A 72,089-nucleotide genomic window follows, 5' to 3' on the forward strand; every position below is an offset into this window, starting at 1 on the left:
AACTACATTTAACCAATCGTATCGCTTCATTCTTACAGTAGCTGTTAGGCTTAGTGGCGGCCTAGTCCAGAGCTATGGTACAGTTATATAAAAAGAGAGAGAGAGAGATCTAAAAGCTTTAGGATGACCAACTCGATAAAAAAAAGTAACATTTTCATCTAAGCCCCTCCCTGTCCTAAAAAGTAAATAGATCGTGTGTCTGACTGATTCTAACAAAGCGGTCAGTGTAAGGGTAGTCTAGACTACGTGTAGTTGGTCATGACAAGACAACCAAGCGATAGTGTTTGTGTGTGTTGAGTGGTCAGGCGAGAAAATACACACTGCCGTGGTTAGTCAAGCATGTAAATCTACTTTCAACCTGCATTTTTTTCTTTGCTTGCAAGATCTAGAATCTAGATCAAACTGCACAGACAAAGATATATTGTTTTACAAGAATGTAAACTTTACTGCATGGTCTTCCGTTATACAAAAAGTCAATAGATTAAATTAATAGGTTAGTGTGACGTCACATAGAAACCCGATAGAAATCTGATAGTAATGGATGCGCGGAAAAAATATGTCAGAAAAACATCAATCACAAAGTTATTATTGCAAATTTTTTTTTAAAAAATAATATATTCCTTATCTGTAAATCAAAACATACATTATATCAAAAATTGTCAAAACCATCGGAGTTTCCCTTTAAGCATGAAAGTAGCGCTATATAAAAGCTATAATTTTTTTCTTATGTTTTGCAAATGATATAAAAAAAAATGTACGGTCTAAAAATGTAATACGTAATTGGAATTTCATGTATGAGCGTGTCTAAGATAATCTAGCTGCAGTCGTTTTAAAACGAACATTCGGCAGGCAGTGGTTAGTATTGGGTTAGCTCGTCGCAAGATTCCAGGATTTCTTTACTTCACAAATCACAATGTTACGCGGTTACGGAAAGAGAAAAGTGTGGAGAAGAATAATTTAGTTGGAATCCTCTGCTAAGAGATGTAACTAAATTACTGATTTCCTCTCCAGTTTGGTACAACCGATTCTCTAATGCGAAGGATAATTCTTACCGCCATTTACTCTTGGAGTCGAGCGAGTCACGTTTAACGGTTAAATATATATATATATATATATATCTTTTACAAAATCTAATCGACTAATCCAGCGGTTCTCAACCTTTTTATGCTTGACGACCCCTTTTTACAATCCCCCACTCTGCCGCGACACCCCCCCCCCCCGCAAATACACACAGCAATAGAAGAATAGACAAAAACAATCCATTTTTTTCGATGGTCTTTGGCGACCCCTGGCAAACCGTCAATCGACCCCCAAGGGGGTCGCGACCCACAGGTTGAGAGCCCCTAGAAATTTCTTTTAATAAATCCTAATGCTTTGTTTGATTTTTTTGTAGTTTCATCAATATGTAATATAATAATATATAATAATAATATATAATAAATGAAAAACTGTCATGGAATCCACATATTGATGAAACTATACAAAAATCAAACAAAGCATTAGGATTTATTTAAATAAATTTCTATAAATCAAATAAGAACATAAAACTAAAATGTTATTTAACCTTGGTTAGGCCAATAATAGAATATGCATCCTCCGTTTGGGACCCCTCAACTCAAGATAACATTAAGAAACTGGAACAGACACAAAATAGAGCAGTGAGATTCATAACAAACAAATATTGACACTTAACTAGAGTAACACCTTTTGTAAATTCACTAAATTTAGAAAGCCTTCAGGAAAGAATTTAAGGTCAAAAGTAAAGTAGCAATTATACATAAAACACTGAACCATAATCTTCAAATACAAAAACAAAATTTAATAAAATACTCTGAAAGACACAAAGATACAGGTACATTCCTCGTCTGCTAGGACAAATCTGTACAAATGCTCCTTCTTCCCTAGTGCTATATATAGAGCATGGAATGGGTTGCCTGAGACAGCCAGGAAAACCAGTGACTTGGCAGAATTTAAGTCATTGGTTAATATGCATGACTAAATGCATGACGCGTAGGACGTAATCATCTTCTTTTTTGAAGTAACGTCTGTATTATATAAGACTATAAGTAGATCTATATAAATCTTGATTTCATTTTGATTAGATCAAGTCTATACGATTCCTGGCACAAATAATTGCCTTGTCACGGTGATAAGTAAAAATGCATAAATGTGGGAAAACAGAAGCGAATAAAAATAAGTACTAGGCCGACTGACATGCGCATTGAATGTCAACAAAAGCCTTGGCACGCAATTTATTGTTGGGAAAGGTAGATCAAAGATGATTTGGTAGATTTACTCTCACTGTTAAGGATTTAAAGACATCTATGAGGTACTCATGCTTTTACAATCGAATGAATCATGTAAAATTATTTTGTAGAATCGTTCGTGTTTAGATCTATAATGTTAACGCAAGACTAAACCTGCAAATTTATACGATAACCGGCGATCACTTGTTATCCAAGAAATGTTAAGTAACAAGACTCGAGAGACAAGAGTTACGTTTCTTAGTTTTTAGTCTTAGACATTAAAAGATACAGGGAGAGGTATCTATAAAAATCTAGAACTAGTCTTATCTAATACTAATATTATATATAGATATCTGTTAAGGATCTAGAATACAATATAGATCTAGTCTTCTAGATCTTATCTTATATATTACAGAATCTAAATCTATTTATAGACTAGACTAGAGTAGACTCTTGTGACTACTATAGAATAGACTATCACTAGTAAAAAAAATACTAGTATCACTACTCACTACTAGTAAAGTACTATGTCTATACTACTACTTTACTATAGATTTAGTATAGATCTAGCAGAGATTCTAGAGTCCAGTTGAAGTCAACTAGTCTAGACACTATAGACTAGAGATAATCTTTAATCTAAACTATCTAATTACTATAGAATCTATAGTATAGATCAATTACTATTATATATATAATATATATATATATCTTTATAGATCTAGTCTTTACTCTTGTACAGATTATACTTATAAGACTTATAAAAATACTAGAAGTCAGGATTTTTTTGTGCTAGTGGTATTCAGGCATAGATTTCTTTTTCCCTTTGATGTGTGGATCTTAGTTAGCAGCAGTCTTGTCCAGCAGGACACTAAAGTATGATCAGTATCAAATCTGCACTTTGGTAGCTATGTGTCAGCAGTATATTTCCAATGTCCCTTTTTCGTGTCAGTATCATGTCCAGGTGGTGCCTGTGCCCAGACCTAGGGTGCCTCCATGAGACACAGTGCTGTAGTTTTGTTCTGAAGTATGTGTTGGTAATGCAGAGCTTATATGGTATGTGCAGAATTCAAGCAGTCTTTGTCCGTTCTCATTCATCCTTCCGATTCCAAAGAGCCCAATGGAAGGCAGTCTGGCCTGGTAGTGTGATCTGATCCTACTCTGGCGTTGAAGTCACCTAGAAGGATCATGTGATCTTTTTGAGGAATGTTCGCAATGGCTTCTTCGAGGTCTTCATAGAACTTGTCTTTGTCCTCTTGAAGGGAACATAATGTGGGGGCATAGGCACTAATTAGAGTGACTTTTCCAGATGCTGTCATCATATTTAAGCATAGTAGCCGTTCCGAGCCATCAACTGGAGGGACTATCATGTGAAGAAGACTATTCTTGACAGCGAAGCCCCCACCATGCATTCGAGTCTCATCCTGTGCTTTCCCTTTCTAAAAGAAAGTGTAGTCAGCCTCGCTGAGCATGCCGTTTTTGTCCAGTTAGGTTTCTTGCAGGGCTGTGATGTCAATGTGTAGCCTTTTCAGCTCGTTGTTTATGACTGCAGTCTTCCTTGCGTCGTCAACCTGCCTAAGATCATCAGTGAGACCAGGACAGATTGTCCTGACATTCCATGTGGCCAGTAGCATGACAGGGATATTCTTTTTCAGTTTAATTTGTCTTCTTTTGTTGCTTGGTGCAAGTTTCCAGCCTACTTGTTGGTTTAAACTAAGCTCTAAGCACCCAGAAGAGCAGGCAGGCTGTTGCGGATCAGCACGTAACTGTTTGGGAGCTGCCCAGGTTGAGGCGGGCGGTAGCTGATCAATGAGGCGCGAACCTCTCCCACCACAGAGACAACCCGTGGCCTCCATACATTATGCCAATCAGGTTGGACTTATAACCCGTAACTGTTGTCTCCCGTGTTGTTTTATCCGCTTTGCAGCAGCACCAGAGTTTTTTCTCTGGGGCGCATTCCTGGACCTTAGATAAAGGGGTCATGGGTAGCCCATGCGTCATGGTCCCTCTCTCGACCTTGCTGATGAGATCTTTGCACTGAATTTGTGAACAAATTAGAGGAAGCTTTTAAAAACTTCTCTGAGACTGAGGTAGAAATAAGCTGGATGTTTATGTGTGATACAATCTACCAAACATCATCACTGATCTTTGGAAACAAAACCAAGAAAAGCGAAGACTGGTTTGAAGCTTAGTCTACCAGAAATGGAAACTGCCACTACGAACAAGAGAGCAGCCATGCTAATCTATAAGAAGGATCCCACCCTAAGCAACTTAAAAAGGCTCAGAGCTGCATGGAACAATGCCTAATGAATAACAAGACAGTGTGCTAACAAATACTGGCAGGAGCTATGTGAAGATATTCAATTTTGTGCCGACTGTGGTAACATAAGAGGACTATACGAGGGCATGAGAACTGCCTTTGGACCTCACATAAGCAAGTGTTGATGGTCTATTTTGTTGATGATTCTATATGTTAATGGTGCATGCGAGTTCATAGAAGACACAACAACAGAATGAATAAAGAATATATTTGATAACGCAGGCTGATAACTTCAACAATTTAATGAACAATAAAAAGGGCACAGTCCTCTGTCGCCGCTAGCCTAGCGTCGTCCTCTAAGGCGTATTGTCCGTTACTCTTCTTGTTCATCATCCTCCGTTTTAATTACTTGTCACACCACTTAGGATTAACCTCAACTTCTACGCATCTTGTGTCATTACACAAGTGTGCTCTGCTCAAGTCAAAAGATGGCTCAATCATCAGTGATCAGGCGCTGCAAATGGAGCTATGTGTATAACACTATGCAGAACTCTACCAGATTGAAAACTCCATCTCACCAGATGCTGTTTCCAACTTTCCATCACTTTCAGTTTTGAGGGAATTTGATGAAACGCCCTCGGTAAAGGAGCTGAGCGTAGGGCATTTCTGCTGGAAAACATGCCCTGATCAAGATCCAGTGTCCAATTTATGACCAAAGCAAGAAACAATCACCCTCACATCGGAAAAAAAATTTACAAAAAGATTAAGATCTATTGAAACAAATGTGTGTGTATAACCACATATTAATTTACTTTTGTCCTAGTCAGTGCTAGTGAAATAACTCATATGAGTTATGCTGTATTAGTCAGTGCTAGTGAAGTTACTTCTTGATGTAACACCACATTGAAAATTATAAATATAAAAATATGAAATTATGCTAAATCCTATCCAACTACAAAATTAAAATTTAAAAAAAATTGAGACCTGTATGGCAATTAATGAATATCAAGCAGAATATCAAGAGAGCTCCTGGTCGAATCTTTCACATTGTTCAGCCAGATCTCTATTGACTTATGTTCCCCAATTTTATGTTAATGAATGTAACTAAATGTGTCTTCTTAGAAGTGTTAAATCCATTTCTACTAATAGTGCCGTAAGTTGAATTTTAATAATAACTGTTAAATTCAGTTGTCAGGATATATTTTGGTTTTGGTTTAGTCCCTCTGACCCTTATTTCTGTTTATTTCTTACAATTAGTTGTATTGCACCAATCATTCCTTTGCAAGACACAGAAAATTCTCTCTCTCTCTCTCCCCCCCCCCCCCCCCCCCCCCCCAAATATTTAAAGGGCCCTCATCATCAAGAAGTACATAGAAGTCTAATTCATAAAGCGCTGATCGTGAGTGTGTATGTTTTTCGTGTGTGAATGTTGTTTATATTTGCATCTATATTGTTATTGTTACAGTAGTTACGCTGAGGTGGTCAATTGTAGTCAAACTGAATTTCCATTTGATTGGACCAATAAAAATTATCTTATCATGTCTGTAGTGATAATGAAAAGATGCACAAGTAGAATTAAGAACCTGCATACAAATATGTCTCTCCATTGTGCTAGCCACTGTGTTAAATGACATGATGATTGCTTCCCGGGGTCATTAGTAGGGAAATTAAATTGACTAATGAGACTGGCCATGTCATAACATGACTCCTGTATGCAGTGTGAGTCTTGTATTATTATTACACACAACCCTTGTGTATATATATATTGTGAAATTCAAATATCTGCAGGATGCTTTGATATCTACCATATTTTATATTTTTGAGTTTCAAGGCTTAGCGTTTGACTTAAATTTTTTTTTTTTTTAATCAATTTTTATAATTCAAAATTGTTAAAAAGACAAACACTGTATATCTGTATGACTGCCTCACTTGGTTAAGTGTTTTGATAGGGATCACTTGGTTAAGTGTTTTGGTAGGGATCACTTGGTTAAGTGTTTTGGTAGGGATCTCTTGGTTAAGTTTTTTGATAGGGATCACTTGGTTAAGTGTTTTGATAGGGATCACTTGGTTAAGTGTTTTGATAGGGATCACTTGTTATGGAGAATGAAAATGACTATCAGGCTATAAGATATGCTGTTATAATCCAAAGTTGTTGTTTTTTCATGCAAATGTACTTATTTTCTTAATCTAGAAAAATTAATAAATTCCATTAAGAATGGTTTGGGCATTATATGTATAAGGCTTGTCTTCGAGTCTAAGGATTAATGATGAATGTAGTATTTCCCATGGTTAAGCAGCCCCAGCTGTGACATACAAATTTTGCCACATCCAGCACAGGCATAACCATTGTCCGCGGATGGTTGATTTTATTTTATTTTCGCCATCCTATGCCTGTCCTCGGAAGCAGATTTTCTTTTGGTCTCAAATGTGTATCCCGTTGTCTTTGTAAGTGACCTCCAGCTGTCAAGTTCTGAAGCCGCATGCAACCAGGAGTTTACGCGTCAACTTGCTTTAACTAACATAGAAGAGGGCATTATATATAATATGGCAAGTTAATAATAAACACCTTGAGTCTAAATTCTGCAAATTACAACTTACTATGTCTCCAAGTGATGTTGACTACAGTTAATTAGACAAAAACATGAGATTTTCAAAATAGTAGTAGTATTCTAGTGTTTTAGTGAAATGTTATTAACTGACTTTAAACAAAAATGATTTTGTTTCTTAGAGTTATTTCAAGACAAAAGAAGTCGTTTTATTAGTACAACAAATATTCAGAAATCAAGAAAGATTAAGGAAACAACTTATTGTTGAGAAGAAACTAGTCTGAATTCATCTAAATGGGACTGTTGACAGAAGGTACCGCTCTGTCCTGGGAGGAGACCAAGAAGCTTGCTGACCACATTCGGAGTCATGGCATCAAACAGTTCCTGGCTCAGTATAGAAAGCTCATCTCTCGAAAGAAAGATGTCTTGTACTGGGGTGATGAGGTACTTTGATTACTTCCCTATTTTTTCTTTCTGTCAATATTGGTTTCATTCATTAATAGATTTCATATTTTTATGCTTATCAAATTTGTTTATCTTAGTTGATTTAGTTTTTACCAGTTGATTTACACAGCATATTGCTTTGTCTAGGTAGAGTATCAACTGGTGAAATTTGACCATGCCAACAAAAAGGTTTATGTCTCACTACGGGCTCAAGATGTACTCAGGGGGTTGACTAAGAAAGTGCAACAAAAATCAGAGTAGGTCTTTGATTTGAATCTTTTTTGTCTTCAGTTTGGATTCTACTTTTCTTTTTAGTATTATTTTTGGATTTGTTTGTAAAATATTAGCGACTATAATAGTTAAAAAAAATTATTGATGAATTTCACAAAATTAATTTCTTTCAAAAGCTCCATGATTCTTGTTTCTAAACAAGTTTTTTTTTTTATTAATGTTGTGTTTTCTATTTTTGTATTAGTTCTAAAATACTTCAACTGTTCATCCCCTATCAAGGGTTCACAAAGTAATTAGCCATAAAATTTGAGATACAAGTTCCTTTCTTGATATGATCCAGTTAAAAGAGTCACGGTGGCTGAGTGTTAAAGCACTTGGCTCCTGAACCTGGGGCTCCTGGGTTTGAATATCGATGAAGGCTGGGATTTTGATTTTAGGAATTTTAGGCAGCCACAGACCTTTACATCATCTTGAGGTCTGAAAGGTGGTACTTTACTACTTTAACTTGATACGATCTTACAAGTATTAAGTTTTGTTGTCACCAGCCTGGGTGTTAACATCAGCCCAGGTATGACCATACAATTTGAACCACATGTAGGCCTTAAGTTGTTTGTTGATTGCATTCTATGTATAAGGGAATGTAGCTCAGTATTCGAGTGTAGGCTATTCTATTATTATGGCTACTTTTATCTGAAGATCTTTCAGAATATTTAAGGCATGAGTCCATCACAACACCTTTTTTATTTTATAAAATCTTTCATTCAAAGCGGTCCATTCAGTGGCAGCCCCATGAGCTCTTTGGGTCCTGGCCCGCCGGGAAGACGCCAATATATGTTGTCTGTTGTATGTGTATTTTTCTGTTGTGTTGTCTTTATATGAGAAACGAGTCCTTGTAATCACAACAAATTTCCGTAAGGATCAATAAAGCCGTCTTAGTCTTAGCTAGTCCATCCCTGGTTGTCACCTGTTGATTTTAGATTAGTTACATTTCCTGTAGACCAAGCCATCATAAGGTTTGCGCTGTACTTGTGTGACTTGTGCCTGAAAGTCTCTTGTTTCTTCAATGTAGCTCATCTGCCGCCACATCATGGCACCCAGAATATGCCGAGTACATGGTGGAAGGGACACCAGGCAAGCCTTATGGAGGTCTGATTGCTCATTTCAACATAGTGGAGGCCAACATGTCTCTAAGGTGAGTCCGTGTCTTCTTTCATCAGTGATCTGTTTGACCAAGTCTGTTTTCATCAGTGATGTGTTTGGCCTTGTCTTCTTTCATCAGTGATGTGTTTGACCTTGTCTTCTTTCATCAGTGATGTGTTTGGGCCTTGTCTTCTGGCTTCTTTAGTGATGTGTTTGACCTTGTCTTCTTTCATCGGTGATGTGTTTGACCTTGTCTTCTTTCATCAGTGATGTGTTTGACCTTGTCTTCTTTCATCTGTGATGTGTTTGGCATTGTCTTCTTTCATCAGTGATGTGTTTGACCTTGTCTTCTTTCATCGGTGATGTGTTTGACCTTGTCTTCTTTCATCAGTGATGTGTTTGACCTTGTCTTCTTTCATCAGTGATGTGTTTGACCTTGTCTTCTTTCATCAGTGATGTGTTTGACCTTGTCTTCTTTCATCAGTGATGTGTTTGACCTTGTCTTCTGGCTTCTTTAGTGATGTGTTTGACCAAGTCTTCTGGTTTCGTCAGTGATGTGTGTTGTCCAAAGTTTGTGAAATAATGTGTGACATATTTGTCTATAATTTTAATTACATTGTTCCATTTCCCCTGGTGGTCCTAAATGTATAGAACTGGCCATAAGTATTGTTCTTGGGAAAGCTAGCATACATTTTCAACACTATCTCTTAAGTAGATACTTGAGAGCTTCTTTATCATGTCAACCATTGAGCCTCTCGTTTGAAAGGATTTTCAGATTGATTCCCATTTGAGAAAGTAATCTTAAGAGGATATAATATAGAAATTCTGTATTACAATGTACTGCCAAAAATGACAATAGTATTTTTGTAAAAGTAAAGTATAACCATTTGAGCTTGACTTGAGTTGTTTTTTTTTTTTTCATAAATCCAGTTTATTGTCAATGCAAAGTCATGTACATTGCGTTACAGCTTAGATCTTTCATTATGTGGTCAGTTAATGAATCTTTTCCTTTTAGCTGTATTAATGCCAGATAACACAGTTTTAGAGTAATAATATTTCAATTGTATCCAGTTTTGTTTTTAAATGGATTTTTTTTTTCCATTTTGTTAAGAATAGAAATGTTGTTTGTAAAATGTTTTACATGTTTCGGATGTTCCTTCAGAGTTGAAGACAATTTACTTCCTGGTCCAAACCTCCCACAGGACGACGAGGGATGGGAGCGGGCAGGGTTTGAACCTGGGACCACCGATAAGTCCAAACAACAGTCCGGCGCGTAAACCACACGCACAAGCAGCCATCCGTGATTAACTTTCCTCTAAACTTTCATCCATGTTTGTTAGTAATAAAAAGCTTTATGGTTGTCTTGTTAATAAAAGAAAAAGATCATTCCCCCCCCCTCTCCCCCCCCCCCCTCTCTCTCTCTCCCCCCCCCCCCCCCCCCCCAATCAGTTCCTTTCTCTCTTGTTTTTTTTACCATTTTTCTTTAATGTATAATGTATGTTGTGTATTTGTGTTCTTGTTGTGTGCTGTGAACTGATCTGTTCTTATGTGTCAGAATGTCTTGGTGTCCAGGTCAGCTTGTGTGTACTGTGTTATCGTGAACTGTTTTGTCATTCCTGCTCAGTAAAGCCTAGGGTCGAGACATGTCTTCTTGTAGCGTTTCATTAGGTTACTACAATGTATTTTTAATGTATAATGTAGATGTCGAAATCTCCTGAAATAAAAACAAAGATTTTTGGTGTGTTGAGGGGAAAAGACAAAAATAGATATTTTAGCTGTTTATTTATTATACAAAAAAAAAACACATAATTTTTTGTTCTCATATTTAGGAGACAAGAAATTCAAGAGGAACTAAATGAAGATGAGGCCCCATTGTCACTGACAGCATTCCCGAGGTGAATATCTTTTGGTTGTTTCCACAGCTTTCACATGCATGTGGAGTTGTCTTTCTTATCTTTTCTTTTTAATCTTATAAATTAGAAATGCTTCTTTAGATAGTGAAGTTAATTACATCCTTCCTGTTGTCGTGTGCTGTTGTTTGTTGCATTTCTATTGTGTATTAAAAAATATTTTTAGTAAGGAATCAATTAAGTATTATCAAGTAATATTCTCTTTTTTTTTTTTTTTTTTTTTGTCTATTTAAAAAGATCCTCTGTAAACTTGATTACTTTTCTTATCGCTGAGAGTATTGGTTGATAAGATAAAATTGTTATAGTAGGCATTATTAATATACATATGTTAAATATTGTTAAAATAATAATATTTATTTTACAGCCAGACCTAAGTATATAAAATTGCATATTGATTACTCATTTTTTAATTATTTCTAGAAAAAACAACTGTGTCTTTATAAATAAATAGAATCATATGATTTATAATTTTTTAGAATACACTTATATAGTTAGACACATTTCCATTGGAGAAAAAAGTATCATGTGAATCTCATTTTTCGTATGTACCCCAGTCTATATAGCTTGATGAGTATTAAAAAAGTAAAACTAATACCCCTTTCAGACCTTGGGATTAATTAGGGCAGATGATATACATGTCATTTCTGTTTCTATGACTGATGGTTAATGAGGGTGTCTTGTGACCAGCACTAATGACCAACTAGCATAACTTTCCCCAACTATTGCCAGGTGCTCTTCAGTGTTGGGTGGACTCAGAGGCATTCTAAAAATTCAAAATCCCAGTCGTCACTGAGATTGGAATGCAATACCCCTGATTTAGAAGCCAAGCACTTTACCCTGCCACCATGCCCCAATGGCAGTATTACCAATACTAAAATAAAAGCTTCTAATTACTTTCACATTAATGACTTTGTACCATCAAGTTAAGATAGCAGTTAAAATGCACCTGGGATTGCTTTACTTAAAATAATTTGTTAGCTCATTCTCTTTGTCTAGTGATGACATTTTTTTTTAGATAAGAACTGTTCTAATTTAATCCTTGATAGATATCTAGGTCAGTAATATGTAGGGAAAAAAAATGCCCATGAGTGCTATAAGATAAGTGTTTCAGTTTGTCCTTGAAGACTGTCTTTATTTTTCTTCTTTTAAAAGATTTTATATACTTATTTTTGACATTTGACCAATACTTTTTTTTTTTAGCTGTCTAGATAAATGAATCAGTTTTTAAACCACATGAAAAAAAAAAGAGAAAGCACTAATTTTAGATTTTTTTTTTTTTTTTTTCCATATGGGGGAAAAATAGCAAAACTTTAATTTCTTTGGAATGTCTTATGTTAATTTGTTTGGCACAAGTGTGCTTCTCAGCATGTCATTGCACATAAAGTGTGACACTTAGAGTATTCTTACTGACAGTGAATAGGAAGTGTTATTACACTTAGTTTAGTGAATTGTTTATGCCAGCAAAGTATAACAAAAAAACGCTGTTAAAGTCCATGAATAAAATGTATTTCAAAATCCATTAGAAAAGATGTAATCAAAGAATGTTTCAGTTGTTTTAATCTTGCTGAGCAGCTCTTCATCAAGTCTCTCAATAAGAGTAATTAAACTAATTAAGTAAAGGTTTGGGAGTAAGATTGGAAATGACAAAGAAAAAATGTCTTTACTATTTACGTTGTTTTTTTTGGTAAGGAAACAGTATATATAGAAAAGAAAATTGTTTTACATCAAAATAGATACAACCTACTTTCTCATGATAAAATAATAATAAGGCTTGTTTTGGAATCCGAAAACAAATGAGGAATGCAGTATTTCCCATGGCTATGCAGCCCCATCTGCGACCTATATATTCAGCACAGGCATAACCATTTTCAGCTGGTGTTCGATTAGATTTTCTTTTTGCTGTTTATGTCTGTCCTCAGCAGCGGATTTTCTTTTGGCCTTAAATGTGTATCCCCGTGGCCTTTGTAAGTGACTTCCAGCTGTCTTGTTCTGAAGCTGCCTGCAACCAGGTGCTCTCTTCTATGTCAGCTAGTTGGTGCCTCTTCATCGTCAAACTTTTTACATTTGTGTTGTCAATAAATAAAATAAGTTTATTTACAATACTGGCTGCTTTTTCTTTGCTAAATTCTTATCACTATTTTTAGCTTCTTTGTTTTACTTGGTTTTTCTTTTTCGTTCTCATTTTTATGTTGGAGCGTTCAGATGACTAGACCAATACATAAGATGAACTGCACAATGGTTTCCAACTCAGAGAGCTCTCCATATAGTTTTCTTTCTATTGGGGTGTTTTGGGGCCAGTGTCTTGTACGGGCCTCTTGGTAGGAGAGCATTTTTGGAGGACGTGGTCGGCATTCTCTGGTGACACTCCCCATGGGCAGATTTCACTAGTTCCTACTTTGAGCTTCCGGTACATATGTTGTCTCATTCTGTTGTGTATGGTCCTGAGTCGAAAGATTAGTCATTGATCTTGTCAGGATAGCTTATAATAGGTGTCATCTTTCTTGTGATTTGGATGAGTGTTAGTCTTGGTTGACTTTTCATGTTATATGTTCATCTCAGGTTAAGAGGGTGAAAAGAATGTGAAATTCCTGATATAGAAACAGGAAGTAATAATGACTAAATTGACTTTTAGTTCAGTCAGTAGTGTCTTTGGGTCTGGTGCAGACAGTATTGACTTAGAGAGTCAAGTAGTAACTTTGAGTTAAATAGTATCTTTTGGGCAGTCGAAGCCGGTAGTCTTTTGAGGCATTAGATGTATTTTGATAGTTTTTCTCTGGACTTAGAGAGTCAAGTAGTTACTCTGAAGTTTATTGTTAACCGCTGTGATGCGGATGTGATTTAATAAGATTTAGTATATTGGATATATGAGAGCTTTGTCCATTTCGCATTTATTTTATTTACTATTAGTTTCTTCATTTCTTCTGGATAGAGTGCAATGTTTAATTGTGAGTTTGTTCTCCTACTCTTGGCGAGTGTGTCAGACTTCTCATTTCCTTCTAGTTCTACATGTGCTGGTTTTAAATTCTTGAATTTCAGTCTATTGCTACTACCTTTTAATATTGCACTCTACTTTAGCTACTCTGTCTATTGAATCGTTCAAGCTTTGACCGCCATATTTTTATATTTTCTTATCACTGTGAAAAGGAATTATTGTTTATTTATATTTATTGTTATAACATCTTACCTCTCAAAGATGCCTTGTTTATAACAAGAGATAAACGTGTTTACACCTCAATAATGTTATTTACATTTTATTGTTAACCAGTGTCCCAACCTTCATGAATCTATGTATGCATTTCAGGCTCGGGTGTGGACAGTTTACATGGCCAGTCGCAAAACCAGATCCAGTGGATGGAGTCTCCAAGTCTTTATTTTTTCCAGATGAGGCCATAAATCAAGGTCATCCTAGATTTAAGTAAGAGTTGTCATTCTTTCTAGCCAGACACACTGTGACCTAATATCAAACCACACACACTCTGACCTAATATCAAACTAGACACACTCTGACCTAATTTCAAACCAGACACAAACTGATTTTAAACAAACCAGACGTACACATACCTTACACTGAAACAGACATACTTTACTTGTAACTTACACTGAAACAGACATACACGTACCTTACACTGAAACATATTATAAGATGCATATTTCACTCTCCTATTCAAACATGAACTCAAAATGAAGCCAATCACTTGTGTGAGTGTATGAATTTAAAATATAAATTAATGAATTCATTAGCAGACCCTTATTTTTGGACATTAATTTCCAAGGAAAAAAATCTTGTCCTATCTTTGATATTATTCAGTGGTATTCAGTCTAGTGGTGTGACGATATAACGGCTTAGCCCTCGGCACCAAAATCAGACTGATGTGCTCCCTGGTCATGGCCACATTTTTATATGCTTGTGAGTCTTGGATGCTGACTGCAGAGCTAGAGAGGAGGATCCTAGCAATGGAATTTAGATGCTACAGAAGGATCCTAGGTATCACATTCAAAGACCCCAGTGCATGCCAATAGAGACAGGGTTACTGCAGCGATAGGACCCTATGATGACCTGCTAACTATCGTTAAAATAAACGAAAGCTAAAAATCTATGTTCATATTATAAGATTTTTGGGACTTGCAAAGACCTTCCTTCTGGGAACAGTACCAGGAAAAAGAAGAAGAGGCAGACAGAGAAAGCGATGGGAGGACAACATAAAAGAATGGACGGGCCTGCCATTGAATGAGGTTCTAACTAAGGCAAAAGACAGGGAGGAACGGAGGAAGACAAATCGACAAATCTTGCATGGTGTCCCAACGATTCAACAGACTAAGGGATAGGTAAAGATATGATAATGAAGCACAAAAGACAGCATCTGAATATGTTGTCTACTGCAGCTAGTGTTCTGTCTAGCAGGGATTCATCCAGTTTTTGTGTCATTCAAAACAAGCCAGTACAGCCTGCTCCTTCCTAAGTTTAAGTGGGTCTACAGATGTTATTTATCCATCTCTTCTATTTCATTATCTTCTTTTTTTCCAAATCTTGTGTCTTGTAGGGTAGTTAAAGTTTTGACTGTCGAATCTTATTGTAATGCCCATACCATCTTAATTTGTTTGTGAAATAGTCCATCAGAAAACATAGACCCATTTGATAATGCTTTGGAGTTTGCAATCATACACTGTCATAATATAACATTTTAAAAACTGTATTATTTTAAAGCATTCTGTGGGAGATTGCTTCAAGTTTTCTAATAGAATGTATGTGCCTCATAGTAGTGCATAATGCAAAAAAAAGATGGGATTAGTTGGTAGGTGGCTTTAATCCAATAATTCACTACAATTGTATGGTTTTTGTTTGTTTGTTTATTTTTCAGAACACTGACAAGAAATATTCGATGCAGGAGGAAAGAAAAGGTGGCTATAAATGTTCCTAGTACGTCATTTTTCTATTTTCATCTCTTGACAAAATATTTTTTACTTCTCCATTCTCTTGATTGATGCTCTTGCATGAAGTCTAGAAATGAGTTTGATCTGTCACAAGCTGTGAGTCCTGTGTAGTACCTAGAAGAATGGAACTTGTGGTCTTAAATCAATCTTGCTCTCTCTCCATCTGGTCTACAGATTTCTGTTCTCAGCCTGCCTACTTTGCCTTTTAAGCAACCTGTCTCAATCTGGTTGTGACCAGTCCTGTTTTTTATTTTTCTTTCTATACCAGGTGGATGAGCAGAAAATGATACACATTAAGATCTAAATCGATTTACCAATTATTAAGCAACTATTATAGAAAAGAAAGCTTAATTGTAAAACCATCTTAGGTTTTATTTTTAAAAAGCTTTCTTGGTATTCCAAGTTTTAATTTTTATGTTCCAGTTTTCAAAGACGTCAACACAAAGTCGCCCTTCGTGGAAGATTTTTCCTCCCTCGGAGATGATGGCTCCAGCGCTGCTGCTGCAAAACCTGATCACATTTACATGGACTGTATGGGGTTTGGGATGGGCAACTGCTGCCTCCAGGTTACCTTCCAGGCATGTAATATAGATGAGGCCAAAACTTTATATGACCAGCTGGCTGGAATGTGTCCAATAATGGTAAGAAATAGCAAGTTATGAAAGAATGGAGTGTCATGTTTGAAAACCTGGTAATTTTTTCTCTGTTATTGGGTAGGTGGTGTTTTAGGGCTAGTTCGTCAGTAAGTTGGATCAGAGTCCTTTGCTTTTTTTGGTTGTTTTTCCTATTTCTCTGTTAGTAATTTATTTGGATGATCATCCTCCAACCTTTTGTATCTCTCAATAGCTTCTAATGCTGCTCTGTTGCGCCTTAACTTAAGAGGTTCAATATTGGAGTCTATTTCACAGGCTGCTGTGGGAGTAGTTCTCATACCTCCACTAATTAGCCGCAAGGCTTGGTTTTGGATTGTATCTAATGATGATTGATAGGTTTTGTTGGCAGCTACTTGTATGCATATGGAACAAGGAATATTTGTTTGTGTGTCCTATAGGAAACTTTTAAAAAAAAGAAGTCTTATTCATCCATATCAATTTCACAAAAATATTTCCAATATTTAAAAAAAAAAAATGTAACATGCAGTGGAAGGTTTTCAATTTATTTCTCTTTTCTTTTAGCTTGCCCTAAGTGCCAGCTCTCCAATCTACAGAGGCTATTTGTCAAATATTGATACACGCTGGCCTGTGATTGCTTCATCAGTAGATGACAGGACAAGGGAAGAGAGGGGATTGGAAGTGAGTGAACTGTACTAGAAAAAGTAGAGAGGTGTAAAGAACTTTGTAGACTGTATTATAAAGAAAAGTGAGGTGCATAGAAGTGTGTAGATTGTATTTAAAAATGGAGTTGTATAGATGTGAGTTAGAGCATTATAAAGAGGTCTAAAAAAAGTGAGTATTATTGTATGATAAAAGAAATGGGAATGATAAAATAAATACATTTTTAAGCTGTAAATTAAAATCTTAGTAAAGTAAAGGCATTTGGTCGTTGTGCTGGCCACATGACACCCTCCTTAGCCACGGGTCACAGAAGCAGATGACCTTTACATCATCTGCCCAATAGATTGCTAGGTCTTAAAGGAAAACATTCACTTTTATATCTCTCACAAACAAGTCCACAAAAGACATTAGACCACAAAAGACATTAGACCACAAAAAGACATTAGACCACAAAAGACATTAGACCACAAAAAGACATTAGACCACAAAAGACATTAGACCGTTGCTCACAAAACTTGCTGTAGCTTGTAAGATTCGCTGTACAAGAGTTTTTTTGTAAAAACATAAAATTATGAATTAATTATGATAATAATTTGTTCAAAATTAAGGACTGGAAAATTTCATGGTATAATTAGTTTAGGCTGTATTGCTCCATCTAGTGTTTTTTAAATATTCTTTTCTTTTTTTATGTATGAATGCACTTTAGATAACTGACTTTGCCAATACAATTTTTAATGTGATGTTGTTTTTTTTGTCATTGTTTAATTTATTTATTTATTATGTATGTTATGCAAATAGCTTTTTTTTTCTCCTGAAATTTCATATTTTCCCTGAAAAGCTCCTGGAAATCCTGATCAATTTGTTGGGGAGACTCTGGTTTTAACATTGATATAACAGAGGGATAACCAAAACATTACTGAGAAGATTATTTGTCCGACTTTGTCAATGGAGTTAGTGAGTTTTTGTGTGAATATTTCTTAGTTTAAAGTCTCTATAATTGTATTGTGTTTACCTTTGCAGCCGTTGAAAGAAGACAGATTTCAAATTCCCAAGTCTCGCTATGATTCCATAGACAGTTATATATCTCCACTTGGACAGTGCTATAATGACATCCCCTTGTTGATTGACCAAGAGCTCTGTGATGAGCTCATCAAGGGAGGTAAGACACCTGGCCCTGGTGTTTATTTTTAGGTAGTTTTCCAATCTCTGAAACTTGGTTCTCATATTTAATTATTGTGATCCTCAGGTGTTGAAGAGCTTCTGGCCAGACACATTGCTCATCTGTTTATCCGTGACCCTGTGTCTGTGTTTTCAGAGAAGATTGACTTGGACGATGAGAATGACACTGATCACTTTGAGGTCTGCAGTTTTTACATTTCTTGTGTCGCTACACATTTCCTGTGTACATCAACATGTACATCCACATTACTCATGTACATTAACATTTCTCATTTGCTTTCACATTTCTTGTATCACTACACATTTCTTGTGTACATCAACATGTGCATCCACATTACTCATGTACATTAACATTTCTCATTTGCTTTCACATTTCTTGTATCACTACACCTTTCCTGTGTACATCAACATGTGCATCCACATTACTCATGTACATTAACATTTCTCATTTGCTTTCACATTTCTTGTATCACTACACATTTCTTGTGTACATCAACATTTCTCATGTACATCCACATTTCTCATATACATTAACATTTTTTGTTAGCTTTCACATTTCTTTGGTATCACTTTATATTTCTTTTATAGCTGCACATATTTTGCCAACTAGACAAAAGTGCTTTTGAATAAATATATATGTGACCATACTTTTTTTTATTTAAAATATTTTGTAGAAATAGGTTTGAACTGGAATTCATAAAACAAACCACTATTTAAATATTTACCAACACTTCCATTTTTAATTGTCAGATGTGTAACCACTATTTAAATATTTACCAACACTTCCATTTTTAATTGTCAGATGTGTAACCACTATTTAAATATTTACCAACACTTCCATTTTTAATTGTCAGATGTGTAACCACTATTTAAATATTTACCAACACTTCCATTTTTAATTGTCAGATGTGTAACCACTATTTAAATATTTACCAACACTTCCATTTTTAATTGTCAGATGTGTAACCACTATTTAAATATTTACCAACACTTCCATTTTTAATTGTCAGATGTGTAACCACTATTTAAATATTTACCAACACTTCCATTTTTAATTGTCAGATGTGTAACCACTATTTAAATATTTACCAACACTTCCATTTTTAATTGTCAGATGTGTAACCACTATTTAAATATTTACCAACACTTCCATTTTTAATTGTCAGATGTGTAACCACTATTTAAATATTTACCAACACTTCCATTTTTAATTGTCAGATGTGTAACCACTATTTAAATATTTACCAACACTTCCATTTTTAATTGTCAGATGTGTAACCACTATTTAAATATTTACCAACACTTCCATTTTTAATTGTCAGATGTGTAACCACTATTTAAATATTTACCAACACTTCCATTTTTAATTGTCAGATGTGTAACCACTATTTAAATATTTACCAACACTTCCATTTTTAATTGTCAGATGTGTAACCACTATTTAAATATTTACCAACACTTCCATTTTTAATTGTCAGATGTGTAACCACTATTTAAATATTTACCAACACTTCCATTTTTAATTGTCAGATGTGTAACCACTATTTAAATATTTACCAACACTTCCATTTTTAATTGTCAGATGTGTAACCACTATTTAAATATTTACCAACACTTCCATTTTTAATTGTCAGATGTGTAACCACTATTTAAATATTTACCAACACTTCCATTTTTAATTGTCAGATGTATAACAATAGTTTGACAAACGCTGTTCAAAAAAAATTGGCTCAATTAATTTTTGTAGAGTTTTTATGACAATCTGTAAATTGAAGTAAAACTGGAACAGGGTTAGCCGCTTTGTTGTACATACCTGTTCAATATCTGGTCAGTTTGCTATATAGAAAATGTGTAAATATTGCAATGTCCATGAAAGACAAAAATGTTTATTTACTTTAAAAAAGTTCAGGTCATTTTCAAGTTTCAACTTGTATGTTTTCTTCTAGGTTTTAGAATAGTCATACTTTGCAATGTCGAAATTTGTTTATCTATGTTGAATTTTTTAATTAAACAAAAAACTAATATTTTAAACATTTTAAAATCTTTTTTCTTTTAGAACATACAGTCTACAAACTGGCAGACTATGAGGTTTAAACCTCCACCACCTAATTCTAACATAGGTTGGAGAGTTGAGTTTAGACCCATGGAGGTAACACAATTTTCTCGCATTTGGTCTTTAGTTACTTGGTGGTCTGACGGGTTAAAATGTTTGGGTATCAATTTGATAGTCTTGGTTTTAAGTCCTGCTTAGATATTTGAGATATTCTTGAATTTAAGTCCTGCTTAGATATTCTTGAATCCAACCAAATCTAAATGTGTTTCTGACTTCATTCAGTGGAGACTATAAACTGTGCTGGGACTTAACTTTCTTTTTAATCTGCCTTTATGCAACTTTCTTGAAATCTGGCTTAATGGAAACAAATTGTCATCAAATACTATTTAGAGACATCTCATTTTATTAGGAAATTTGAAAGCATTTAGTGTTTATTAATATTCGCTTTAAACTATATATATATATATATATGTAACTTTATATTTCTGCAAATGATATTATTTTAAAAATAATAAAGGATTAGATGGAACCTAGCTGAATGGGTCAGTATAAATGAAGATAACAATACATTCATATTATGAAATTTCTAGGTTAACTTGAACGATGATGTCTGTAACAATGAATAAAAACTGGTTATTCTAGACCATATTCGTCTCAGTGAAACATGAAAACTATCCTTATTCTTAAAGTCAACAAAGTTTCTCTTCCTTATCATTGCCCAGCCAAAACTATTTCCTCCACCTGGCCTGAATGTGGATCATTCAAGGAAGGATTGTACAGACACAAAGTTTGATATGTTTGGATGAAATTAACCATTAACTACTATGAGACCTTATTTATGTAGAAGGAAAGTAAAGATTTCCCTTTTAGACTTGGCAATCTTTGGGGTAGACGATGTTAAGGTTATCTGTGTCTTTGACCAACGTTAAACGGGCAGGGTGTCATTTTGGCAGCACAATGACCAATTGCCTTTACTTTCCCCAACTAAAGTCAGGTACCCATTTGATTTGGGTCGACTCAGGGACATGTCACATCCTAAAAATCTCAAAATTCCGGTCTTCAGAGATTTGAACCCAAAGCCAAGTGCTTAACCACTCTGCCACCATGCCTCCTCAAAGAAAAATCCCCTTTCAGACCTTGCAATCTATAGGGCCATCAGGTACCCATTAGAGTTGGGGGGGGAGGGGGTGTCCTCAAATCCCAAAATTCAAATTCAGTCTTCACAGAGATTCGAACCCAGGACCCCAAGTTTGGAAGCCAAGCGATTTAACCACTCCGCCACCATGCCACCACCAAATTGATGGTGTGAGGTAAAGTAGCAATTAAAGAAGACAACAAAATACTGAATATCCAAATTGTAGTAATTGAGATAAGGAGTTTATAACGTTTTTATGTTTGCATTCCTAATTACTTCACTCAAACATGTACAGGTATAGTTTGGAATGTAAATAAATCTGTTTAAAGCTGAACTTGATCTTGACTTGTATTCAGACAATGCTCCCACATTCTGAAATGGATAAAATATGGTTTTCTATTGTAATTCATTGTATTGAAAGCAACAATGTAGAGCATGACTATTTATCCAATGCATACATGAGATGTTTTTCTCTTATTTTGTTTGTACAGCAGATTTACAACAGCAAACCCATACATCATTTTTTTTCTCACTCTGTTACATCTTAGTGTTGAGGAATTCATTGTTAAGTATCTGCTATGATCTCTCTACAGGCCCAGTTGACTGACTTTGAGAATGCTGCTTTCACCGTTTTCATCGTGCTTCTGACTCGGGTGATCTTGTCCTACAAGCTGAATCTGATCATCCCAATATCAAAGGTAGAAACTTTTTTTTTTTATCCCTTTTATGTTCCGTTGTCTATCCTTTACTACTTTCAAGAAGAACATTTAGACCTACCTGTTTAAAACTTTTAAGATTAGTTTGTCATTTTAGCTGTCATGTTTGTTTTTGTAATGTTATCACAGCGCCTTGAGCCTACATTTTGTTTGTTAACAGCGCTTTATAAATAAAATTATTATTATTTATTTTTTTAGTACCTGTTTTTGCTTTTCCACTCAATATTTCTTTTGTTTTTTTATTCAAGGTGGATGAAAATATGAAAACGGCTTTCAAAAGAGATGCTGTCATCAAAGACAAGTTTTTCTTCCGTAAGGATGTTTTGACAGGTAAGTTTATAAAAAAAATTTTGTCAAATAGTAATAATAATAATCTTTAGTATCCATAAGGAAAGTTGTCTTACAATTTGTGTATTACACAAAAAAACAACATTATAACTATAGAAAACAAAAATGTACATTTACACCAGACTCACTCATAATTTTTACATGTAAAAAGTTTATATCAGATTGTTTCTATTTAATGATTTGATTGCCAGGGATTTGTCAGGATTAAAAATAGATAAAAAATAAAAACTTGATGAATTCTAAAAAATAACTCAGTGTATTATATTTTATTATGACTTCAAAAGAAATTCAAGTTAATAAATATTTCTTTGTCATTTCATGATTGCAACTGTTTCTATTTTGTGAATAGAGTCAACTCCCCCTGAATGCTCTAGGCAGTGTGGCAGCTCAACATGTAACCTCACTGACCAATATGAGGAAATGACAATCAACGAGATATTCCATGGCAAGGTAACCATTGTATTTATGACCTAGTGCCAGTGGTTTATTGTTAGGATGATGAATTGTGGCTGTGTATAAACCTTTTCTTTTTAACTTGTTCTGTCACAGGGAGATTTCCCCGGTCTGCTGGCTTTAATCAACCTGTACATGGACAGTATAGAGATTGATGTGGACACCAGGTGTACTGTCACCCAGTATCTTAAACTGATCTCCATGAGGGCTTCAGGTAAAAGCTTTGGTCACAGCCTTTCCTTTACAGTAACACATGTCACAAGGCTGTCACCACTTTGGGCAGCTGCCCTGGGGTTTCCATGAAGCTGCTGTGCCAGGTTATACGAGGATGTCCCTCATATTGGCCTCCATGTTATTGTTACCTTTGGGATGCGTGATTTCTTGTGTCGGAGAACATGTCCTGCAAGCCTCACTCATCAAGCGATAGAGTCGCCTTAGTATTTCTTTCTTTGTGCCTTGAACTCTGTGACTCCTAAAATCCATCCTAGCCACTCCTGCTAATTACATTTCTCTTATCTCAACTTTTGCAGTGAAAATTAAAACATTACAAATAATTAGGTGTAGGTTATATGTGTTATCTGGCACTGAAGCATGTGTTATTCATATCTTCTGGTGCAGTAGCATTAGTTCCAGAGAAAACATTGGGTGTCAGAAAAAAATACCTATAAACTAACATTACATTTTAAATTATTTCCTATATTTTATATTGAGTACAAAATAAATCAAATGAAGGTTAAAATAGAAGGTTAAAATTGATCTAACTTGTAAATAATTGGGAACATTTTTGGACCTTTTTGGTTTTGCCTGTATTAACCTCCGGATTATGTACATTTGTGTTCAAGTCATTTAAGTTGTTAGTACCCTTTCAGATGTTTTGATTTATAGGGTCTATGGCAGAGGGCTAAAAAGTGTGGCCAGGTCAATGACCAACCGCCTTTACTAATATCAGGTACCCATTTGAGTTGGCTGGACTCAGTGGTGTCTTGAAAATCCTGTAATTCGAAATCCCAGTTTTCTTTGACATTCATACCCGAGACCCAATGGTAAGGAGGCCAAGCTCTTTACCACTCAGCCACCATGCCCTCGTCAGTTGTTTCAAATTGCATTTAAATGTAATAAAATGAAATGTATAAAATGTTATTATTATGAAATCTAACAATTGTTCATAATCCTACCTTTCCAATCTGATTAAATTTAATTTAAGATTAAACAATTCTAAAATGGTTTTTGCCTGTCCACACAGGCAAGTTGGTCACCAGTGCCAGGTGGATGAGAAACTTTGTCCAACAGCATCCAGAATACAAAAAGGACTCAGTGGTCTCGGAGCCCATTGCCTATGACCTGCTCTGTAGGATTGTCCAGATCGCGAGGGGCAAAGACAATGACCCTACCCATCTTTTCAATTACACAACCAAGTCTGTAGATAAGATCCCAGAAGCGCTGTCTCAAGCGGAGGCCTACTTAAACAAGAAGTCGTCCAAAGTCAACCACGCTGAGGAGATGACTAACGGAACATAAGCTGACCGAGGTTTGTTTATCGGTCATTGTGATACTTTACTGAAAAAAGTTTTCAATTGATCTTTCAATTCGTGATCTGTTTGTTAATATGTCACTAAATGCTTTGTTATTTGGAGTCATTGTTTATGATTTTTCAATGATTTTGAAGAATTTTGTTATTAAAAAAGATATTTATAGAGGTAAAACAATTTTGAGCATTTTTAGTACATTTTTTGTCAAATTATTTAGCAAAATAATTGTGTCGTATATGATAGCTTAACTATTAGGATATTGTCTTAAGTAAAGTAAATTATTTTATCCTCATTTGTACTAATAAATGTGCCTAGATAAGTAAATTCATCAAAATTTCAATACCATTGATCAGTGTGTAGATGTTTCAGACTCCACAAACTCCACCTGCCAACTCCACAAGCTCCACCTGGCTTTTCTTTACTTAATTTTTTTTCCCTTTTTTGCTCATTTGTCGTAGAATTTGAGCCGTCTTCATTTTTCTACAATGGGGTATATTGACAAATTCTGTTCATGTATAGTTTCAATATCTCATGGTGTCTGAGACTCGAGTCATGATTTAGATTGGCCAGACTAGGCTGGGGATTTTTAGTTGGTCCCAAAGCCGGTGCAGCTCAAATAAAGTTGTTTAGAAAAAAAATCTTTGACGCTGTAGGCCACTAGTCGCAGTTTGGTGTTGTTGGCCGCTCGTTACACTTTAGTGATGTTGGCCACTTGTCACAATTATCCCCACTGTAATTCCTTATCAGTGAATTGTTTTTAAAATGCAATTATTCTCTTCCTATTTTGGTCACAGTAAATGGCTTTTACATCAAGAAATATTTTACAAATATCTGTATTAGTTTTTCATCCCATAGGCAAACTTGTAGAGAATTCTCAGGTAGGGAATGCCGTCAATTTGCCCCCCCCCCCCCTTTTCCTGCCTCCCTTTATCTTCTTGTGTCTAATTATTAATATACCAGTACTCTATAAAGTTCTCTTTAAGCTGGTGATGTTCTTGTGCAAACTGAATTAACTAAGAGCTTTTTTTTTTCTTCCTTAATAAACCAAGTCTAGGGTCAGATGATTTTCTTAGAAATGTAGGAGACTGTGTATCTATTATACTAACCATATATGCTAACCTTATTCTGTACAGTCCATTTGTTGGATCAAAGTGCTATTCTTTATCGGAATTGTCTTTGAGCATCTGCTTTAAGGTTCACCATGTACATCTCTAGTTGTTTTTTTTTTTCTTCCTAACAAACATTATTAACATTGTTTACATTTCATTACCCAGATTTTTTTGGTTTCCCTTTTAGAAAATGTATATATGAGAAGTTTGATCCTACTCACTATTTGTTTACATTCTATTTAACTCTTTGCCAAACTCGAATCTTTTAATGAAGCTCTTTACAGGTTGTGTTATTTGAAATGTTTTGTTTTTTTCAAAGCTGTGTTCAGTGTCACTTTGTTTCATGTAATTCTTTTCCTTTCTTTTTGATAATTCTCATTTTTATTTAAAAGTATTTTTATTTTGAGATGTATGTTCCATAGGTTCGACCATTTATTGTGATTTTTTTCCCGTTGAGCACTATCAGCTCGGTTGATTTTAGTGTTTACTTTTCTTGCCATAGAAACATGCTTGATGCACAAATGTATACATAATACATCTAGAGGATGAGATCTTGTGGCTCTTCTAAATTTATAACACCACGTTTAAATCATTATTAAGATGACTAGTGACCTGCGACTTGCAGCACCAATATATGATTTTTTTTTCAAAGATTTTTGACTAAATATAACTACAATATCTATATTATCTAAGGCATTTTCAATTCTGAAGATTAAGGGTTAGTGTGGGCACCAGACTTTGTCTGCATCAGGTGTGGCAAATTTTAAAAATATGCAGGTCACAACTGGGTTTGCATTGTCTCATGAAATACTGCACTCATCCTGTATTCTAAGGTGAACTAAAAATGAATGTGACTGAGCCAAAATTTGATTTCATTTTAGGTCAATGGGTTGGTCAAATCAGGGCCAAGGGTAAGTCAGGTCTGAAACCAACTAGATTTGTTTATTGACCTGCTCGTTTGTGATTCATTTGAGCTGGATTCACTGCCTAAACATTTTTACCTTTGTTTCTTAATGAAGGCAGATGGATCACCACTCAATTAGGCCACATGTGGAGTTAGTTAGGGATATCACCAATCAAGTAGGCCACATGTGGATTTCAGTTAGTGATGTCACCACTCCAGAAGGCCACATGTGAATTTAAGTCATTAGGCATCCTTAGGAAGCATTTGATGTTAATTAGAAAACTGACAATCTTTGTCCATCTTGTCCACCATTTTTTTAATCTTCATACTAAATTTAATATAAATCAATGGACCACCTTCGAAAGCCTGGTGTTGTATGCACTCTGGACTGTTGATAGATTGTCTCATTTGGGAGGTTTGGTCTAGAATGTAATTATCTTTCAAAGCTAAAGGAGCATCCCAAAACATCAAGGATAATTTTTAGGAAGTCCTAATAATAACTCTAGCCAGAAAGTTCTTGGCATAGATTTGATCATAGACATCATTTATTATCATCTGAAGCACATGACTTGCAGAAATATACTTTTCTTGTTCCAAGTATTTTTTTCCAGATTTCATTTTTCAAATTTGTAATAACTTATTGCTATCCATACGAACACTCTTTCATTTATTCAGCTTTATTTCAAAGCTCAGACAAATGTGTTTGATGTCATAATAATAATGATGTGGTTTCTACTTTTGTTAGTTATAATTTTGTTGCAAAAAAACTTAATAAACATTTGCATATTATTACTAGATCTAGTCTTTATTTGTCTAGACACTTTGTTGTAGAAAATGATACAAATATCTCAAAATCTTTTTTGCTTAAGGGACAGTGTTCATCTCTAGAACTGGAGATAGCAAAGCTCTCAGCTGACAAGCTCAGTCTAAGTGAAATTAATTTTTCTTTTACAGTGAGTGTAAATGGTCAGGGTTTTAAAAACTAACATTCACAAGCAAGGATAATGAAGTGAAAGTTTTGATACTCTACTGCTTAGATCATCTAGGCTAGTTGAAACTCAGCCAATTTGATTGTCTCTACTCTAAAGCCTTATAATGAATACTTTCAATGTCTTAATTTCTTGTTCAAAAAATTATAAATGGCAAACCTTTCGTAAACATGATACAAACTGTATGAAGTCTTCCCTGGCTTGGAGCAGACAAGAACAACTAGTAAGACTTTGTATGACAACTACTGCCTTGACTGAACTAAAAGGTGAGGTGATAAAATCAAGTAATGGACCAACCAATCCTTGACAAACAGTTGAGGACAACAGGTGTAACAAAAGGGCGCCTTCAATCCAATAAAGATGCAGGAGTCTGCTATTCAAATAGTCAATATATTTGATTTACAAATAATTTCTGATTGCAAACTCAAAGACGATGACAAGCAAGGCTCTAGGATGCAATTCAAACCAATTTTTTCAAAAGTAGTGTGTCATTCTCGACACCCATTGGCTTACTAGCTTAATTGATATCATGCATAGCAAAGGAAAACATATACAAATTTAAAAATGTTGATCTAGTATCTGAAGTTTTTCATGGAAATATTTCAGCTTTATTCAATTTTTTTCTATTAGACAAAAACAAAAAAAGACATGATGATGATTCCAAAAGAAATATTTTATTTTTCGTCTGCAACAAAGTTATAACATTCAACCCTAATCAATAAAGTTTATCATCATAAATAATAATATGTTGTCTTTTGAGTCTAAAGATCAAAGAAGAATGCAATATAATTAACATTGTTATGCAGACCCAACTGTAGTCTTCATCATATTGATATCAAATTTTAGACCAATTTTTTTCAGTATTGTGTGGACTATGCCAGCCCCAGCTTTACGAATAGGAAGTTGAAAATTTTTTTGCAAAACATCTCAAAAGAATATAGAAGTGTGTTCTTATTGATCTCACACATGAGCAACAAGTGATACAAACACTCTGACATTGTCATAACAAAAAAAAAACACAACTTTAACAGTCATTTATAGATTCAGTGTAATAATTTTTTTCTCCTAAGAACACATCTACTCCATCATTGCTGCACCCTCACCACCAGTAGCATCCTCTGTAATATGTAAGTCTTCTAGCATTTCCTGCAGGCTTATTTGTGGTATCCCTTCATCATCTGTGTCTTCTAACTCCACTGTTATCTTGGAAGCATCTGAAAGAAATAGTTAGGCATTAATATAGTAAATACCACATAATGAAACTTGACTATGAAACAAATTGAAAGGAAATTAAAAAAAACAGTGCTTGTAGATTCAGTGGATCTCACTGACTTGTAGATCCAGTGGATCTCACTGACTTGTATATCCAGTGGATCTCACTGACTTGTATATCCAGTGGATCTCAGTGCTTGTAGATTTAAAAATTAAGCAATTTTCAAAATATATTTAAAAAAAAAAAAATAAACTGTATATTTATATTGATTGCAAGCATTACACTCAAAAAAACTTGCTTTCCAATGAAAAAAAAAACTCCTCGACAAATTAATACCATGCTGACAGTAAAATTCACCAAGTAGGCCTAGTGCCAGGCTACAAGATTCACAAGAAAACAGAAATATGATCTAAAAACTAAAAAAAAGGAAAGAAAATGAACTGCCAAACTTTAAGGGTACAATAAAATTCAATGGATTCAAATTGTTTCATTCCGATCAGATTATGAAAAGTGCATGCCTAAAAGAATGTCCAAGCGTAAGATTCAAGGCGGCATTGTTTGACAATATGAACTCAAGATTGTCGCAGCCTGAGATTATAGACACCAACAATGTTCCAAAGATTGTAAAGTTTTTAAGAGTAGGAACACCACTATTCTCATTTTACATAACATACATTTCATCACTATAAAAGAGTTTCTAAGAGATCCATAAAATGTGTACAATATTGACTGGGTACATTTAAAATTCAACCAAACTGCAAAAATTTTCTTTTTTTTTAGTGTAACAGTCAAATATACACATTTTTTTGTTAAATAAAGAGTGGTAACTACATTGACTACTATAAAAAGTAACTCTCCATTAGCTCAAGTGTGACAGACAATTTATCCTGTTAGAGATACACCCTCAAGACTTGTCCCCAAGTGTCAATGTAATTTGAATTATTGTGCCAGTTGTCTAACCTTTATAGATATTGATGTTCTCTCTGAGTCCCTGGTCTTCCTCCAAGTCATTCAAGAAATCATTGTAGTCTCTGGGAACATAAAAGAAACATCAAGTCAATGAACTAAACAATTAGTGTTCCAGGGGAGAGTGTATTATGGCTGATCCAATCATTAATCAGCTTTTTTATGTAATTAGCTTTCAACAGCCTCGATGAACAAGGTAATTTCTAATTTAAAAGTGGCATTTTAAAGTCTAGTGCCCACCTGAATGTATTTTAAGGTTAATATGTTAATGTTTTAATTAGGGGTGCACTGGATAGTACTTTTTGATATCCGGCCAGAGCCGGATATAACTGGATAGTAAAATAAGATATTCGGCCAGAGCCGGAGACCTACATGACTCAAACAGCTCGTTTTACTGAAGTTTTTGCAAATCTTCTATATAACATACCTATATTCATATTATTTTGTTATTTACTTTCATACTTTAAACTCTATCACTGATTCATAAATTAAAATGAACAGCATTTCTTTTTACAGATATGCTTATCATAAACTAATCTTTGTAACATGTGTGCGTATGTATTGTAAAGTAGAATGTGGGATAACTCATGCAGAATATATAAACTTATATGTAACTAATGTAAATCTTTCAAAGGAAAAGTTCACTCTTGGTTTTATAGCGTAAATCTTTCTTAAGTACAATCTAAGTTGTATAGTGGGTAGATGTTTGTGTTCATGTATTTGACACCATCAACTTGTCATTAGGCTCGTGTTTTAAAGGCCACAACCGCTTCTGGTTTGTATCTAATACAGATAATGGCTTAGTAAATATCTTAAGTACAGCAAATTTGCAGCCGTATGCTGGCCATTAAATTTTGTACAATGCAAAACATAGCTGCTTCGGTCAAATGACTCATTCAACCAATGGGCAGTTAAACCAAAATATGATTCGGTGGTATTATCAGCTGTCCAAGTGTCCGTTGAGAAAGCGATGCTTTTAGCATCAGATAGCATTTCACGAAGCTTTGAGGAAATATTGTCGTAGATATCTGGAATAACACGTTCTGTAAAATATTTGCGACTAGGCACAGTGTATCTTTTCTCCAGTACTTGTAAAAGTCCAATAAATCCAGGCTTCTCAACTACTTGGTAAGGTTCCATGTCAGTTGCAATCATCTTTGCTATGGCCAAGTGAATGCGTTTAGCATTATCACTATTAATATCCCACAATTTAGCTTTGTCTAAGACCTCTTTAATCCCTGGTTGCTGCTTGTGTGTGAGGCTTGACGAATCACTGGAGCTCGTAGACGTACTGGCACAGGCAGTGATATTACTTGATGCTGATTTCAATGCAGTCATTTCGTTGAATAAGTCTGGGTGTTTCGAGCGTAGATGACTAATCATAGTGGTGGTTGAGAAGTCTTTAGGTTTGCCTGGTTTACCACGTGACATTACTATTTTACAAGCATTGCAAACTGCTTTAGAGTTGTCCATTGTTTTGACATTAAAGTAACGCCATATAAGTGATGACTTTTTATCAGCCATTATTATTAGTATTTAATTTACTAAATGCCCTTGCAAGCCACTTTTATACCCGTGGCTTGTGTAACAAAATACTTGTAGGGGTGTGTCCTGTAGTTCAGCGCTCTAATTTACATTTCTCTTCAAGTAAACAAACTTAGTGTCATCATCTAGTGACCTCTAGACAGTGTCAATATGTCTTAACAATTTGGTTTGTGGTCCAGACCCTTGATTGACAACCTATCTCATAATAAACAAACTCATACCAGATTAACCTTATAGAGATTAGGCTTGTAGTCCCGCCCCTAATAAAAATTCTACTTCAAGTAAACAAACTTAGTTCCCTCATAAGATGTGACCTCTAGAAAGTGTCAACACGTTGACATCTGGCTTAATGTGGTCAGCTGTCTATCCGTGAACTCAATGTTATGGACTAAACAAACAAAAGGAGGTGGGGGTGCTCATCTCTACCTCTGGAGATATACTCGCACATCTAGACAGATTATCAGTGTGACGTAGTTAAGGAATATTACGTGTTTACAAGACCACTCAAAGGTCAAGACAAGCTTTTAAAATGTGCCAGACATCGCTGCTACGTATGTAAAACGAATTTATAATGTAAAGTCTAGTCCACCCCCCCTCCCCCAAATAATAAACCTAGTTCCCTCGTGTGACCTCTAGAGAGTGCTTACGTCCATCGTATCCGACTTGGGGTCACCTGTCAATCAACGAACTCAATGTGATGGGCTAAACAAATAAAAGGGGGAGGGAGTTGTTCATCTAGAAATATACCTGGTTACCTTAGAGGTGTGGCTCTTGTAGTCCAGCCCCCCCCCCCCTAATTAAGATTAACTACTAAGTAAACAAACTCAGTTCCCTCGAAAGGTGTGACCACTAGAGAGTGTCAATACGCTGACATTAAACCTACGTCCATCGTATTTAACTTGTGTTTACCCACCCATAAAAACCTCAATGTGATGGACTAAACAAATAAAAGGGGTGGGAGTTGTTCATCTCTACCTCTGGAGATATACCCGCACAGCTAGACAGACGTCTGGTCAGCATGACGTAGTCAAGGAATGTAGCATTTTAACATGTTAACTAACTTACTCAAAGGTCAAGACAAATTGAAAAAAGTGCCAGCCATTGCTGCTCTGTATGTAAAGCGCATTTATGATGTAAAGTTTCATCTCTATTTATATTAAGTTATTAACACGCCTTGTCTTTATAATAAACGATGTTTGGTGCATATTCATAATGGCTCTATTTTTAAGCACATTATTTTGTTTTCATATAAACATTAATACATTCTACAACAGGCATTAATGGAACGAGGTCCACTTTATGCATATTAAATAGGTGTATTTTTTACTATCCGGTAGTGATATCCGACCGGAGCCGAATAGCACCGGACAGTACAAAATGCCGGATATTCGGCCGGAGCCGGAGCGACTATCCGGTGCACCCCTAGTTTTAATGCTCGACAATGAACAAAATCTTTTATTGACCAGAAACGATTTCGACTCTCTAACTCCATGGCAATGAGCAACAGGTAAAATATTAAAATCAAAATTACCTGGTCACGCTCTCAGTATCCAGCTCGTCGGCTCCCTCAAACCTGTGCAGCTTCCATTTTCTGCGACGCATTCTCCTGGCATTGTCAAAGACTTTCTTGATCAACATCTGCAACAAGCATTGAGTGAATAGAGAGGTATCAGCTTGTGTAAATACATTCTAGTTACGGGCTAACAATCTATGATTGTCTAGATGAAACAGTTTAAAAACTAATAAAAATGACTGGAAAAAAAAACACAGATCAGAACACAGAAATGTCAATAGTGTAAAAGACTGAGGAAAAAAGAAAAACTAGGGAGAACTAAAGAAAATTAACAATGGACATTGAAGAGTGCTATGTATGAGGTTTAAATTTCTGAAACCCAGTAAGAAGCACAGTTTTCCTTTATTCATATCCTTTCAAATGTCTAAATACACAAACATTGTTTACAGAAGCTACAGCAACAATGCTTTTATGGATTCAAACCACAAGCTGATAAAAATGAAATTTAAGGCTGTCTAGTTTAGACAAAAGTCATTCTTTAAGGGACAGTGGAGGGAGCAAGAAAAAAAGTTCACCCACAAAACAAACAAAAAAAAAAGTTGGCTGGATAACATAAAAGAATGAACCGACCTCTCTCTTTGATATCCCCCTAAGGACAGCTACTGACTGGAAAAAGTGTAGAGATTTGGTTACGCAAACTGTCACAGCACCCCTACGATGAAAGTCAAGGGACAGAAGAAGAAATAATAAATAAAATGATACAAACCACATCAGGCACTTTGTCACTTTTCATCTTTTCGAAGTGTTGATGGTTCAAATTGGCATTCGTGAAATCAAATCTGTCAAAACATCAATGTGCACCCATTCAACAATCAGACTAATATCAATGGCTTGCTTGATTTTAACGTGACCACATCACATAAGATAATGACCACATAAAAAAAAAAATCTACTAAGTTAATTTCATGTTAGCTACTTATGTTCATTGACAACTTACCCCAGCACTGTGTCGCCCACTTTGAGAATGTGCCCCAAGTGAGTACGACAGTGAAACTGTATCTCATTGACACCAAGGTCACTCGTTCTAGCCACATACACATCAGCTAAAGCATGCTGTAAGATTATGTGATAAACATAAGAAACTGACACAAATTATTGAACTACTTAAATACATTACAAACGTCATGTAATAAAATGTGTCAGAATGCCATTTACATTTTTTATATCAAATGTGTTGTAAAAAAAAAGTAAAGTTCCCCTTTCAGACCTTGTGATCTATAGGGCAGATAATGTAAAGGACATCTGTTTCTGTGGCCCACTGTTAACAAGGGTGTCATGTGGCCAGCACAACGACCAACCACCTTTACTTTTCCCCAACTAATGTGAGGTACCCATTGTTAGAGGCTCAAAATCTAGAATCAAGAGTAAGATGCCGTTTTCTAGTTTGCAGAAGAGGTACACAATTATTTTATCTTATCTTTTCTTTACCATTTCCTGGGGTTTTGAATTATTGATATACATGGAATTGTTTGTCACTAAAGCCTATGTCAGGAGTTCACTACACTCACCTTATTGGACACCCTGGGCCTAAAAGGTCTTTCCTTATCTGGCACTAAATCTATTTCCATCACCATAAATTCTGTCAGCTGTTTGACGGACACCAAAGCTGTGAACGGATCTCTCCAGTAATTAGCCGAGCTCAGCTCTGCCACTGTTTGGTAACAAGCGTAACGAGAGGTAATGATAAACCAAAGACAAAATAAATAAGACAGACATAAAACAATAATCTCTTCAAAAATATATTTGAAGTTTTAAGAAAACAAAAATGACTAAGATAGCAATATATGAAATTTAAGGCTTTATAGACTACAGATGATTTTTCTTCTAGTCAGCTTTTTGCTGCTCAGCTGTAGCCTTTTTGTAATCTGTGCCAAGAAAGTATGGCTAAAATAATTTCTTTTTCATATAGTGGTCATCCACTTTGATGCATTATTTATATTATTCTATCTTATAAATTACAGCCATTCCATCAAAAGAGAATATACTTACTTCCTATGTGTTAATTATAGTCTTGCATGTTAACTAGAGACTTCAGCTCTACTAAGCCATGGCTTTTCCTGGCTAATTCAGACAACCCCTTTATAAAATGGGGTCTAATGAGAATAAGCACTGACTGGAACAGAGCACTTTGTAGCACTGCAGGAAAAGACAATCAACTTGTAACATTCCTTACCTTGCAATGTATTGGGGTCTATCACATGGATGTTCTGAGTCACTCTAAGGACAATACACAAAGGATTAATGCTGCCCATCTGCTGTGCAGTCTTCTGAGGCAGGCAAATGATGTTGTCCTGGAGAACAAGTTTCAGATTGGTTAATGGAGAGGTAGAACAGCATAACAAACTGCTATTGCTTTAATCGATAGGTTGCTTGGTTTTTTTTCACACTAAAAAGAAATTTAAAAAAAAGCATGTTTGCACTTAAGATAATGTTAGAACTAAGCATGTAGCACTTAAAAGATTTGCCCATTTGTTAATTCACAAATATGCACCCTGTTTTTTCAGATAAGTGCTGTCTTAAACAAAAAATGAGTGACATTCAAATGTTTAAACGTCTTCTACTATGAACAATTGTGCAAAATTTCAATTTGATCCTAGAATGGGAAGCGGGAGAAAAAACATGTAAAAGAATCCAAGCAAACAAACAGATTGAGTGGTTACAAGCTTTGTAAAAAACAAAAGTGAACTCATGATTCATCTTGATTCTTAAGTACACAGTGAACTTCTTTTCAATTTGAAATGTCAAAGCAATATGTGATCTACATATTGTAAATTTGAAAATGTAAACAGTGGACTAAATTATGTAGGTCTAAGCAATAGTTAGCAGTCCTGTTTGGAGACCAAAAAAAAAAAGAAACATGTAATTACCTCCTCTGTGTTATAGACATCAAGGTCTCGATAAAAAGTGTATGTTTAATATTCACTGCACTAATGCAACTTAGCCTAGCTTACCTTACAGATGGGAACAATCTCCACGGAGAATGTATACTTATAAGTGAACTTGTTGTTCCTGATGTCATGAGATACCAACTCTTTGCCAGTGATGTGCCTAAATAAATAGGAAATGAACGCTAACAGTCAACACTTTTCTCTACATAACTTAGACGTTATAAGTGTCTCAAGAAATGAAAGCCAGTAAGAGATTTTTATCCTAATTGATTCTTGCTAGAGAATATTTCTATCTACAAGTATCTAGATTTACAACTGAAGCAAATGAGAACTAAATAAAGTTCTTCCCTCAGATACCCACTGTTTCAAAAGTCATTTTACATATCCATACAAAGATTCTTAAAATAAAAAAACACTTTTACCTGCTGGGCACAAATGCTGACAAAAAGTCGACTAGTTTCTTAGCATCATCTTGCTTTGTGAAGAAAAAATCCAATCCATCTGAGGGATAGAAACATTTCATTTAACATTGGAAACAATATAATCTTAATATTACTTCAGTAATTAACATTTTAATTTTCTTTAAGCTTATTAATGCGATTTTTCTTTTGTTATAGCAAAAATGAATAGTCGGAGATATATGAAATAATTTTAACAACAATTAGAATAATAAATCACCAGCACTTAAATAAATTTAGAAACTTTAAAATTGCTCTCACCAGCCATTGGCTTGATGTTCACTGTATTTCTGTGAGCCTTATGCTTTAAAATCAATTGCTCCAAGTAGAAAAATGTCTTCTTGTGATCAATCTGTAGAAATGTAAAAAAAAAATATTAATAAATAAAAGGCACGACTGAAATTTCAATTAAGAAAACATATAGTTCTAGTGATTCAATAGGCTGGTGCGTAGATGTAGCATAATCTGGAATTTCTGTAATGGCGGTTTAAAAACAAAGCTCGGGTTAGGAGACAGAGCATATTGACAGGCAGCAACAGTTAGCACTGGGAAGACAAAAAATAAATGGTACATTGCTAGAGGTAGCATTGCTACCTAGAATAAACCAAGCATTTTCCTAAATCCTATTAGCTTTAATCTGCTTGCTGAGTGCCTTTGCACACAAGGTCGTGTGGTATGCACTCTGGACTGTTGTTCGGACATCTCGAGGGTCCCGGATTCATACCCTGCCCACAGCCATCCCCCATCATTCTGTGGGAGGTTTGGACTACAAATAAATTATTCCAAAACATGTACAAATATTTTACAAGGTCAAGCTTTGGAGTATAATGTATTAAAATGTGAAAGTTGCAAATAAATGTTCAATTATAATTTTTAAAAATCCAACTAGCCTTCTGTCTGACTTGAACTACTGCTCTCCAAAAATCTTTGGCCTCAACTCTGTGGCAGTCATCACACATGTGAGATTGAACCACATACTCCACAATGAATACTTGTTGAAGCAACGCACCGTTCATGACCTGAACACAAAAAAGTAAATAAATAAATAAATTCATCATTTCAAACAGCATAAGCATTTTTTGGCAATTGGATTGTAGTGTTGACATTGTTTATAGGAGTAGCTTGAATGATTCCCCTTGACCAAGGGAGTGAATGTTGGAATGTTATGTGTGTTAACAAAGTGTGTAAATAAATTCACTCATGAATCTGGCGTTATCGTGTTGGCGTTGTTTATTAAGTGTAGCATTCCTAGTTTAACAGTAGACAATAAAAAATAAATTTCTGACATAATTTTTGACCATGGAACGTGAAGTTTCCCTTAGCCAACAAGGGCATTGTGAAACTACAACACTAAGTAACCCACATTTGCTTCTTTCAATAAGGCCTAACTTTGGTCTAAAGGGCATATACATTTTAGGTAAGCATGTCACAGACTTTGGTCTGAGGGGTATCTACATTTTAGGTAGGCATGTCAAAGGATCATCCCCTAAACCAAAAGTCCATTGGAGCTAAGTATATGCAGCTTCCTTACCCACAATTAAAACAAAGAATATGGGAATTTCTAGGTCAGTGTTAAGATTTATGTCACTTTCCATATACCCCAGATTTGCTTTACTTAATTTCGGTGCTCTCCTATTTATCAACTACTCTCATGTCCCCTACCTATGATTGCTGCAACCTAAAATTAATGTTTCAGTAAGGCACACTAACAACCAAGTGTTCCACAGACCAAATGATTGGAAACGCTTAAGTTTATTCTAGAATAGATCTGGGTTGTACCTCTTTCTGTACAGTCAGCTTCACTTTGACTCTCATTGAATGGGGCTCTGTCCAAACAAATCCTGCATCCACAAGTTTTACCTTAGAAACAAACAAAGAATCAGAAATTAATATTCATGAAGAAACAAGCACAAGTTAAAGTCAGCGTTTACAAGTTTCACCTTTGAAACGAAGAATCAGAAATTATTAACATCCACAAAGAAACAAACACAAGTTAACGTCAGCATTCACAAGTTTCACTAATGGTAAGTGACAAGGGGTAAACCTTAAAAAAAGCAATACAATAGATATTTCTTATTTCACGTCAAATTCAAAAGAATAGTCATTGATTGGACTTCTACTGTCTGGCTAGTCAAATTATTAACAATAAAAACTAAAAATTCAAAACAGTCCAGGGTGACGGGCTAATGGCATAAAAGTATCTAATAGCTGTTGTTATTTTTGCTTTTGTTAAATAACTAATCGTTCCAATAATCAAGTATACACAGTATTGATGACAATAATATAACCTAGTTCATGATTACAGTCAATGAGAGATGAATAGGAACCTTATTAACAACACTATCACCTTTGAGAGACCTTTAAGTTTTTTTAAACAAACAGCCAGAAGCTCCCTTGACTCAAGCTCAGCTTTGATCCACTGGTTTGGTGGCTGAAGATATCTGCAAAAACAGGAATCACAATTTTATAGGAAGTCATTCTACATTACATTGCTATTCTGGAAAAATATGAATTTTATTAGCAAGCATTTCTGTGCAAGGTCCATAGTTGAATGCTTGAATCTTAAATTTTAAAGTTGCCTCTGGAACTAAAGGGAAAAGACAGAACACGATCAAGTGCTATGAGGATCCACTCGGCAGCATTTTCCCCTGGCTTAAATCTGAAGCCTATTTAACATCTAGAAGGCTTGTTCCTTTTAAAAATTTCCTAGCATATTTTAAAGAATTTAGTTAAACTATTAAATTGTAATGATAAAGTTAGAAGATTTATACATTTTTTATTACTTTATATCAACCCCCCAAAAAAAAAAAATTAAAATGGTATATTAAGAAAAAATAAAAAGCTAAAAGACTTAATATTTGAAGTGGTAAAAATAGTTCTTTATGTAGAACTAAGTTTATTATTTATATTACCTTTCACAACTACGACAAAAAGACAAGGCTGATGTCTTGGGAATGTCTTCTGTGATGTCTACATCTGAACGAAGGCAATCCACGCACATATTTGTAGGATTTGGTTCTATTTGAAGACCACATCGGCAACATGCTCTAAAAAAGAAAGTTAGCAATTATTCAACCCATAAGGCGTAACACAGAGCAGAAACTTATCATGACTAGAAACTAAATTCTAGACCATGGTACGGTATTAATATTTTTTCCATGATGATCTAATTTTGTTTCCCAGCATTTCTAACTGCCAATAGCCCCACTTCCTATCTATGTTAAGACAGTTAAGTATGTTACACTTTGTAAGGATCTAGAGTGACAGAGTCTAGACTAGACACAAGAGTAATCTAGATACTAACTAAAGTAGAAGAATACTAAGACTAAGATAGAGATCGAGTATAGTATAAATTACTATAAATCTGTCTCTTATAAATTACTGACGCTCCTTCAAAAAAGATTAAATATATAATTACTATTCTTTATTAGATTAGAATTTAGAAGTAATCTACTAGATTATCTAGATCTAGGAAATTTCTCAGACACAGTTGACACACTCATCTCATTTTTATGATTATTTATTATTAGATCTAGATTCTAGATCTAGATGATAGATGAATACTTCTGAATAGATCTAACTAGACTTTCTATTAAGTTTTATTAACTCTAATATTACTAATATTGTAATAATCTAATAGTTCTCTAGGTATACCGTTCTCTATAGTGTCTATAGTGACTATCACCCCCTATAGTGGCTATAGTCTATTGATCTATTAATAACTCATTTAATAAGTATTAATTATAATACGTTAAATACAAAATTATCAAAATAATACGGTTGTAACGGTACCTTCCGTGTTAGTTACGTTACACACGACGGTCACGCCAGTCACGGTGTTACTTACATAAGTGAATAATGAGTTTCACGAAATCCTCCATCATTTAAGTACTCCATTACAAAAATTATAAGTTTATCATAAAAATTGTAACTAAACTGAGTTCAATTTATGATAAGATCTAAATCTAGACCATCTAGAAAATAGAATAGATTCTAAAAGTTGATAGGAACGTGGTTAAAAGAATATTTTCGTTGAAATAATTTAGAGTAGTCTTTCCTTTCGTTGTGCAATGAATTTATTTCCTCCCGAGTATTGTTATATAGGCTAGTGCTTATTGTTTTGCCTATATTGCCCTAAATGCAAGACATCAAGCTTAGAGAAAAAAAAAGATAAATGAAAAGGCAAGATCTAAAATATCATAGCCTATATCTAGATCTATATAGATTTATATATAGTGACTTATAGTATATAAACTCTATATAGATCTAAACGTGTATAATCTTTTCAATCCGATGCTGTGATAGATCTTGAACATTTCAGCTGCAATCGCTATATTGCCGATAGATCTAGGCCTACTTTCTGAAAGAGAACCGTTTATTATTGTAGATGTGACAGCGTGACAAATTGTTTTTTGACATCAAAAACAGGTGCAGCAACCAAGATGAGGCAATAGGTCTTTTGTGTGTGTGTGTGTTTTACTTTAAAATATGTTCTAATCTGCATAAAGTTATTGTGTAGCCTATGTGTTCACATTATTTGCCTTTCGAAGCAGATATTTTCACTAAAGAAATTACTTTTGGCGTAGGCTTTTTTCGCCAATATGGAGTTTCTTTAAAAAAAAAACATTGTAGTTTGCCTGTAATAATGCAATGCGTCATGCCGAGCCACAATTGTGTTTATTGATACCTCAGATTTTCGCTTGTTTCATCAGTTACAGTCATAATAGAAATCCTGGGCTCTTGCCTCTTTGAAGTCACCCCCCCCCCCAATAAAATAACTTTAGGGTTGCTTTAATTTTTAAGGTTTTGAGGCTAACCCCCCCCCCCCCCTCCCCAACGTAGTAAGCCAGGGAAAAGGGTTTTTCCCTGGCTTTTAAACCCGGGTCCTCTAATTAAAAAGTTATGCAGAACTGCGATGACCGAATTCCAATTGCGTACCGCATTTATAAGAGATTTTGAGATGTTGAATTGTAGTGATCAGCTATATAACTCTACACTGACGCGTTATAACATATATAGAAAGACTACACATTGCATCCAGTCTGCAGGACAAGCCCCCCCTCCCCCCCCCCCCTCCCAACTGGATCCCCCAAGGAAAGATAATGAGGGGGAAGCCCAGAAATAAATGGCGTCAAGATTTGGATGCAGATGCCAATTAGATGGACAAGACGTGGGGACAGTTGGAGAGACTCGCTCAGAACTGAGACGCCTAAAGGAAGCTGGTTGTTGGCCCATACCCCAGATAGGACCACAGGAGAGAGAGAGAGAGAGAGAGATTTACTATAGTTAGAACAGTTCTTATTTTCGTGTGTTTTTTTTTTTATTCACCATTTCTTTTCTAGAAGAAAAAAAAACCACCGCTTTCGCAATACATGACGATTGCATGAGAAATCCGTGTCGTCTGCACATGTTTGTCTCCATAGTAACAACTTTGTATACAGTTCGCCGAGGCTCCCAACATTAGATCGACGGGCGGTAAGCTACATCAAACCAAACAACCAAAACATTTGCTTCGAAATTTTTTTCGACAGAGGGCTAAATGTGTCCGCAGACGCTAAAACAAAATTAAAAAAAAAAAATTAAACAAAACTTATTTCCAGTTGTTCGGCCGATCAAACTGACTAAAAGCTTTTTTGTTGACCTCCTGTAAACAATCACCTCATCATTAACCACAACTGACATCAGTTTAAGAATCGATTTTTTCCGCGAATTAACAGAGACAACGTGGTCGTTATAAGTGCACTGCGCATTGGCAGATCAATACTATTTTAAAGTTATTATAGCTAGATCTTATTTCTAATTTTGTTTTGACCAAATTTTATTAAAACTGCACATTTCGACAACGTTTAGAGTGGGTTTTTTTTTTAACTAGAATTTTTTTTTTTAATTTAAATTTTTATCTCAATGAATTGTGTGTAGAAAATATATTTTAATATTCAGCCATAGAAACTTACAAAAGTGTAGGATACGCCAAAAGGAAAGCAATTTTCACCAAGACGGGCGTAGACGGCTGGAAAAGAACAACCACCACCCGGCATCTACAGTTTGTCTTCTTTTGGATGTGGCAAATTATGTAAATTTAGATCACAAGAATTCCCTGTCACGTGGGATAATGGACTTATCTTTAATTTTCGGATTGGAAGCTTTTTTATTACAGAAAGTTTTTAGATAAAAGGAATGAAAATGCCTGAAGTACTGTACAGTGGAATGCGAGGGAACGCAAGTGCTCTGAACCAGGGTTTAACTGTTCTGTCGGACAGCAAAGAATGGTTATATTAGTGCTTTTAGAAGTGAAGCGCTTTCATAATAGAAAACCCAACTTTCTCGGAAAAGAGCGGCACAGCTCCATAAGCCAGTCAGCGCCCTCTTCATGAAGTTCAAACAAACTAATGAAATCCAAAGACATCCTTAAAAGTAACAAAATACTTGAACCAATCAGAGATAGGATGTGGCAAACTATGTAAATCTAGATCACAGAAATTCGTAGTCAAGTGGAATAATGGACTTATCCTTAATCTTCGGATTCGAAGCTTTTTTATTACAGAATGTTTTTGGATAAAAGGAATGGAAATGCCTGAATTACCGAACGCCGCGACGTGCAAAAACGTAAGTGTTCTGGACCAGGCTTTACCTGTTCTATCGGACAGCAAGGCGTGGCTATTCGCAGTGTCGCTTAGTCTGTCGCTCCTGTCTGCATTCACTGTGTCTTCAAACGCGCTTGTGATCGCAGCAGTCAGCCATTCCTACGCCCAGCGGAATCGCCTCAGCGAGAAGAAGAGTTACGAGAAGAGCAACATGAAGCTTCTCATGGCGTCGCTGGCAGTGGGCGACGCCGTCATTGGCGGATGCTTCATGCCGCTGGGCATCGGGAATATAATCTACAACGGACGCTGGATTCTCTCGGAGACCTCTTGCAGATTCTTCGCCATGATGGACATCGTCTTCAGCACCTCCTCAATTTACCATGTCATGTTCATGGCAGTGGATCGATACCTGGCCATCTGCCGACCGTTGTTTCATCGGCTGCTGACTATTAAGTCAGGACTCGCTATGGCCGGTCTTAGCTGGGGAGTGCCCTTGATGCTGATGTGTTTGGCTTTCACTTTAAATTTGATGTCGGCAACCCATTTTTCGCTTTGTAGGGTCGACGCATGCCAAATTGAGATCAAACCGCTCTACTCTATCGGCGGATCAGTCTTCACCATTCTGCTACCCTTTACAGTTATTTGTGTTCTATATTTATTAGTGCTTTTAGAAGTAAAGCGTTTTCATAAAAGAAAACCCAACTTTCTCGGAAAAGAACGGCATAACTCCATAAGCCAGACAGCGCCCTCTTCACAACGTTCAAACAAACTAATGAAGTCCAAAGACATCTCTAAAAGTAACAAAATAAATGAAACAATCAGAGAGGGTTTTCTTAAAGAAGATCTAACGTCTGCAGAGGGTTGCCTAATTCAAACAATTTCAAAATTCAGTTCTGGCGTTAACTACGAGCACGATTCGTCAGAAAATGCAAAATCTAAAATTCCTCAAATTGTTAAAAAATCTGGCACAAGCAATTCGAATAAAGCGTTTCTGACCATTGGCCTGCTTGTTTTCTCTTTCGCCGTCTGCTGGTGCCCATTTGCGATTTTATTATGCTTACGAAAGCTAGGAAAAGGTTCGGATCTTTCTTTCTCGTCAGGAACTGTCGTAGTGTGGCTGTGCTATTTGAACTCAGCCTTTAACCCTGTGCTGTTCTGTTGCCACAGAGGCATGAGGATGGCACTGAAGAAGTTGCTAAAGATTGGAAACGAGGCTACGAAACTTCGACACCAGAGATAAACAAAATATTCTGTATTATTTATAAATACAGCTAGCTCTTGATAATCCAACATTTTAAAATTTGACACGCTCAGTAATCGGCACCGAAGTATGCAACATCTGCTTAGGCATGTTTTTATCTTGTACGACAGTCAAGTAAAAAGTCACGTGACAGATTGTTTGCAGTAGACAGAAACACAGAGACTATTACAGATTTTTAAATACACGGGCTTTAATTAATTAATGTAGTAGCCTTGCCTATATTTTTAGAATGTAGATTGTAATTTAGTTTAGTGTATTAAAGCTGAAATCATATGATTTGTTGTTGTTTTATACATCAATACATTTTTCTATTTCGAATACTGTTTATTTTACACCCTTAAAAGTCGAGGAGAATATCTCATTATATCTTTTTTAAAAAATCTAGAATTTACATCTTGACATGTGCGTTAAATTCTTTGAAGTACAGCTAACCTTTGGTAATTCCACGTTTTGAGTAATCCGACACACACTCCAGTACCTTATTCAAAAGTTATCTCAGTCTTAATAGACTTATTTTTGCATGGCTTTGAGACCTGGGGGCTATATCGAAGGCAGCTAAGGCTCCTCGAAGGCTTTCATTAAAGATGCATTCGCTTCATAATGGGCAAACGCAGACTTACGTTACAAATAACTATGTTCTGCTGAAGGCCGGTGTTGACAGTATACAAGCGCTAATTACCATTCTACTGATGCGCTGGGTCGAACACTTATCCAACACGGGAGACGACTGTTCTTTGGCGAGCTTAAAGGAGGACGGCACTATCATAGAGGGACTGTAGCTGGGAGACACTGGGAGTAGATTGCATCTGAAAGACACAGTTGGAGAGAGAAAAGACCTTGTCGAAGACGAAAGGAAAACTTAAATAGACCGCTGGCCGACAACGGCTTTGTCTGCATGAGATGCGGGAAAATATGTAGGTCGCAATAGGGTTTGTGTAGTCATGTATAACAATGCACTCATTCTTAATCTTCGGAATCAATTATTATTAATATAGTCGCTGGTAGAGGTATTTTTGTTTGTCTGATGACCTGTTGGCTGGCCCTGCCTTAGATAATTGAAGGCCCTAGGCGAAGTGAATTTGATGGCCCCAAATGAAAAAAATATATTTAAAAAAATAAAATTACGTAATTTATTTCATACCTAGTGACTCCAACAATAGCTTTGGGCACAAGTTTCGCTGATTCTTCTTTAAAAAAGAATGGTTTTGAGTCCTGTACAAGGCCACCACCAACCGAAGTTTGCCTATGCTTAAGGCCGGCCCTGCTATTAGTCATAAGGTCTTGCCGCCATTGTTCACCTCTCCCACCTGTAAGGACAACTATCTTTGAGAATTCGCCTACAACCGAACATTAGCACGATCTGGACAACATGGACCCGACATTTTCGTGAAATAAAATGAGAAGATTTACAAATCAGTTTACACAAAATGTAATTGTCTTCAGGGCCGGTCTAAAGGCTACTGCAACCTATGCGACTGCAGTGGGCCCCGCACTTTTATAGGCCCCGAGCTAATTCTAGGTGTAAAATTGTAAATTAAACCATTATAAATTATAAATAATAAAAGGGTTTTCGCGGCCTACTGATTTTCCAGGGCCTTCTGAAAATCTCCTGAAATTGCAAATTTACACGAAAAATTCGTGGAAATCTCCTGAAATTACCAAAATCTTCTGAAAATGTCATAAAAATCTCCTGAAAAGTAGACAAGATTGTCATTTTGAGGTGCCAATCCTACGCGCTATAAAACAAAACGGCATTGTCAAGTTTCATTTAATAAAAATTTATCGTTAAGACGAATGTATTTTCTAATACAAAATCTAAATTTTGAAATTATTCTTATCCCTACCCAGAGTTGGCTCGCGCAATCCGTTTCGCATAGGGCGGCCCTAATTGTCTTTAATATATAAATGTTTATCAAATGAAATAAGAAACATTGACTTTACTGTTAATTTTACTATCTCTAATTATAAATATGGCACTGCCTTTGGTCTGAATTTAAAAAAGCGTTTATGCCACAAATCGCCTAAATATGTGGATTGCATAGTGATGGGCAAAAGTTAACTAAAAAGTTAGAAACTTTTAGTTTAACTAAAAAAAAATTGGTTACGGCCATTGTTTAACTATAATATAAAAAAATAGTTTAGTTAAAATCGAAGTTTAATTAATTTTTTTTAGTTACTAACTAAAAAGTTTAATTAAAATTTGTACAACTTTTCAATATGTGGTCAGGGTTGAAAAGCACATCCCTATTTTCTGGTCACGTGATAACTTTGATTATCAAAAAAAAAAAAATGATGCAGTTAACAACTATTTAGTTAGTCTGCATTTGAAGAGGGTAAAGTAAGATGCTGGTAGAAGTTATGGGAGTAAATATTTACAATTGAAGGTAGCAGTATAATAAAATGTTGTTGAACATTTTTTGCTAAAAGCTTCTTTGCAATATTATGAATGGGATTGTTCCGAAATTTTTTTGACCCACGTGGTGTTGTTTAATTTCTGTCTCTAGTGGGAGTCAGATTAGTGAGTTAGGTCAATATTTAGTAGTTTTGATCAATTCATTTGCGGCAAACAATAAATATATGAACTGCAGGAACATCAAGTACACCCTTTTTATAGTCTTAAGACTTATTATTGAGATCTAAGAATCGACAGTTAGGTCTAGATAGATCTTAAAGCATTAAGATAACCAACTATATAAAAAAAAATCTTAATCCACACTGTCTCTTGACCATAAAGTAAATAGACCGTGTCCAACTGATTTTAACGTCTGGTCAGCTAGACATACACACGTAGGCCTAGTGTACTGTACGTGTGTAGTCGATGATACTACAAGACTACCCTGCATTTCTTTCATTACACGTGCAATAGTGTTTTTACTGAATGTGGAGTGGTCAGACGAGGCATGGCTGGTCAAGCATGTTCTTTACACTAAAATAGTTACACACCCTCCATGACCAGAAAGTAAATAGACGGTGTGTCCAACTGATTTTACAACCTGGCCAGATAGACGTACACGTGTAGGCCTATATAGTGTTACAATAGTGTACTACGTGTGCAGTCCATAATGACAAGACCACCCTGTTTTTTTTCCCTTGCGCGTTTAACGGTTATGCAATAGTGTTGTATTTTTAGTGGTGAGACAGAAAATGGCACATCTGTATGGTTAGTCAAGCATGTATTTTACCGGTATAAATAATTAAAATTTTCCGTTATATAATAAGTTAATATAATTTAAAAAAGAGTACCATTCTTTTCTAAAGGTTTTAAATGAAGGCAAAAATACAAGCACAATTATTTATTTAGACATCTTTTTTTTTAAATTTTATTATGGATAAATATTTCTAGGCCAACCCCGCCCCCCCCCCCCCCAATTTTTTTTTTATAGTTTAACTAATTTTCTTTAGTTTAACTATATTTTGAAATTCATGGTAAACTAATAGTTTAACTACTTTATTTTAGTTGACAACTAGTTTTAGTTTAACTTTTAAAAGTTAGTGTAGTTCCCATCACTAGGGTTGCATTGGGTAAATCGTTGTCTGGGGGTTTGATCGAGACCCACCGTTATAGAAAGTCTGAGCGCTTAACAATGACCCTCTTCTTCCCTCTGCTACGAAGGAATGTTTACAGTTAAACGAAAAAAAAATTAAAAAAAAAGATACCTAGCACTGCTGGGGAGATTTCTCTGAAATAAGCATGTAAAAAAGCTTTTTGAGAATCCTTGATGGCACTTGTGATAACAAATATCTCTGGTAGTGTAAACATGAATTGCAACGTACAAACAATTTTTTTTTTAAATATATGAAGCCATTGTTACTGTATGCATCATTGAAATCGCCTATAATATAGAACAGCCAGAGTTCGGGAAGAGTTATCTTCAATGTGATTGACACAGCGAGAAAGGTTAGAATACAAATATGTGCAGACGTGACGCATTTTTAGAAAAAAACTTACGACACGGGTAATGCTTAAACTATAGGGTTTAATTAATGTCATCGCTTTACCTGGACATTAGGAGATAAACTATTTAAATATGGTGATTAACTAGAATAGTTTATTTTTAACCTTCTGGCACCTTTTTGTTGTAAATGAATTATTTCTAATTAAAATTATCGCGAATTCAGCTTGCTGACTGTGTTGCCAGATTTTTACATGCAGATTATTCTAAGTAGGACTAAAATATATAACCAACATTTTTCATGATAATATTTTAGTGTTAATTTGAACATCAGGTCCAGGACATGTACGGGTTAAATCTTTGTACCTATTAAACCAGTGATTTACTATTTTCAACATAAGAGTTAAAATTATAATATGATCGATAATGCTACAAACTGTAGTTACCTCACTCAAGCGAACACTTTCGCGCCATTTCTAACAAGTAGTCGGACACTTTTGGTGTTCCTGGCAGTTTGCATGAGCGTCTTTGCTGCTGTGACGCTTTTCCTGAACGCTGTAGTCATCGTAGCCGTCTGCAAATCCACGGGTCGAGGTCGCAGTTCGTCTGCTCGCAGCAAGCGGGCTGGCAACAACACGAAAGTGGTCAAACTCCTGATGACGTCAATGGCCGTGGCCGACTCTATCGTCGCTCTGGTCATCATGCCGATAAGGATCTCAGAGCTGGTCCACAACGGGATGTGGGTCATGCCATTCGACAAGTGCAAATATCGAGGGACATTCAGCGTCTACATGTGCACCGTGTCAATCTACCACGTGGCCTGCATGGCCATCGACAGATACCTGGCCATTTGCAGGCCACTCTCCTATCACGTGATGACGGTCAACGCGGGATACGTCATGGCTGGACTTAGCTGGGCAGTCCCTGTCTTCATATACCCTCTACCCGTACTCTCGGAGATGGTACTCCTCACCGACACAAAATCTGGATGCATCATTCTAAGCAACACATGTGGACACAACAAAACCGTCCTTTTTTCTCTACTGGGCGCAATCGCTTCATTTTATATTCCTTTCTCTGTCATATGTGTTTTGTATTTGAGAGTCTTAATCAAAGTTAAAAAGTTTCATAGAAGCGACAAAAGTATCGTATCGAACGATCAAAATCGAATACAACTTACAACCACTTCAAATGCGTTTCAGAACATGAAAAGCGAAAGTGGAATCGTTGTGGAAACTATTTTGACTGCAAGCTTGCCTGCGATTATAAATAATGATTCGTCTTTAAACTCGTGCAACAAATTTAATGATAATACAAAAATGAAGGATTGTGCGTTGAAAAAATCTGGCCCCAGAAAGAGAAGCAGGAAAGCGCTTCTGACAATTGGCCTGATTGTCATGAGTTTTACTCTTTGCTGGTTGCCTTACGCAATTTTCATGGAGTTTTTTTCATCGCATGCTGATGCAGACATACCACAGTGGTTTGAGACAATGACAATGTGGCTGGGTTATTTAAACTCAGCTTTCAACCCAGTTTTGTTCTGTTTTCACCGAGGAATCAGATTAGCGGTCAAGAAATTGTTGTGTCCTTGAAATAATGCAGCCATAATTAGAGATTTTTTTTATTTATGACTGAAAAACTATAAATAGTTAGTTTGTTTTTTTTTTCTTTTCTTTTTTGGTGTATCCGGCGTACAGAATAAAGAAGGTGTTGACGTGTTGATAAGCTGGTGTTTTTTTTGCTGATAAATTTTTGTCTTTTTTTTTCACTGATAAATTTTGTCTTTTTTTTTCGCTGATAAATTTTGTCTTTTTTTTCGCTGATAAATTTTGAATTTTTTTCGCTGATAAATTTTGTCTTTTTTTTTCGCTGATAAATTTTGTCTTTTTTTTTCGCTGATAAATTTTGTCTTTTTTTTTTTTTTGCTGACAAATTTTGTCTTTTTTTTTTTTAAGCACTGCAAAGTTAAATTTTCAAAGCACTTTCGTTGTATTGTCTCACACAACCACTTGTTCTATAAGCCAACCATCTTATTGTCTCACACAACCACTTGTTCTATTAGCCAACCATCTTATTGTCTCACACAACCACTTGATAAGCCAACCATCTTATTGTCTCACACAACCACTTGATAAGCCAATCATCTTATTGTCTCACACAACCACTTGTTCTATAAGCCAACCATCTTATTGTCACACACAACCACTTGTTCTATTAGCCAACCATCTTATTGTCTCATACAACCACTTGATAAGCCAACCATCTTATTGTCTCACACAACCACTTGATAAGCCAATCATCTTATTGTCACACACAACCACTTGATAAGCCAACCATCTTATTGTCTCACACAACCACTTGTTCTATTAGCCAACCACCTTATGGTCTCACACAACCACTTGTTCTATAAGCCAACCACCTTATGGTCTCACACAACCACTTGTTCTATTAGCCAACCATCTTATGGTCTCACACAACCACTTGTTCTATTAGCCAACCATCTTATGGTCTCACACAACCACTTGTTCTATAAGCCAACCATCTTATTGTCACACACAACCACTTGTTCTATTAGCCAACCATCTTATTGTCACACACAACCACTTGTAAAATGAATTGTGTGACCCCGCAGAGCTGTCATTCGTAAAAAAAACAACAACACACACACACACACACACACAAACGGTAATCTAATAGTCAAAAATTTATTTTGACATGCTTCAAAAGAGTACCATGAGATTTGTCGAAATCAAGTAGACCAAATGTGGTATCTCATGTTCGTATATTGTGTAGAGAGTTTGAATCTTCATGCATATCTATTTGTCAACAGTGTTGTCAAATAATGACAGTCTGGCAATAAAGAAATATTGCCAGATTTCTCCCTAGCAAACTGTAACAATGTTTGTTTATTGTAACGGTAGAGTCTTTACACTACCTGGGATATCTAATAATTCAACTTGGCTAGCACGAGGTCATGAGTTTCAACAGATCCACGTGAATGTGTTTACGGTGTATGAGGTGTGTACGAGTTGAAGTTAGTTGGTGACTGGGCTCTGAGAGATTTTATGTATATATTCTCAACAGTTCAATAAATTACTTATCTTATCTTATAACATACAGACGTTACTTCAAAAAAAAAATGATGATGATTGCGTCCTACGTGTGTTCCTAGGTTAATCTAGTCATGAGTGTTAACCAATGACTTAAATTCTGCCAAGTAATTGATTTTCCTGGCTAGCTCAGATTACCCATTCCATGCTCTAATAGCACTAGGGAAGAAGGGGCATTTGTTCAAATGGAACAAGGAATGTGCCTGAAGGGTTTCTAAATTTAGTGATTTTACTGAAGGTGTTACTCTGAGTATAGTTAAATGTGAATATTCGTTTGTTATGAGTCTCACTGCTCTGTTTTGTGTCTGTTCCAGTTTCTTAATGTTTTCTTGAGTTGAGAGGTCCCAAACTGAGGAGTCATATTCTATTATTGGCCTGACCAAGGTTAAATAACATTTTAGTTGTATGTTCTTATTTGATTTGTAGCAATTTCTTTTAGTAACTATCCGAATGAGCTGAGCCTCCCCTCGAGAGCGTGCTATTGCTTCAATGTTGAGTGTTAAGATGTTCCTGTCGTCAAAAGACTTAACTAGGGCTTGGAGTTGCTCGACAGCGATCCGTGGTACAGACCTGTGATGTGGCAACGACCTATTGGTCCTAACTGCCCACAGTTTGCGACGTTGTAGGTCTTATTCGAATTAGTTCCAGCATATGTAATAAGAAATGTATCTTTATCTTATTGTCTTTCTTTATTTTTGTGGTTTTGTATTTGTAGATTATGGTTTAGTGTTTTATGTATTTTTGCTACTTAACTTTTTAGTCTTCTGTCCTGAAGTGTCTTTAAGGGGTTACTGGAGTGCGAATTTTTATTTTTTATTTTTGCTTTAACTTAATAACTTTTGTTATATTATATCATATGACAACTCAATAAAAAAAATATATATATTGAATGTTGTCTAATGTTTCCGGGTTACCATGGTAATGGCGGCCATCTTGAAAATAAACAAAAATTAGTTCATATAGGAAAATTCTAAAATTTTTCAAAATAGATACATTTCAAAGCTAAAAATACTTACACCTTAAGGTATAAACGTGGCTGGAAGGAGCTAGCTAGATTTTATACATTTTCCCTTAGTATTGTGCATTTTATGATTTTTTAAAAAAGGGTGATTTTTTTTCCTGTAAAATGCATCCACATTTTTTTCCCCAAAAGATCATATATTAAAAACTTCTTCAGCTAAAGTCATTAAAACTAGCTGATTCTCTTTATTAGTTATCTCTGAATATGTGTACCAAATTTGACACATTTATCTCTATTAGTTCTAGAGATTTTAGAAATATGTTACAGGGGTTAACCAATACAGGTACTACCTTTTTACAAAGGGAACTCACTCTGTTGTCATTTTGTCTGAGTGGAATCTTTTACAGTTATTTCTCAAACTCCCCCTTCTTGGATCAAGTTGAAACTTGGCAGAATTATTCATTGTCGATGCACACGAATTAATGAAAAAAAAAAAGAAGTAGTTAATCAATTAGTCGTAATTAATTTTGTTTTATATAGAAAATGTATTCAACTAATGGAAGATAACTCTTGTGTAGTGAACGAGGCCTTCGGTGGAAAAAAAAATATTAAACTAACAATACACTATAAAACCTTTAATTTTTAAAAGTAATTGAATAGCTCAATGGCTAACACGTCGACCTTCCATCACGGAGGCTCGAAACCTCGAGTTCGAACTCAGACTAATAGCCTTTGAAAAACAGCACAGAAACCTTCTCCCAGATACACCCTTACCACCCCCCCTCCCTTAGGAACCACAAAAATAATTGGACCAAGGCGCACTGAGCATGCTATAAGCATGAGCGTTGCGTTAAACGAAATATTCACAGCTGTACACATTTATTATTGTTAGTCTAGATCTATTAACAAATTGTTTATTTAGTCTATAATTTTTTTTTCTCTCTCTCTCTAGCTCTTTTTAACATATTACTGGACAATCTTACTTCAAAACTGGATGCTACAACGGGCAGATCAGATGAGAAGCCAACATGTGGTTTTAGATGACTTTGGCGTCTTTTTTTTTTTTTGGTGGGGGTGGGGGGGGGGGGAAGATCATATTTTTAAAAACCTCTTTAAGCCTCATTGTCTTAAGGTCACCTTAATAAAATGTTTCGGTGTCATAAAGTGTGTGGGGGTTGCTTTAGGGGGGAAAGGGGGTCAGCACTTCCATAAGCTCTCCTCCATCTTGCTAACCCCCCCCCCCCCCTTGTAACACAAGTGCTATTGGTGTTACTGGCTTAGTGTGTTGTTAATACCTCTTCTGGGTATAGATGTATAGTTCTTGTCTTGTTAATTAAATACTTATATCTTTATGACTATGTAGTGTATTCTTATTAAGCTTGCTGTGTACTTCGACCACGAGACGTAGATCTATAAATTAGTACTGAACACAGATGTAGCTGACACAGGTTTATTGAGTAAAATAATAGCTTACAAGTAGGCTATCTCAGCCATCAATAACATGAATAAGTTCACCAATATGTTTCACAAGCATTTATAGTTCCAAGATGAACACACAATAAGTGATTATAAAACAATCTGATCCACAGACCTAACATGCCTGTCTCTTCTCAGCACATGGCGCAGACTCTCTTACTGAGCATGCCGTTCCTTCTCATCATGTGACCAACAAAAAATGGTACCACGTGATTGTCAATGTGAAAACCCCTATTTCACATGGAATCATATCTTCTCATTATTCTCACCAAACAATAGTGTTACACCCCTGTATTGTACTGAAGGTTTATACAGCTAGAAATAGAAAGATCCGTTGGAAAGACTTAGCTATTAGGCTTAATGTGCATCAAAAGTTATTAAATATAAAAATTCCTCTAACAGAAATATACTAGCTGAAGCAAGACGCTGTTTAATTCTAGCATTAAAATGCATTGAAAACAAATCATCACACACTACACTGCATGGAACACACTAAAATAACAGTCATGTCCAGTGTAGGATATATTGAACCAGCATTCACGACGAAGAACTTAAATCGATTCATTCGGCCTAGGTCTGATTTGAATTAAATACCAATATCGTCTGCTTGACGTCATATGTTTTTCAAATTCAACAATCAAGGAAATAATAATTTTTTCACTGATGACCTTATGCCCTGGTGCAAGCAGAATAAAATCGGGTTCAGTGTGGAGTTAAAGTACCCCATCCAAATGGTTAAGTTGTAAATCCAGGCAGGAAAAGGGGTATGGCCGCTGACGCCAAAAACAACTTTGAACACAGAAAAAGGCAGCCATGTCACAGTGAAAGTGATGACAATCAGGCCAATGGTTAACAGCGCCTTCGTGCTCTTTTTCCTTATGCCAGATTTTCTAAACGAGGAAGTACCAACGTAATTAAGTCTCAGATCACTGGAGGGTTTGCGATATTCCCTACTGCTGCTTTTTCCAATGTTCGACAATTTCTTTGAAATGTTAGATGAACCGGAGCACTTGCGCAGACTTCCCGGATTATTCTCTTTTTGACCGTTGTCGTTAAAAGAATCATTTTCAGATGAATTTGACTTGAGGCTGACATTTTTCTGAGATCGACTTTTAGACAAGGTCCCATGATGTCCTTTGTGGAATTTTCGAACTTCGAGCAAAACTTTCGAATACAGGCTGAAAATCATTAGGAACGGAATATAAAATGATAACACTGCGCTAGCTACGGAGTACGTATCATGCATCTTTGCCTTGCAGAAGTTATTTCTCAGATGCCCACATCCTGTATCAGATCGTACGATTATAATCCATTTAGCTATGATTGGGATTAAATAAAGAACCATGGGGATTGTCCAGAAAAGACCGGCCATGAGACAACCTGTTTTGATAGTAAGGAGGCGATAGGACATTGGTCTGCAGATGGCGAGGTAGCGATCTATAGCCATTCCCATGACATGGTAGACAGACACTGTGCAGAGATAGATGCTGGTCAAGGACCGAAATTTGCACATGGACTTTGGGAAAATCCATTCACCGTTGTGGGCCATTTCTGTGATTTTCAGAGGCATGATCACCAAGGCGACTACGGCGTCGGCCGCGGCCATGGAAGCCATTAGCAATTTGACCACCTGCGTGTTGTTTCCGTTTCTTCGGGCGTGGCCCGGGCCTTGACCTTTGCGGGATGGCTTGCAGATCGCTATGATGACAATGGCGTTCAAGAAGAGAGTAACCACCGCTACCACACAGAACAGGACCGTCAGTATCACCAGAATATTTCGATTGCTGGTGATTGGAGGCTTGCCGGACCTGGCATGATGCGACATGCTACAATTAGTTTGATTAAAAAACATGCTGAGTTCGTCACTTGATCGCCAATGCAAGAAATGTCCTTTACTATTCGTGTTGTTTTATTTCTGCTCATATGAGAAACAATTTGCCTGAATCATAGTGTAAATTAAAATATAGCACAAAACACGATTTTTATGGCTGGTATTGATCACTCCATTCAAACGTTTTACGAATAGAGTAACTAGAGTAAATGTAGCCGAAACATGTTCTTTCAAAACCGGATGTTCAATCGGCAGACGAATGAGTGAGCCAGAAGTAGATTCATACATACACTTCACGAGCTAAACAAAGGAATCTCGTTATTCTTTGATTCTCTTTGCGAGAGCCCTAAATTAATTATTTGATTGGTAATCTTGCTAATCTTGATAATCATTTCCATATAATAACTTCCGAATGACTCTAATGTATGCTAGTTGTCATGCGTACACATGCGTCTTGCCTTATTATCCTCTGTATTAAAACAAACTAATATATAATCCCATGCATTCTTCAGCATCCAGCTCTACTGTCCTTTTGGTTTGCATGTAATTGAAATTCCGTCCATATTTGTTTAAAAATATATCAACATTTAAGCAAACAACGTTGCCCATAGCAACTCTACAGAAACCGGAACAAAATATTTAAAGTCCAATTTGATGAAATGTTTCATAACAACCAATGTAGCATTTTTATCTCAGACTCTTCGAGCCTAAGAAAATACTAGCAGAAAATGTTTTGAACACTCTTTTAGACGCATTGAAGTTCTTTGTTTAAACGTATCTGGCCACTAACCCAGTGAGTAACGAGAACCACAAAGATTGAAAATGTTTCTAACCGAAGCATGTTAGCTGTGTTTGCATTTGTGCCTGTTTGGTCGTCCATTAAATTTTATCTGGTTCTAAAACAAATGCAGTGATTAAGCATTTAGATCTAGATCTAGCAGTCGCTACTGTTTATAGAGGTCTGTTTACAGCGATAGAGGCAATTAGGTTTGATTTTTTTAAAAATCGGGCCAATGGTCATCGCGTCCCAATGGTTGCCAAGTTGGATAATACTTGCCAACAAGTTAAAAAAAAATATTGTTGAGTCGGTGATTTGATTCTGGGGTGTAACAACAGATTATTACACAATAAAATACAAATCTTCAACTCGAATGTGAAATCAGTTTTTTTGTATGGTGTAGATACTTGAAGAGTAACAACTAGCAATACAGACAATCTCGAGGTATCCACCAAGAAATGATTGCGTTTTATAATTGGTGTCAGATGGCAAAACAAAATCTCAAATTATATAGCCTACTGGATGCACAAATAGAACATGAAATCAAACCACGTAAATGGGGATGGATGGATTCTTGTGAAGAAAAGAAAAGAAAAACTTGCAAGATAAGCTCCATACTGGAGCCCACAGGGGAAAAGAAAACCTGGGAAACCAAAGCAAAGACTGCAGGATGAGCACAGAGTTCGATGGCGAAGTACTGTTGCAGCCCAAAGCTCCACTGGGAGTCAATCTATCTATCTATCTAGATCTATCTATCTATCCTGTCTGTATATAGTTTATCTATATATTTGTCTATGAGATGTGAAATTCAATTTTTTCCCCTAACCTTTGCGACTCGGTCGTTCTATTTTTAGCTGAACATCACGTCACCTATGCTGTGTTTCTGAAGCAGACGAGACTCTGAACGTATAGGATTCATGTCGATTTAACACAAGTGTAAACAGTAGAATCATAAGAATGGCCTTATACCCAGCCACCCGTAGTGCTTCTAGAAGTACACATATAGGAGTCTAGATCTATGTAATAGGGTTCATGATTAACATGTTTAAAATGACATAGATTGAATCAAGTATTTAATGCATTTAGATCGAGATATAACTCTAGATCTAAATCACTTATGGAATGTTTACAGACCATACTCAGATACTGTAGATCTATCTTAACAGTAAGTCTTTTTCTTAAACTTTAATCTGGACTCCATCTATCTATCTATCTATCTATCTATCTATCTATCTATCTATCTATCTATCTATCTATCTATCTATCTATCTATCTATCTATTTATCTCTCTCTCTCTCTCTCTCTTTCTATCTATCTATCTATCTATCTATCTATCTATCTATCTATCTATCTATCTATCTATCTATCTATCTATCTATCTATCTATCTATCTATCTATCTATCTATCTAGACTTACTTATCTAGACTTATCTAGACGTATCTATATTATAACCTATCTAGAGCACTAACCTATCAATCTGATTGTGTATCTTTCCGTCTATTCGTCTATAATTCTATTTTTATCCGTCTCTCGCTTGCTATTTGTTTTTATGTCAGTATCTAGATTCTGTCTCTTTTGTTCAGTTAATGTATTTTTATGTGTCTGTCTGATTCTATTTGTCTGTCTGATTCTATTTGTCTGTCTGACAACATTTTTCTTTTTGTCTATCTGTCAATATCGTTCTATTTGTCTGTCTGTATCTAGTTGTACGCCTGTCAAAAACCTTTCTATTTGTCTGCCTGTCAATATCTTTCTATTTGTCAGCCTGTTAATATCTTTCTATTTCTCTGCCTGTCAATATCTTTCTATTCGTTTGCCTGTCAATATCTTTCTATTTGTCTGCCTGTCAATATCTTTCTATTTGTCTGCCTGTCAATATCTTTCTATTTCTCTGCCTGTTAATATCTTTCTATTTGTCTGCCTGTCAATATCTTTCTATTTGTCTGCCTGTCAATATTTTTCTATTTCTCTGCCTGTCAATATATTTCTATTTCTCTGTCTGTCAACATCTTTCTATTTGTCTGCCTTTCAATATCTTTCTATTTCTCTGCCTGTCAATATCTTTCTATTTGTCAGCCTGTCAATATCTTTCTATTTGTCTGCCTGTTAATATCTTTCTATTTCTCTGCCTGTCAATATCTTTCTATTCGTTTGCCTGTCAATATCTTTCTATTTGTCTGCCTGTTAATATCTTTCTATTTCTCTGCCTGTTAATATCTTTCTATTTGTATGCCTGTCAATATCTTTCTATTTGTGCGCCTGTCAATATCTTTCTATTTGTCTGCCTGTCAATATCTTTCTATTTGTCTGCCTGTTAATATCTTTCTATTTGTCTGCCTGTTAATATCTTTCTATTCTCTGCCTGTTAATATCTTTCTATTTCTCTGCCTGTTAATATCTTTCTATTTGTATGCCTGTCAATATCTTTCTATTTGTGCGCCTGTCAATATCTTTCTATTTGTCTGCCTGTCAATATCTTTCTATTTGTCTGCCTGTTAATATCTTTCTATTCTCTGCCTGTTAATATCTTTCTATTTCTCTGCCTGTTAATATCTTTCTATTCTCTGCCTGTTAATATCTTTCTATTTCTCTGCCTGTTAATATCTTTCTATTTGTATGCCTGTCAATATCTTTCTATTTGTCTGCCTGTCAATATCTTTCTATTTGTCTGCCTGTTAATATCTTTCTATTTGTCTGCCTGTTAATATCTTTCTATTCTCTGCCTGTTAATATCTTTCTATTTCTCTGCCTGTTAATATCTTTCTATTTGTCTGCCTGTCAATATCTTTCTATTTGTCTGCCTGTCAATATCTTTCTATTTGTCTGCCTGTCAATATCTTTCTATTTGTCTGCCTGTCAATATCTTTCTAATCGTCTGCCTGTCAATATCTTTCTATTTGTCTGTCAATAACTCTTAGTGTTTTTTTTATATTAAGCTCTATGAGTCTGTGACAAAAGGTGAGTGTCAAAATTTGTAAAGTGTTAATTTCTAAATGAAACAATTGGTTTCACTGACCTATAGATCAAGCTTTATTCTGACAAGGCTGCCCTCAGTTGTAGGAAATAAAACCAGTCTATGAAATCTGTTTCTGTTCACTCTTGGAGTGGGATTCTCACTACACGAAAATTAATACAGCGATTTTTCGAAAAAGTGATTCCCAGTGCATGTGTTGCGACCCCTATCAGGGCTCTATCGTGGTGTAGCCAGACCAGTTGAATATTAAAACAAATAATATTTTTTATTTTGTTTTTCACATTCTTATTCTATTTCTTTCACACACAAAATATATTGTAAACAGTAGCAGATAAGTGAACCGACCTATTTGACAAGACAGGATGCACTGTAATCTATATATAAAATTCTCTTCATGGCTCAAGAGTATGGACACAAAGTAATGGAAAGATCACTCTTTTATTTCCGCAAGTCGGACTGACTAGAGTTACCTCACGTAATTTTAGAGGCGAAAAATAGAGGGGGGGGGGAAACAAGTAGTATTTACCCATCACTAAATAGCAAGGCCGGCCCTGCAAAATAGTGCCGTATGCTACGCCGCAGGTCGACTAGAGGTAAATATTTACCTTGGTATGAAAAAATACTTTTTAAAAAATTACAAAGCTTAACATTTTAAAGCCGTATCTCTCAATACTGCATGATTTATTTCCTTTTCCAATATCAAACAAATTAACCAATTTTCACTTATTAATTAATTAATGGATTATTAAAAAATTGATTCATGTTTTGTTAGGTGCAGTGAATAATTGTGTCAAGTTTCAACTTGATCCGACATGAAAAGCGGGAGAACTAACCAGAACAAAAAATTGAGACAGACAGACAGAGTTAACATAAGCTTTTGTAAAAAAAAAAGTAAATAATAAACCCCCGTCCTCCCCATATAGGCCTACCCTGATTTGAACGTTGATGCGGATTTATGGGCGATTATCGGAATCTGAAAGAAAATGTAAAAAAAAAAAAAAATAAAAGTAAGAAAATTTGAAGAGATTTTGAAGTTAGGCCTCAATAAAAAAATTTTTTTAAATACAGGCCTACTGTTGTCAACTATCATTTCGTGCTACAAGAGTTAACTCTTTCTCTCCTAACTGACGATACCAGCATTGATTCCACCAGAATGTGGTAAATAATTACGGAGAGAAAGAGTTAAGAAATCTTTTTGTGCAGTGATTAAAAAAAGACTAAAAATTGCCTAATAATTAAAATATGTTTTTATTTGTAATATACATAGCATTAAAACTGCAGAGCTTTATACCCTGGATAAAGATAAAAACAAAGAAAAAAAATAGGTATTAATGGATTTGTCTCTAATTATAAAATGTCCCAAATGAGACGCCCGTCTTCTCGCATATTACAGTTTTTTGATTTGATCACCTGTACAAGTATCCTCGTTTTAACTCTAACTCTCCTAATAAACGATACCATCGTTGATTTGACCCCATTAAATTTAATTGATTTTACGTTTTATAAATATATGTTTGTGTTACATAAAAAAAGCAGGCATTCTCCTATAATTCTATACCAAAAGTAACGTTTTTAGATTTACAAACCTAAATGTAATTGAAGTTTAAGGGTAGACTGTACAAACGTGGAAAATGCATAATTCCGTCAGAACGTGGAAAATGCATAATTCCGTCAGAACGTGGAAAATAATTACGGAGATAAAGAGTTAACGTAGCTTTTATTTCTCTACAGACAGACAGACACACACACACACGCGCGCGCGCGAGCTTTGGTGTCTCTTCAGTTATCGCCCCTTTCGTTTTCTGGTATCCATACTTGGTCTTGTATCTTTGTCATTATATCAGCTTTTTCGTTTTCTGGTTGGTCTTGTATCTTTGTCAGCATATCAGCTTTTTCGTTTTCTGGTTGGTCTTGTATCTTTGTCATTATATCAGCTTTTTCGTTTTCTGGTTGGTCTTGTATCTTTGTCAGCATATCAGCTTTTTCGTTTTCTGGTTGGTCTTGTATCTTTGTCATTATATCAGCTTTTTCGTTTTCTGGTTGGTCTTGTATCTTTGTCAGCATATCAGCTTTTTCGTTTTCTGGTTGGTCTTGTATCTTTGTCAGTATATCAGCTTTTTCGTTTTCTGGTTGGTCTTGTATCTTTGTCAGTATATCAGCTTTTTCGTTTTCTGGTTGGTCTTGTATCTTTGTCAGTATATCAGCTTTTTCGTTTTCTGGTTGGTCTTGTATCTTTGTCAGCATATCAGCTTTTTCGTTTTCTGGTTGGTCTTGTATCTTTGTCATTATATCAGCTTTTTCGTTTTCTGGTTGGTCTTGTATCTTTGTCAGCATATCAGCTTTTTCGTTTTCTGGTTGGTCTTGTATCTTTGTCAGTATATCAGCTTTTTCGTTTTCTGGTTGGTCTTGTATCTTTGTCAGTATATCAGCTTTTTCGTTTTCTGGTTGGTCTTGTATCTTTGTCAGTATATCAGCTTTTTCGTTTTCTGGTTGGTCTTGTATCTTTGTCAGCATATCAGCTTTTTCGTTTTCTGGTTGGTCTTGTATCTTTGTCAGTATATCAGCTTTTTCGTTTTCTGGTTGGTCTTGTATCTTTGTCAGTATATCAGCTTTTTCGTTTTCTGGTTGGTCTTGTATCTTTGTCAGTATATCAGCTTTTTCGTTTTCTGGTTGGTCTTGTATCTTTGTCAGTATATCAGCTTTTTCGTTTTCTGGTTGGTCTTGTATCTTTGTCAGTATATCAGCTTTTTCGTTTTCTGGTTGGTCTTGTATCTTTGTCAGTATATCAGCTTTTTCGTTTTCTGGTATCCATACATGGTTTGGTATCTTTGTCAGTCAGGGACGGCCTTAGTCTGACCGATCGCTCCAAATTGGGCTCCGCTCCTGGCAGGGGCCCCGCAAATTACATTCAGAATGTCACTATCAATCATTGCTTTTGTCACAGGCTTTTAAAGATTTAGGACTTAAAGGGTTAACATATTTAGTGTGTCGTACGATTGACGTTACTTTAATTAGCCCTCTGGCGCCTATTGAGTTTGAGTTGCTTTCCAAGCATGTTGTATGACAAATGTTGATATAACGATCTAATTAATATCGTAAAAAAGAAATTAGAAGAGGGGTCTCGCAAGCATACATAAATCCGGCCCTGCAAGTGCGACCCCTGCCCAATGATCCCATGCCGTTTGGTCTATGATAGAATACCCTTAATTCCTCAATGGAACATCTAAACGTTTTAGGAATACAATGAATCAATACAGGCCCTGACCAAGGAAAAAATTTATTGTTACAAAATACAAAGAAATCTAGATCTAATTGTCTTGGGATTGCCCAACTCTCTGTATCTGTTCTATGGACACAGGCCTAAATCTTATATTAGTTTCATCCCAAATATTAACACTCAAGAATGGAAATTTCTTGTTTCAACTTAGCCTATTGTTTATAAACCACTAGCTCTTCTCCCTCTTGGCTGAGATTAAAAAACAAGCAATAGAAAAAAATATTACTTTTTAAAAACAAAGCTGATCTAAGCGAAAGAACCACTAATTACAGTTATTTATCTCAAAATGGCCCCGAGCTCCCTTTCTGCTGTATAAAACATAAAATAAATTAATTAGAAGTAATTGATTAAATAATTAATTAATTGTTTTGGATTGATTCGTGTATTGTCATCGACTTTGAATAATTATGCATAGTTTCAACTTGATCCGAAAATGAGAAATGGGAGAAAAATGCGTGCCCAAGAAGTAATAAAGGGATAAAATCTATATATACATCCACATTTCTCATTAAGCAGCATTTATTTCCTTTATTTCGATATCATACAAAATAATCACCGAAAATTAATTAACTGATTGGTTAATTTTTTTTTAATGAATAATGTCTTGTCCAGTACGATGAATAATTGCGCAAAGTTTCTACTTGATCACAGAATGGGAAATGAAAGAAAAAACATGTTTAAACCTTTTACCAGACAGACAGAATGTGTTGATATAGACTTGGTAAAAATGTGTATCGCTCTAATGGAATAAGCATTTGTCATTTATTGTAGTAGGGTACGGGTACAAATTAAATCATTTTAAAGTACAACATTGGCTTCTCATAATCGGTAGAGTTTAAAATACATATTTACCAGACTTGTATCTAGAGATGTTAAATTACAGACTTTTATCTAAATATAGAAAAGAATTTATCTTATTCAAAATATATGAAACTGATATGTCCTGCAATAAGCTAGAATGTCCTGGTTACAAAGATTTGACTATATCGAAATGTTGTGATTTATACTGTTATCAAATATTGCATTACATACCGCATTATTGCTTCAAGTGTAGCTTGTATACATTCAAGCCTGACTTATTGAAGGACATTGTAATTCACATTATTGTAGGACATTCTGGTTTAACTAACTTGTGGGACATTTTGGTTTAACTTATTGTAAGACATTCTAGTTTAACTCATTGTAGTGCATTCTGGTTTAACATATTGTAAGACATTTTGGTTTTCTTATTGTAGAACATTGTGGTTTAACTCATGGGACATTCTGGTTTAACTTATTGAAAGACAATCTAGTTTAACTTATTGTAGTGCAATCTGGTTGAACGTATTGTAGGACATTCTGGATTAACTTATTGTGGGACATTCTGGATAACCTTATTGTGGTACATTCTAGAGAAACTTGTAGGACATTCAGGTCTAACTTATTACATAGCTATCTTTGTGTGACGTGTTGTAGGACATACATTAGGACATTCTTGACCAAGTTACAGCATGTCTAATTGTATCTGTAATTATAACGAACAAAAGCTGGATTACGCAAAATTTAAGTCGACAAAATATATGAATATCTTTTTTGATGTTGTTATAGCTTCCGCTTCGAGGCCACCTTTTGTCACAGTCTCATGTCCCTGTTTGACCAAAACTACGGCTTGTGGACGTCTTGTGTACATACTGACCGAAACTTTCTTTACTGTATTCTCTTCAGTGGCAGTAGGATGGCCAGTAACAATACAAGCCGTTGCCTGGATCAGTTTGAGCTGCCCAGCATCACGGATGACACGCGTATCACTCTGTTGCTTATCATCTTAACGACCACCTTGTCCGTGTTGATCGTTGCCACAAATTTCTGCTTCATTCTCGTCATGTGTCGCTACAGACGCAAATACAGCTGCAGGGATCACAGCAAGTCGCTGCTGATAATGATGTCCTTGGCGACCTGCGACGCACTGATCGGGGCGGTACTACTGCCCCAGCTTGCGTACGTTGTCGTCAACAATGGTTACTGGAGCATTCAAGGAGAGTTCTGTCTGATGTTTCTGATGCTGGACAAGGTGCTCAGCACTGTCTCCATTTACCACATTGCATTAATGGCCCTGGATAGATATCTGGCAGCTTGTAGGCCACTCCTGTACCTTAAGTTACAAACTAAAACTGTATACTTTCTAATTTTAGCCACTTGGGCTTTTCCCATAGTGTCCACTTCGGCGTCTTTAGTTACAAGCCTCGTCTACTACGATCTGTATACATCCATTCAATGCATGTCCGTAAGCCATGTTTGCTTTGAGTATTTCACAGGGTTGGTGCTTCTTACCGAGATGTTACTCGACTTTTGGGTGCCGCTATTAATAATTTATACCCTTTACCTGCTCATTACTCGAAAAATTTACGCCTATGAGCGGCAGTTCTTTGTTAAGTTCAATGCTTTGACGCAGCCATTAGCAAAAGCAACAACTGAAGCTCTGGTCCATGCGAAACGCTTCTCCAAACCAGCCCACTCCATTGAAAGGGAAGTAGAAATTAACAAAGCGAAAATTCTCGCTTCTGCGGCTATGCCTTCATCGAGACTTTTGTCAGACGATATCTATAAGAAGGGCGAAGATGATGGCAATAGGAAAGACGGAGACGATGTCGCCCCGAGACACAAAGACGACGCCATCTCGGTGAAATGGACTGAAGAAGAGGGGCGGCTGTCGAAAGGCAGCTTCGCCCACAGCGACCAGGAGAGGAAGTTAAGAAGGAACAGTTTAAAAGCCTACGTGACAGTGGGCTGCATCGTCGTGGCGTTCACCGTCTGCTGGCTTCCCTACAACATCTTCCACATTGTTGTCTATTTGTTAAAGATGGAATTGTGGCCCGTGGTTTATATCTGTTTTACTATCCTAAGCTACGCAAATTCGGCCGTAAACCCGATTTGCTTTTGTTTCACGAGTATCGTGCGCCAAGCCATTGCAGAGGAATTCTGCTGAAACAGTGCAAACCAGCTCTAGACAATACTGCACATTCTTTGAACTGTGCAAAACCAGCTCTAGACAATATTGTAAATTGTTGAACCGCGCAAAGAGAACTTTACGAAGCATTATTTAACAACAACCAAAAAAGGCATCCCTCTAACTAAATGAAACTAAAGCACAAAGTAGTCAAGCTGAAACAAGTGCATCTACTTTTTTTTTTATAGTAGTCCTACTAAATAAATGGATTTGTATAAATCTTGGAAATATAAAATGAACATTGTTGTCTGAATTTATGATAGCGATGCTTAATACAAATTGTAGTTTGTGTGAGTTGCGGCCCTCTTTTTTACAAAGCTTAGATCAACTCACTCTGTCTGTGTCTGGTTAAAAGTTTGTTCACGTGATTTCTCCCGAACCTAATTTAGGATCAAGCTGAAATGTCTCACAGTTATTTCCTATACCTGACAACACAAGATTCAATAAAAAAAATTAAACATTTAGTGAATTAGTTAATTATCTATTGGTAATGGTATTGGATGGCTGCCTGGTCGTGAGGTTTGCGCGCTGGACTGTCGTTCGGATTTATCGATGGTCGAGGGTTCAAATCCTGCCCGCTCCCATCCCCCGTCGTCCTGCGGGAGGTTTGGACTAGGAAGTAAACTATCTTCAACTCTGAAGGAACATCCGAAACATGTCAAACATTTTACAAACTAACAACAAAACAATTATTTTGTTTTTCGGTATCTCGAACAAGGGAAAGAAATTGTACTTGTTTATGGGTCGACTAGTACCTTTTTAAAAACAAAGCTCATGTCATACGTACTTTGACAAGTTGGAAAATGGATGGGGAGGGGAGAGAAAGGAGAATCTGTATGAATGTTGCCGTGATCGTTTTTTTTTTTAAATGTATTTTTTTTATAGAAACAAGCTTACAAAGATTGTTTGTGTAGAAAAAAGAAACTCCAAATTGCCCCCCCCCCCCCGAAGTGACCCGGTCAGCGAGAATATTAGAAACAGAGTATCCCAGGGGTGGGCAACCTTTTTCTATTGAAGGTCGCCAAATTTCTTTTTTTTTTTTAAATAAGAATGGAGGACCGCATATAAATATAACCATAGCTAATTATGTATAATGTCTTTTAATTTACATTTATATCGTATCAAACATTTACATTATTTTTCTTCGCTCTACTAATTGAGGAATAACAAAAAGTTCTGAAACTACATTTTAAAACTGTATTATAGTCTTTTGCTGCACAACAAGTCACCACAAATGTACCGTTTTTACTTAATATGAAGTATTTCACTTTTTTACACTCAGTACAAAAGTGTTGAACTAGCTTACTAGTTGTTATCCTCTTTGACTGCTTTCAAATCCCAGTCAGTCAGCAATCCACCTGTTTTATGTTTGTTGGCAGTAAGACTAGATGGTTGGGATATCGTTCTTTAATTTTCTACATAGTGAATCGTTTTTCATAGTCAAAGCACGGGCTCCATCAGTGGATCAGCTCGCCATCACTTTCAACACAATTCTTCGTAGCATTAAATAAACACAAGCGTGAGTTTGCGTCTTTAAATAAACACAAGCCCGAGTTTGCGTCTTTAAATAAACACAAGCCTGAGTTTGCGTCATGAACTAAACGTTTCGAATTATTGCCAATTAATATTATTTTCGTTTTCTTAAATCTTTTTAGAATGAGATGCATAGAGATTGTTGCTTTAGCCCTCTTCATCATAAGAAATAGAAATAGTAACAGTTTAAAACTATTTATCTTTAATAATTTTGCATTTTTTAATAAGATAAGATAAGATAAGATACTTTTATTGATCCAATCAAATGGAAAATCAGTTTGACTACAATTGACAACCTCAGCGTAACTACTTTACAAAAACAATATGGATGAAAATTCGAACAACATTCACTCACGAAACACATACACATTTATTGCTATATATGTGGACCCACCTAATATTTGTAGGTGTCCGCGGGCCGTATAAAACACTCCGGAGAGTCGCATGTGGCCCGCGAGTCGTAATTTGCCCACCCCTGGTGTAGCCGACACTGTTGTATTGTTACTTCGACCAACGACGTGATACCACTGGACACGGAGACTTATTAGAGTTGTTATTATTACAGATTCGAACCCCGGACCCTCCTGTTCGGATGCAAGTGCTCTAACCAATCAGCCACCTCTCCTCCAAGTCATTCATTTAACAAAGGGAAACGTTTCTTCCTTGAGGCCTTGAATTAGAGATTGGATCTTTACAAAACATTAAAATCAATTAGATAATCATCCAGTTCACACCATTTAGGCTAGTTTCACGTTGAACTATATCTATATATGGAGCGAGCTTCACCGATAGCAAAAGGAACGAAGCTGCATCAGTCATGAGAAAGAAAAAGAAAGCTGCCCCGTCAGCTAGACCTAGGACAGATGCATATATATATATGCACGAATTGTGTCTAACTCTGCCGCTCCAGAATTGATCAGTCATGTGAAATACTTTCATATTATTATTATTATGGCTGCCTGGTCGTGCGGTTTGCACGCTGGACTGTCGTTCAGATTTATCGATGGTCCCGGGTTCAAACCCTGCCCGCTCCCACCCCCCGTCGTCCTGCGAGAGGTTTGGACTAGGAAGTAATTATCTTCAACTTTGAAGGAACATCCGAAACATGTAAAACATTTTTACAAGTCACTCCAGATTCTGCCCCGTCTCAAGACGGAACCAAAGCCAATGACTCACCTGGGCGCATCCACTGTCTTCAGAGACAGAAGAGGCGATATTGTATTATTATTAAATTATATCTTTATAACAACTAATTCATTGAATACATATGAATATTAACAATGTAATAATAACAACTCTAATAAGTCTCCGTGGTATATCACGTCGTTGGTCGAAGTAACAATACAAAAAAAAAAAAAAAAGAAAATCGCAAAAAAAAAACAATTGCTTTAAAGTTATTTATAAGTTGGCAAGTTTGAAATCCTGTAAGGAAACTTTAAATGTTTCATGTTGATAGCTCTTGTTTGCTTTAACTCTTTCTCACCGTAATTATTTTCCACGTTTCGATGGAATTATTCATTTCGTTCATTTGTGTTACACTTTCTTTTATGATTAAACTTCAATAACTTTTTTGTATGTAATCAGGAAATGTTATATTAGGTATAGAATTATAGAAGTGTGTATATTCTTTTTATATAACACTAATTAAAGTGTATAAAAAACAAAAATTTATTTTATTTAATGGAGTCACATCAACGTTGGTATCGTCAGTCAGGAGAGTAAGAGTTAATATGTTAAGCTTAACAAAATCTAAAAAAAAAATTTTTTAGTGATTAAAATGTTTGTCTTACGGTTGCATTGTGGGAAGCGTGGTCGAGAGGCTAAGTGCGCTTGAACTTGGATTGTCTCGGCTACCTAGAAGGGGGCTCGAGGTTCGACACCCGACTCGGGCAGAGTTGCGTTTACTGAGCGCCTAAAGGCAGCACGGAAAACCAACTCCTAGATACCCCCCACCGGTTCACAAATGAGATTGGACCAGAGCGCTCTGAGCATGCTATAAGCATGAAAGTAGCGCTATATAAAAGCTATAATAATAATTGTTTCATTCGTCATACATACAAAAACATCACTATAATGTTTGTTTCCGTTTGGAGCTCTTTACAGTCTACTAAGGAAAGCCTGTTCAGTTGAGGGTAAACTTATTTCTAACTTTAAAAATTTTACATTTTACATTTTTGTAAAAAAGAAAATAATGACAACATAGTTGAAACAAGGAAACTTTAAAATAGAATCGACATTCATAATTATGTGTGTGACATCAACTAATGAATGTATATATATATATACTAGCCATATATTACCCGCAGCTCGCGGGTCTTAGTTTACGTATCACTGATATAGTCACTGATATAGTGTATAAGAAACAATTAAACAAAATAATAATGTTATAAGTAAAACGAATGCTTGACTGTAAAAATATTATGAATGGAGCTATTACAAAGATAATCGACCCAGGCCTCAATCCATTTTTTTCTCTATAAAACTGCCATGTATGCAGTATGTAACTGCTGGTAGACAACTAAACCGTTGTAGGCGTAATATTTCGTAACTAATAAAACTTTTAAAAACTTGAATAACTTCCTTATGAATAATACTTTTGAAAAAATTGAGGCTATTTATAACATAGACAAAATCAACTTGTGATAATATGAAATAAATATTGAAGAATTAAATAATAATATTTCTTAATAAAATCTAACTCACTACAATAACACAACCTTTCAGTCTCACGTTCTGGAGTCGTCTCCCCTAACTAAGACCAAATGACGCCAATGCAACATATGTTGCATCATATCATTCCTAACCAATCGCTAACCTCTTCCCGCCGTCACCATGGACACACAAACCCCATACCAGCCCGATTTTCTGGTCATCCAACTCCTTCTTTGTCTCTTTCATCCTTCAATCGAACGGCCCGCAAACCCACAAATAAAGAGTAAGCACAAACACTTTTAGGCCCATCAGTCGTAGCCTTCTCGTCTCCCTGGCTCTGTGACGTCGTTAACACACACACACAATAACACACACACACACAATAACACACACTAACACACACACACACAATACACTTTTTGGCCATTGTGTCTTCTAATGGAACGACTGCCCCTTCACAGACACAAACAAACCGCTTAATGTTTAACCCCTTGGATTCCAAAAGCGCCTAACCATAATGAATTTCTGGTTGGTTTGACTTGAATCTTTTAGTGTTGTTTCCATATCAGTTGAACACTAATGAAATCACGCCTTTTTTTTTTCAATTATTATTATTTTCGTCCTCCAATACACAGTCCGTATCTTAAGCAAGGTTACAAAGACAGTTCGTGTGGAAACACAAACTCAACATTGGCCCCCAAAGTGGTTCCCCACCCCCACCCCCAGCAAGTAAAAAGGCAGGTTTCAACAACTTCATGAAGACTATCAGAAACAATGAACTATACAAACTATCAACAACTACAACCCTCTCTCTGTCGATACATAAAGGAGAGACGTGCTCGTGTCAAAAGTGTTTTGCCCTTACTGTTGTATTGATAGTTCGACGTACGACTTGATACCACGGGATACGGAGATTTATTTCAGTTTATAATCATTACATTGCTAATATTCATAATTCATATGTATTCAATGAACTGATGGTTATAAAGATATAGTTCAATGTCTATCTGGCCAAACTAATGTTATGGAATGATTATCTAATTGATCTAATTGTCTTGTAAAGGGCCAATCTCTCATTCAAAACCTATACAAAGAAACTTTTCCCTTTAGTTACATGTATATAGTCAATTGGCCTATGTGATTATTGTGCACTGCACGCCACGTTTATAATAAGAAACGCTGCTTATTATTTTTTGTTTTAAATTAGACTTCACATATATGCATACTAAACAGATTTTTTTTCTCTTTTAGAACAAAAGTATACATTTTCTTTAAAATGTAATTAGCTAGTATAATACTAAATTCAGTAATACAATTTAAAAAAAAAAAACACAAAAAAAACTTTTTGTTTTTTTTTTACAAAAAAATGAGGTCACTCACAAAGGCCGTGGGATACTCATTTGAGACCAAAAGAAAATCCGCTGCAGAGGACAAACGCAGACGGCGAAAAGAAAATCTAAATCGACCACCTGCGGACAATGTGGCAAAATATGTAGGTCACAGCTGGTGCTGCGCAGCGACGGGAAATACTGCACTCCTCACTAATCTTCGGACTCGAAAATAAGCCTTATTATCAGTCTTTCATTTTTATTAATTTGTCTCATGTGTTTTTTTACTATTTAGGGGTGAATAGTTGTAAAGAATGGTGGATTTCTATAAAAAAAAAAAAAAAAAAACTAAAACTGCTTGAATAGTTGATTTTAAAAATTAAAAATTTCGCAATCAGAAAAATAAAATGGAGCCGTTTTATTCGAACATTATAATCGAAAATATCATGGCGTCGAATTTTCAATATCTTTTCTAGTTTTTGAGATCTAAATGGGACTGACGGATAGACACAGACCAAGAAAAACTATTAGCGGCTATTCCCATTTTGGGAGGCTAAAAAATGGAACGGGGAATATTAAAAGTTATTAAAATGGACAAATTAAGCATTGCAAAGTGGACCAAAAGAAAGCGGACAAAAATCGACTCGGAAAAGTTGCCCTGGTGTCATTTAGAGAGCGCAACCTATTTCGAAAAGGTTTTAATTTATTCAAAGTATATATTAACTCTTTCTCTCCGTAGTTATTTACCACATTCTGATGGAATCAACGTTGGTATCGTCAGTTAGGAGAGAAAGAGTTAAGGGACAAGAAAAAAGATTAAAATACTATTTAAAAAGACAATGCCTACTACTATTTTTCGTTTAACAACTAATGAATGTAACTTAAAAAAAACAACAATGGAACATTTTTACCCCCTATCCCACCTCCCCCCGACAAAGAAGCCTGGTAATTCTTGTATCAATAATGCCATCTATTCGGACATTCCCAAACGCTGTAGTCGTCTTAAAACCGGTTACATCTAGATCTAGACCCAGCTCTCTAGCCAAACTTACATTTATTTACTACTCTTGCCTGTCTGGTCAAAAATTTGTACACGTTATTTCTGACGCACACATCCTCGGATAAAGTTAAAATTTTTTATAAGACATGAATAAAAAAAAACAACAAACAATTTAACAATTAATTACTGGTAACCAATTATTTTGTTTGATACCGACAAGGGAAATTAATCATTCAGTATTTAGAGATAGGGCTAAACAGGTTAGGTTTGGTCCCGTTATATGATTGTTCACATTATTTCTCCCACACCCATTCTTTTGATCAAGTTGAGATTTTAAACAAATATTTACTCTTCATAACTTAACATGAATCGATCTAAAAATTAACCTATTAGTCTATTAACTAAT

General features: G+C 35.7%; 7 protein-coding genes across 7 annotated transcripts in view; 5 read left to right on the forward strand and 2 right to left on the reverse strand.

Moving 5' to 3' along the window:
- The first annotated feature begins 2,145 nt into the window (after positions 1–2,145).
- LOC106079590 (glutamate--cysteine ligase catalytic subunit-like) lies at positions 2,146–27,195 on the forward strand. Its single transcript, XM_056015465.1, has 17 exons — positions 2,146–2,329; positions 7,232–7,493; positions 7,641–7,750; positions 8,794–8,916; positions 10,694–10,759; positions 14,076–14,189; positions 15,634–15,692; positions 16,130–16,347; positions 16,882–16,998; positions 18,001–18,139; positions 18,227–18,339; positions 20,216–20,308; positions 21,941–22,045; positions 22,312–22,393; positions 22,761–22,861; positions 22,961–23,078; positions 24,108–27,195. The coding sequence occupies exons 2-17, from the start codon at positions 7,344–7,346 to the stop codon at positions 24,380–24,382; spliced, it is 1,983 nt and encodes a 660-aa protein (XP_055871440.1). The 5' UTR covers positions 2,146–2,329; positions 7,232–7,343; the 3' UTR covers positions 24,383–27,195.
- Positions 25,609–40,078, reverse strand: LOC106078811 (60S ribosomal export protein NMD3-like). Its single transcript, XM_056015467.1, has 15 exons — positions 39,886–40,078; positions 38,951–39,085; positions 38,386–38,479; positions 37,818–37,898; positions 36,929–37,057; positions 36,300–36,390; positions 36,003–36,081; positions 35,644–35,740; positions 34,866–34,983; positions 34,201–34,343; positions 33,630–33,745; positions 33,399–33,471; positions 32,651–32,757; positions 29,569–29,639; positions 25,609–28,609 (listed from the first exon to the last, which is right to left on the reverse strand). Exons 1-15 carry the CDS (start codon positions 39,933–39,935, stop codon positions 28,473–28,475), a joined length of 1,521 nt encoding a protein of 506 aa, XP_055871442.1. The 5' UTR covers positions 39,936–40,078; the 3' UTR covers positions 25,609–28,472.
- Positions 40,079–42,395: 2,317 nt separating this feature from the next.
- Positions 42,396–43,862, forward strand: LOC106054697 (beta-1 adrenergic receptor-like). The gene has a single exon (XM_056016190.1). The coding sequence runs from the start codon at positions 42,603–42,605 to the stop codon at positions 43,860–43,862; it is 1,260 nt and encodes a 419-aa protein (XP_055872165.1). The 5' UTR covers positions 42,396–42,602.
- A 4,330-nt stretch (positions 43,863–48,192) lies between these two features.
- On the forward strand, positions 48,193–53,740 carry LOC129923727 (octopamine receptor beta-2R-like). Its single transcript, XM_056016191.1, has 2 exons — positions 48,193–48,738; positions 53,726–53,740. The coding sequence occupies exons 1-2, from the start codon at positions 48,193–48,195 to the stop codon at positions 53,738–53,740; spliced, it is 561 nt and encodes a 186-aa protein (XP_055872166.1).
- A 154-nt stretch (positions 53,741–53,894) lies between these two features.
- LOC106078810 (octopamine receptor beta-3R-like) lies at positions 53,895–54,899 on the reverse strand. Its single transcript, XM_013239842.2, has one exon. It carries the CDS (start codon positions 54,891–54,893, stop codon positions 53,961–53,963), a length of 933 nt encoding a protein of 310 aa, XP_013095296.2. The 5' UTR covers positions 54,894–54,899; the 3' UTR covers positions 53,895–53,960.
- Positions 54,900–56,892: 1,993 nt separating this feature from the next.
- Positions 56,893–72,089, forward strand: part of LOC106058067 (beta-4C adrenergic receptor-like) — a 17,481-nt gene continuing 2,284 nt past the window's right edge. Inside the window, exon 1 of the mRNA XM_056016491.1 lies at positions 56,893–57,097. The gene's annotated coding sequence lies outside the window, so the exon portion shown is untranslated. The remainder of the gene's footprint in view (positions 57,098–72,089) is intronic.
- LOC106058069 (histamine H1 receptor-like) lies at positions 63,818–65,455 on the forward strand. Its single transcript, XM_013215445.2, has one exon. The coding sequence runs from the start codon at positions 63,899–63,901 to the stop codon at positions 65,147–65,149; it is 1,251 nt and encodes a 416-aa protein (XP_013070899.2). The 5' UTR covers positions 63,818–63,898; the 3' UTR covers positions 65,150–65,455.

This window comes from Biomphalaria glabrata, chromosome 17, assembly GCF_947242115.1.
Source record: "Biomphalaria glabrata chromosome 17, xgBioGlab47.1, whole genome shotgun sequence".
Taxonomy (NCBI): domain Eukaryota; kingdom Metazoa; phylum Mollusca; class Gastropoda; family Planorbidae; genus Biomphalaria; species Biomphalaria glabrata.

Excerpts from the sequence above, each read along its gene's own strand:
- LOC106054697 (XM_056016190.1), top strand. The coding sequence starts at position 42,603 with ATGGAAATGCCTGAATTACCGAACGCCGCGACGTGCAAAAACGTAAGT.
- LOC106078811 (XM_056015467.1), bottom strand. The coding sequence starts at position 39,935 with ATGGAGTACTTAAATGATGGAGGATTTCGTGAAACTCATTATTCACTT. Across the intron at positions 36,082-36,299 it reads GAACATCAAGCCAATGGCTG|ATGGATTGGATTTTTTCTTC; the intron begins GTGAGAGCAATT and ends TCTATCCCTCAG. Across the intron at positions 29,640-32,650 it reads GATACTGAGAGCGTGACCAG|AGACTACAATGATTTCTTGA; the intron begins GTAATTTTGATT and ends TTATGTTCCCAG.
- LOC106078810 (XM_013239842.2), bottom strand. The coding sequence starts at position 54,893 with ATGCCTCTGAAAATCACAGAAATGGCCCACAACGGTGAATGGATTTTC.
- LOC106079590 (XM_056015465.1), top strand. The coding sequence starts at position 7,344 with ATGGGACTGTTGACAGAAGGTACCGCTCTGTCCTGGGAGGAGACCAAG. Across the intron at positions 10,760-14,075 it reads TCACTGACAGCATTCCCGAG|GCTCGGGTGTGGACAGTTTA; the intron begins GTGAATATCTTT and ends TATGCATTTCAG. Across the intron at positions 15,693-16,129 it reads GGTGGCTATAAATGTTCCTA|TTTTCAAAGACGTCAACACA; the intron begins GTACGTCATTTT and ends TTTATGTTCCAG.
- LOC129923727 (XM_056016191.1), top strand. The coding sequence starts at position 48,193 with ATGATCGATAATGCTACAAACTGTAGTTACCTCACTCAAGCGAACACT.
- LOC106058069 (XM_013215445.2), top strand. The coding sequence starts at position 63,899 with ATGGCCAGTAACAATACAAGCCGTTGCCTGGATCAGTTTGAGCTGCCC.